The sequence below is a fragment of the Lampris incognitus genome, chromosome 4 (genome assembly GCF_029633865.1).
Source record: "Lampris incognitus isolate fLamInc1 chromosome 4, fLamInc1.hap2, whole genome shotgun sequence".
Lineage (NCBI taxonomy): Eukaryota > Metazoa > Chordata > Actinopteri > Lampriformes > Lampridae > Lampris > Lampris incognitus.
Window position 1 is genome coordinate 54,985,187 of NC_079214.1, and position 72,089 is coordinate 55,057,275.

A 72,089-nucleotide genomic window follows, 5' to 3' on the forward strand; every position below is an offset into this window, starting at 1 on the left:
CATGTGAGGCGAGCTGTTGTTGAGGGGGGCTGCTACCGGCTTTCAGTGAAGTATGAAATGCAATCAGTATGCTGTTTAAAGCAATTAATTAATTGTGTTTTTCGCCATCTGTTCTTTTAAAATGATGTTTACAAGGGTTCACATTTAGCCTCCGTGTTATAATTTAATGTGGGCGCCGTGGAATGTGCGAGCCAGTAGTTCAGCACAACATCAGAGGGGCGCAGTAAGGTAGCCCGACGAGAAGTGCCTTTTTTTGCTTCGGCATTAGCCGCATACGCCGATGCAGAGGGGGAGAGTGGTGTTGCCTACAAACAGTGCTAATGGCTCTGGGGAAGTGTGTGTGTGTGTGTGTGTGTGTGTGTGTGTGTGTGTGTGTGTGTGTGTGTGTGTGTGTGTGTGTGTGTGCGCGTGTGTGCGTGTGTGTGTGCATGCGTGTATCAGGGAGTAGAATCAGGTAGACAGGTCACAGCAGCAGGCAAGGGGTAAGTGCATGGAAAAGAGAGGTCAAGGGCGAATAAATCGCCCGGCCGCTCGTTTTGAGATGACAAACACGCGCTCCTGCCAGAAGGGAACCATTAAAAATAATTTACACAAGCTTTATGTCGGCCGAGCTCTTTTTGATGCAGTGTTTCCCCTGGCAATTATGGCTATGGCGCAGCTCCAGCCATATGGCCGGCTGGGCAGCGGGCCGTGAGGATCAGGAATACCTGGGTGGTTAATTAAGAGCTGTTGCCAGGGCCATGGGAGGCCAGGCTCAGATCCTGCACACCGCCACCAGCAACACCACCGCCATCACCACCACTGCCGCCGCCGCCGCCGCCGCCTCCTCCCTCTTCTACAGCAGACCCTCCACCGTGACCTGCCTTAGTCTCCAGCTCTGTTGTCTCGCTCTTTGCTATGCTCACAAGGCACAGCCACCAGGGACAGGAAGAGGCCACCGGTAATTATTTGAGATAACATCCCCTAGTCTAGTTGGGATGTGTGCAGTTGAAGAAAGCATGTGTGGTTTCGTTGCATTTGTCCTTGTGTGTTTGTTTATGTGTGTGTGTGTGTGTGTGTGTGTGTGTGTGTGTGTGTGTGTGTGTGTTTTTACCTGTGTACATGCACGTGTATTTGTGTGTGTTTGCATGTGTGTGTGTGTAGGGGAGATGTCTTTGTGTCAGCGTGCGTGTGCCTCTGTGCGTGTGTGCTTGTATAAGTGTGCGTATGCTCCTTTGCATAAAGGTCAACATTTCCACTTTCCTTCCAGAGTGTGTGTAATGCTTCTTTAGAATGGGGAGCGATGAGGCTCCGTTTTCATAAATACCTCATTCTGTATTCAGACATTTACTATACTCTGCTCGCAGTCACCATACCAATTTGAATAAACTATTCTCGGTTGTCAGGGAGCACTCGCCTCACTTTGATTGACATTTTACTTTTTTTTTTTTTCGTTTTTTCTTCCGTCCACTGAAAAACAGCTGTTGTCTTCAAAAAGAGAGAGAATGCGATGTGCAGTATCAGGCCATTTGAAAACTTCACACGCACGGTTTTTCCTAGTGTCCATAAAAATACCATGAAATATATAGCTGTGTGATATTTTTTTGCGGTGTCCCCACTCTGTGATAAATATTATCTCAAACAAAAACAACAACAGCGAAATAAAAAGTAATCGGACATGACAGTATTGTATGAATTAGAGTTGTGTTGCATGATATGCACCCCCTGTCATCATAGGCACTGGCTGTTAAAGCAGTTGTATGGGCCAGACAATGGAAAAGCCTAATATTTCCCTCAACAAGCTATGCAAACCTGCAAGATCCATCCGTCCCTTATCCAAGCAGCTTATCCTAATTAGGGTCACGGGGATGCTGGAGCCTCTCCCAGCAGCCATTGGGCGACAGGCGGGGAGACACCCTGGACGGGCCGCCAGCCCATCACAGGGCCACAAACCTGCAAGATTTGGGATCCAAATGATTCTTAACCAATATCACTTGTATTTGTCTACAGGCGGGCGGGAAGATGGTTTAAGTAGGGGGGCTGCCAACTAAAACGAAAAGTATTAAAGCGAATTCGGGGGGACAGCCGGGACCCGCCGCAGCCGGGACGCGAACCCGGGTCTCCCGCACCACGGGCGACTACGTTAACCAGTCGACTAAAGGGTCCAACCCGTTAGCTAAACGGCTAGCAAGTCTACTCATTCATGATCGTTACACTACCCCCCCTCCTCCGGACATACCAGCTCCCTCACGCCTGTGGGCACGCGCTCCCGATGGCCTCACCATCCCACTTCTGACACCAGTGTAGTGAATTCAGGGGGCAGCCGGGAACCACTGCAGCAGCGACTTGAACCGGGATCTCCTGCTCCACAGGTGACTACGTTTACCAGTCAACTAAAGTGTCCGACCCGTTAGCCAACCGGCTAGCGAGTCTACTCATTCATGATCAATTCGTTGCAGTATTGTGGTGAGCTGGCATGGAAGAATGAGTCGAGAGGCAGAGATCTCTTTTTAATCGCAGCTCGCGTGTCCCATACACCTCATGACCCCGGGAGTCCTGTTTTATTCACACCGGCCAGAATGGACCAGAACTGACTACAACGAAACGAGTCCCGCCCCACCCCCACGTGGGAAGTGGCGATATCAGTCCCAGTCACGGTCCAGTCACGGTCCCAGACAGTTAGTCATTAAGCGGTCTCCTACTTGGTCTGAGTGGAACCCCCAAAACAACAACACAAGATTAACCACAACATGAACACCACATCATTAAAACACAATTTTAAACCTAACATTGATTAACAGTCCCATCAGCCATTGTGCTTCCCCAGCACAGAACCGCCGACAGTCAGAGCGACCGCCTTCCCCAGTCGCTACAGTATAATGTCATTGTTTTGCTTTTAAGGCGCGCGAGTAGCAGATTTGGAACGGGGCGTTTACTCACTTCATCATTAAAACTGTACACGCCACGCAGCCCTAGCCCGCTGTTTAAAATAAAGGTATGTTTTTGGTTTTTTTGGGTTTTTTTTGCATTTGTACGTTAGGAAAAGTTAGGCATACTGTTGGGTCTAAAATGTTACACAGCCACCTGCCACTACTGGGGGGGGTGCACCCACCACTAGGGGGAGCTGCAGCCCCCCCCCCCCCACAGCCTGTGCTAACGTTTGTCTATGCATCGGCCTCGTTCGGTCTTATCGGGGTGTCTGTTGTGGTAGCACGTTGACCTTGGGCGTGGCGTTCACGAGCCCCTGTCTGCACATATTGATATTCATAAAAGAGCATCGCTCTATCAGTCTGCGGGACAGAGATTTAATGCAATATAATGAGTTAATAATGAAGTATTTTTGTCTTGTTAAAATGTCATTTACGTAATGAATAAAAGATGACACGTTTGGCTGTTCCTATTTTGTTCTCAATCACTCTATTTTTTTTTTAATCCCTTTTTTTTTTTTGGCCTCTACCCTAACAATGGTGTCATTGGCAGACATTGTCCCCGTAATCAGCCCAAAATCGCTTCATGTTTCCAATATATAAACAGTCATTAGGATGTTGTTTTGCTCATTCTCCTCGCCTCAGCCTTTCATTTGCAAACAGTGTCTGCGACAAAAAAAAACCAAAAAAAAACGCCGACAGCTTCTAATCTGAATCAGTAATCGCTAAAATGTTATGATTGTGACAGCAAAGCAAGGCGAATACATTTGCGGCGCTCTGTGGTGTGTATGCGTGTGTGTTTGTGTGTCTTTACATGTACGTGGTCAATGTGTGTGTGTGTGTGTGTGTGTGTGTGTGTGTGTGTGTGTGTGTGTGTGTGTGTGTCAGAAGCACCCTGCTGACTCTCCAGCTCATGTCCGTATTCCTTCATTCGGAAATGCAAATGGCTATATGATTATCTGTGCACGGGCCCGGCCAGGAAATGGGATCCCACCCGTCGCCGTGACTAAAGAAGAGAAGGAAACGTTAAGGTGCACATCATAAATGATTTATGTGTGCGAGAGTATGGCATATTTTCCTCGATCGCCCCCCCTGTGTGGTTTATGTCCTCCCTTTGCGGCGAGGTCCCGGCGGCGGTGTTCTCCTGCTGCACTCGTGTAAACAATAAACAGCATTATCTTTATGCTTATCTGCCTTCAGTTTGCCGTCTTTCACGCTGACCCTGTGTCTCATGCTAATAAATCCCAGTGAGCGAACGAAGGCTGATATATTTGATGCTGAATAATTGGTCATTTTGGTTGCAGACTCCCCCACTCCACATTACAGCGGTAATGAAGGCCTGCTGAATATGGTGATTGTTATGTGCATGCGTGTCTACGTGAGTATGTGGAAGAGAGGGGGAGCGAGAGAGACGGAGGCTGGGAGAGGGAGAGAGAGAGAGTATGTGTGTTGCAGAGGTGTCTCCTGAGTCAGGGATTATTGCTGATAGATTATTTCTTCAGCCCCCTCGTTATCACTGGATCACACAGACTTGTGACCCGCACTTCATCACTCTATTCATCCTCCTCTTAAACAGAGCTCTGGAGACCTGCTGGGGAGGCCACTGGAACCTCATATACAGGGCCGGGCAGAGACCAGAGGCCCTTAATACTGCTGCACTGGGACTCTTTTGAATAATTATGAGCCCTTGCTAGGACGGGGGCTGTAGAATATTTTTATCGCCATTATGCATTCGGCGTTACAGCTGAGAAAGCCCTCCTCGCTGGCTTGTAGTGATGCAGTGGTGCGGCGTTTGATTTCGAATCACTTTTCATTTGCTTATATCATGCTGTTTATGGCAGAGCCTGCACACGGGAGGTTTTATGAGAGAGGCCCTTTTTTCATGTAGTTCTAGTCTCTTCCATATCTCTCTATCCACTCCTGTCTAGAGTCGTGTCGCAGACTCTGCTATTATGTGATATCGTCGTAGGCTATCCTCATTACCAGTGTGAAGGACAGGCTCTTTGATGCTCATTAGTGAGTGCCCCTGTGTCAGCGGTACAGACCAGTCAAGAGGGAGGCGGGGTGAGACGCCGCTATGAGAGGCTGTGATTCCAACCAACCTGTGTGTACCGTGACAGAAGTGACACCCAGCCTATCGTCCTTTTGTCAGGAGCCCCTAACGAGGTCATCACTGTCCCTGAGACAGGGGTCACCCTTACATTTGACCCCTGTCCCTCCCCGCGCTGTAATGTCAACAACTCCTCCAGTCGCACGCCTGCCGCTGTCCTCGCACGGCGGTTCCCCATTGGCTGGCGGCCTGCCGAGCTGTCACGCATCCGGGGGTGGTTTGTGTGGAAATCAAGGTGGGCTGATGTCTTCTAATGAGACAGACGCAGGGCTCCGCTAAAGTCCCCGCACGTCAGAGCCGGTGCCCCCCCACCCCCTTCGTTAGGCAGGCCCCAGCTGTGGCCTGTCAGCCCTCTTGTTAGGCCCGGCACTAGTGGGGCGGCCAGGCAGGGAGGCAGGCAGGCAGGGCACCCTGGCTGTCCGTCTGTCTATCAGCTGGCCGGCCTCTCTTCCTCACCTATCCCCCTCGGTGGACCTTGGTCTCCAGGGTGGACGGCGAGCTCTTTCCGCCTGTTGGTGTGGGGTGTCATTGTGAGTCAGCACGGCTGCGGTGATCGCCTTCCTCCCCTGAATCGTGGGCGAAGGGGGGGCGGGGTGGGCTAATGATCCACCGACGGGGCTCGGAGGCGCTCCGCAGCATTTTGTTTCCTGATTAGAATGCAGCAGCGGCCTTTGTCAACAGCGATGTCAGCCGCTGTAAGGACAAAGCATTGTTACCAGGAGTATAATTAGATCTGCTTCCTGTGAATCTGCCACCTGTGTTGACCAGGGAGTCAGGGAATCAGATGGGCTTTTTTTTCCCCTCTTCTCTCTTTCTTTTTCCTTTCCTCTGTTTCTCCTTTTTCTGTTTTATGTCTAATGTACAGAGGAGATAGAAATGTTTTTTTGTGTGTGTTTTCCCCCCCGCAGTTGTGAACACAACCTTAAGGTTAATGGAAACAGCGGCAACCTTGAGTTTGACAATACCATTACATTTTATTAATCATGCCATTATTCTCTTCCCAGCTGTAAAGTATAACAGAAATGCAAAAATGCATACATGGTTGCAACGTTTATAACTACGGTCACCGAATTTAGCCATAATCTTATTTATACGTAAATATATTTTTAACCAATCATAAAGGACTACAATTATCTATCTCATCGGATTCACAATGACATGTGAGCCAGAGATAACCAGACCATTAAAAAAAAAACAAAAAAAAAACAGCAGTCTCTAGGATATGAACTGGTCAGAAATTAATTGGCCCCATGGCTGTTTGAAAGAAAACAACCCTGTGGAGTGTATGAGGATTTCCCACATAAAATATGTCAATTTCCCCTCCTCAAGCCAGTCGAGCAATAATGACCCCATGGTGCTGTAGAGTGGTGTGACAACACAAATGACACTACACTGTGTGCTAATGACATGGGATGTAGTTGCTGGGTAAACATGGCAATTAAACAACAGTCTCAGACTGAGTGGGGAGCACACAGAACCTTTGTGGGCCCCATTATGTCTTTGTCTTAAAACCCTCTCTCTCGCTCTCTCTCGCTCTCGCTCTCGCTCTCCCTCTCTCTCTCTCTCCAAAGCATTTGCATGCTGGCGGCATAATTGGCTGGTCTCATGGCAGCGGTTGAGGACATCTCAATGCACCTCACACGTCCCCACTGTCACGAGGCTTACTGCTGAAGGCCTCCCTGACACAAACACAGGAACACAGAAAGCCCCCACAATGTCAGCCATGTCTGCTCCTACTCAAACTACACCCTGTGACAAGAAGGAGCTGAACTAAGCACATTTCTCTTCTCCCCCTTGCAGTTTCCAAAGTTCATGATTACCGTCGGCGTGCGGGAGCTCTGTCGGAGAAGTTTTTCAGCCCTGTGAGAAGGCTTGTGTTGAGAGAGTTGGGAGGGTGACAGCGGAGCTGCAGTGGTTTGCAGGAGGAAACCAACGTAGACGTTTGGTTTTTTGCAAGGCACACTGGAACATGGCATACCTTACAAGGGGTACATTTTTACAAGCGTGATGGATTGAATTTAAATATTTCCTGTGAATTGGAATGTGGCCCACGAGTGTCTTACATGTGCTCTGTTTTTTTTAGACAAGGGAGGTAACGAAGGAAGGGGACAATTTGAATCTCGCTCCACTTCACCTCGACAGCGATCGCCGTGCCCCAAGAATTAAGCTCCGCCCCCTCCGACATGTGCGCAGTTCATTTGTTTTTCCATCGGCTGCCCATTGTCTATACACATCCAGCAAGTCTCAGACACTGTAACGGGAGACAGTCGCTGTCTGTGGTGCAGGCGGTTAGAGATGTGAAGGCCCAGTCAGCCTGCCTGGCTATGGATCATTGAGCAGGTGCAGAGGCATGGGTGGCTGCACACAGGTGACACTACTGTGTGCCGTGGCGGCTGACGCCCGCTCATCACGTTGATAGAGCACCCCTGCCAGAGCCTCATTTTACTCAACCATGGAACAATTAGCAATGCTAAGCAGTTTCGCAATTAACAGCTTCATAATTGTCACATGCCCCAGTTTTAAATCAGCAGGAGCAATATCTGTTTTAGAGCAAAGTTTAATTACAAAGTGAAAGCATTTGCATTTGCAGTCATTAACATTTTTAAACGACATTATTATTATTTAATGCTTCCACCACCATTGGCGATGATTGGTAAACTGAACCAGGCCTGTTCCTGCTGTGTGTGTGTGTGCATGCATGCGTGCGTGCATGTGCATATTTTTATCCATTTATTTATTTTCTGAGTATGCATGCATGCTCTTCTGGTGCAGCCACAGTTTTCTCTTGCAGGCCAATGACCAGCTCCACTTCAGGATTTGGGCTCTAAAGTGACAGTAGTTACTAGGCGTGGACAAAGAGTCCTACTCATTTACTCTCTCTAACCCTATTTTGCCATCTACGGATACAAAATGGTTATATACAGGAGCCCTGGCTGTTGGGAGAGAAACTGCTTCTGCGTCAAACCCTTGAAGAAAAATTACACACAATCTAAAAAAAAATAAATGCATAAGGTCTAGGATTTTATCCCTGGATGATGATAGGGCTATAAACATTTTTTTTGTGTTTTTTTTGTTTGTTTTTTTTTCTTGATTGGATGAATGCCTGCCAGTGTGCCAGAGGAATGGCACTCACTTTAGGTTCGACATTCTCCATCAAACTATAGCATACCCTTGTGAGCAAACAGTCTGTCTAAAACTCTAAATGGGCTCAGCTAAAATGGATGCAGCAGCCCAGTCAAGGCTTAAATCATCCCTCTGTTGAGCTCAAAAGAGAAGCCCCGAAGCCAGAAAATAGAAGAGCTGGGTTGATGGAATCTGGCGCAAACACATTCCCACCTTTCCAATCTTATTTTCGTCTCTCGCCTCCCCGCCTGCTTCCCTAGCAGCGGCTTAGTGTACTTTTTGTGTCCCAGTGCGTATAAAGTCTATCAGAATGCATTTGTTTCAGGGAGCCCCCGTTCACTTTCAAAGGGTTAAACAGCCTATTCACCGGCCTGTCAACATTCCCTGGCCTGCCTCTCGGAAAAGTCTGCTCCAGTTTTGTTTCCCGATCGACACTTGTCTCCTCGGCCCGTTGTTGCTCGCGTCGTGTAATATCCATGACAATCGTGTTGGGCCTTTCAGGGGGCTCTGTAGCACCCATTCTGTGGGGCCACTTTCAGGCCATAAAGAGCTTTATTTGTGTGGATTTGAAAGAGTCATGTGAAGTGCCCTCGGCCTGGAATCCTCTCCGGTGGGTCACCGCCGTCTCCGAAAAGGGCTTCATATACACAGGCAGCCATCAGTACTGCCCTCGTGTTCTTTTACGGGCCGACATCAACGCCGCAGCCTCGAGAGCGCTCTGAATGAGGTGCACAGTAGGTAGGGGAAGAGGAGGTAGAGGAGGGGTGAGAAATAGGGTTCGAGGGGTGATGGGTGGGGGGGGGGGTGGAGAAGCTCAGGGTGAGACGTACCCGATCCCAGCAGTGGGAGAGGTGAAGAAAAAAAAAGAAAAGCAGACCGAGAGAAGGGGGGACGATAAGTGCGGCGGCGTAAATTGAAATGACGAGCAAAGCATTTCGAGTTCTTGACTTGGTTGGGTGTCTAACATCAGCAACATTAACACCCCCCCCCCCATGCCACCCCCCTCCAGCCTCACACACACACACACACACACATACACCACAACGTGGCGAAGCAGTTGAAGGAATGGATGGAGAAAAATAAGGGAGGGAGGGGCCGTGGGAAGGGGCGTATCCATTTTCATGGACCATATGGAAATTCTGTTGTGCACGCCGAGGACGCATCACATAGTGTTGACCCTAACGGCCATGTGTGTGTGTGTGTGTGTATGTGTGTGTATGCTGAATAGTAAACAGTGAGGCGAGGGGTGTCACCCTGACCCCCAGCATATGGGCGTCCATTCTGGAGGAGGGCTTTCACAAACACAGCCATGCTGCCAGTCAGGCCCTGGGGACTTTGATTTGTTAATGAATTGCTCTATTGACTTGCATCTTCGCCTGCTTCATTAGAGTACACCAACAACACCCCCCACTTTTCTTTTCCTCCCCCTTGTTCTCATTCAGGCCCAGTCTTGTGCAGGGAAAGGAAGATGGTGGGGTGGGGGGGCAGATTGGGGGGGCATTACAGAGCGCCATTGTACATTTGACTTAAATCTCCAGGCTTGTCATCTGTCTCCCCCCCCCTCCCCTCCCCGCACCCCCCAACCCGTTCTGTGGCTTCCATTCTTTAGCCTAGCTTTGTATCGTGACAATCTAAGACAACTCTCCAGTGCTCAGTGATGCAAGAGAGCAGACCTTACCCTCCCGCTTCCCCTCCTCCAAGCCCGCACCACCCGCCCCCTTGCTCCCTCCATCTCAAGTTCAGGCAGGGCCACGGCCGAGGACCAGCCTCCTCTGAATCTATTTCCCAGCCCCTCCCCGGCCCTCATTACCATGCGGAGACAATAATGGTTTTGTCAGGACGATACCTGCTTTACAAGTAGCAGATTATTGTGTCCCGCCAGTGTTAACACAACAAGTACAAGCCCTCTGTCTGTGGCCATGCCACCGGCTGTCAGCACTCATCCATAATGGCAGTGTCACACCATAACACACGGCCCACAAAGACGTGTGACCCTCCAGCTACATGCACAAAGACATAGAGGCTGTATAATGCACACACAGCATATGGCTATAGCATTATGGCCTTCAGTTCTTCCACAGCCTACCACAGAGCCAAAAGCTCACTGCCCCTTATCCAAAAAAAAAAAAAAACGTGTTGCCTTTGGCTGCTAGGCCACACAGTGCCATGGTTTTGCACCAATTACACCACACTTTACCAGGAGTGCCATCTGTATGCCAAATGGGCCATTCTGTTTGGATATTCTGGTCCAATAGGTGTGAATTTTACAGGCCTGAGAGCGTATTAAACCCAGCAGGGCTGGTGTATGTCTGCACGCGTGTGTGTGTGTTTGTGGGTGGGGGGGGGGTTGTATCCCCATGCATGTTTTCATTGGTGTGCATGTAATATTCAACATGACATACAGCTTTTACATTCCAGCCATGTGGGTCACTGCCACCTACGGCAAACAAAGGCAAATAAGAAGAAAGAATACGGTCCCATATCTAATCTCGTTGAACTCCCTGTGACATCTGGAGACACAGGCAATTTAAAGGGAGTTTTTCATCCCAGAACCAGCACAATGGAGAGAATGTGTGTTTCGCTGAGACTGTGGCTTTTATCGAGTCCCTTTGTAGATCTCTCACAGGTTTTTATTGACACTCCCTGATACGACTCTAAAGCTTACGGTGTCCAAGCATGACACACGAAGACGTGCAGCACACTTGAACACGTTTTTGTCACTGTTGCGCATGTAAAGGTTCATCACAGGAAGTGTGATAATGCTATTATTTGTCTTTATCTGAGAGCGCTGACACGGCATGACTGTGAGTTAATGTGTATCAATAAATGTCTTCGCGGGAAAGATTGGTCATGCCTAGAAATGGCTTCATGATAGCATATAGGTCACTAGCTAGGCGATAGTTACCCCCAAGATACACAATGTTTCCGTGTAAAGACTGTGGGACTGTACAGTTACACTCGCAGTGGGTACACCATGCAGTGGGAGTGATTGATGTACACTCGTGCATGGAAGCGTTAGGCGTGTGTGTGTGTGTGTGTGTGTGTGTGTGTGTGTGTGTGTGTTGCACAACAGTGAACTTACTTCACTCCTGGACGCATGCTGGCTGAGTGAACTTCCTGTGGCTGTGCAAGAGGGGGGCAGTAGGTCAACTGGAGGGGCTTCCTGCCCTCTGCAAAGTGGTGGAGACCCGCTGTGAGGGCCTAACATGGCAAGCCAGGCCTATTGTCTGTGAGGAGGATGTGCGCCGGTAGTGCCTGAGCTCCAAGCCTGGACACGCCGTGTATGACGCACGCAACTCTCCCTGTCTGCGCCCGCAGTGCCTGGGCGGGGTGCGCTCCCCTCTCTCCGGGGGTTGCAGGATGGGGCGGCGAGGCGGACTCCAAAGCCAAGAGGAATAACTGCTCCCCATCCGAGACAGGACGAGGTTACGTTTGAAAGGTGCTATTTTCGGTGACCGTTTTATTAGCTTCATATCTGGTTTGGTTATTTTTGGCTTTGCTAGCTTTTACACGGTATGCCCGCCCTTGTGACAGTATTGTTATCCAAATATAATCATGCCCTACTCTCCTGGAAATTTAGTTGTGAAAATCATTATGCCCCCCCCCCCCGTGCATGACGACCTTCTAAATCAGCCAGTAGATGCGTCGCTGGCCTTTGTTGAAGCCATCTGCAATAAAGCAGGTCCCTTATCCTCCTCAGAAGGGTCATTTTGGAGGACTGGGTTGGACTCTAGTTTTGTATTGTTTGTGGGGAGACAGGGGCTTTTTGTATGGCTGTACTCTACCACCATCCTAAGTCTTAGCTTTGATGCAGCCATATGTGCAGGTCGTGACATGGCCCTTGACCTTGGCCTGAGGGTTTGGACTGGCGGGGAGCGGCTCTGTGCTGGGGATAAACTGGGCTGTGTGGTTTGTTTGTGCGTCACCTCTTGGAGTCTGCTCTGCAAATTAACATATCTCCCTTAACAAGTCATTTCATCATGTCCTCGCTTTTTTTTTTTTGGTACAATCTTTAATTGAAATGTAAACAGAAGGGTAGCCCCACTACCAAAATACAGAATGCAGGATTTGAACCGGCTGTCAGTCCCAAATTAATTGATAGTTGTCTTTATATAAGGACAAATACAAAACAGCAACAAAATCCAAAATTTAAATGTTTTCTGATGCCATAAAAGGTTTGTTGACATTGGTAATGTTTGTAAACATTGGAATTATGAGACACAAACGAATTATTTCCAATTCCACAAATCAGTCTCTGCAATTTTATATAAAAAATGTGCTTCCATTGTATATAGTCAAATAAACAACAGGTTGACCCTTTAACTGTTTATATGATTTAAAAAAAAGTAAAATAAAAACCTGTAAAAACTCGTCATACTAGTTTGCTTGTTCAGCAATGCCATTGAACTTACTCAAATTGGATTTCTGGAAACAATGATGCACAACTGAAGATGGTGGCAGATGAAGAAAAAAAAAACATTACCATAAGTTTTCATAAGTATTTCATGGTCTGCGAGAGGATGACAAAATTGGATGACCGTCGGGTTCAGGAAACCGTCTGAAAACCCGATGGGAGCTTTAAAAACAAACAAATGCTCAGCAAAAAAAAAGAAATCTTCATTTTACACTGTATGCATAATTCAAGTTACTACTGTTTTAGCTGACTGGGTGAAGGACTTGGAGGTGGTTGTGGTATTTTACATGGGATTAAAATCCATGCTTTTGCATACATGCATACATACACATCAGTGAGCTCTGGCGAGACGAGCCACACAGCGTTCGTACAGATCTGGGGCCCAATTGAGGTTGGATGGACTGGGAACATTCACCGAGCACACAGTGCAATTAGGCAGGCGGAGTGATGGGCAGAGACAGGGCTAAGCTACCCAACGGGGCCTGTCAGTGCTATGGAGCTGCATCAGAAACAGTTGGGTTTCATTTCGCATGCTGCTGTGCTTGGAGGAATCTCAATATTTATCCAGTTTGTCTAGCCATGCAACCTGCTGGGGGAGACATTAGTCATTTGTACGTATTAACATGGGCATCCCCTCCCTCGATCCCCATCGTCTTTTTTTTTTTGCCTCCTCTCTCTCTCGCTCCCTCTCTATCTCGTTCACTCGCCTGCTCTCTCTCTGTTTTCCCTCTCTGCACTCTCACTCCCTCCCTCTGTGAGTACACTGTCAGTCATGTTGTAGCCTTTTAAATGTCATCCACTGACTGTGGAGAGCAGTCGCCCTACTTGACAGTTTTATTGGGAGATGTTGTGATGATGGTGATGAGAGAGAGAGAGAGAGAGAGAGAGAGAGAGAGAGAGAGAGAGAGAGAGAGAGAGAGAGAGAGAGAGAGAGAGAGAGAGAGAGAGAGAGAGAGAGAGAGAGAGAGAGAGAGAGAGAGAGAGAGAGAGAGGAGAAGGGGGGCGGAGGAAGGAATGGGGGGACATCATCAAGTCAAATCAAATTAGAATAATCGGAGTGATGTGATTAATAGGAGTGCCATTGTGGGGTAATCATGCACAGCGATAATCACTGCGGTGGACTTCAAATTAGCGCGCCCTGCAGTGAGGCTTTGATCTGGCAAGCATCAAATAAAGCCGGGCGTCAGGTTGTCACTTACTTAAAGCGCACCTTTGCCTTGACGCCTTTTCAGCGTGCTAAAAATAGAGGCAGGAGACAAAATGTGACAAAAAGCAGAGGTACGGTAGACAGATGTTTACAGCTGCTCCGTGTGGCTACCGGGAGCCGCTCAAAAACGGCTCCTTTACGTTTGATTGTCTCAAAGTGGACTTCAGTCGTTGCCTGAGAGTCAGATGAAGAAAAAGGAGTGATGGAGGGCTAGACAAAAGGATGGCGGTGACATCAATCTCACAGGTATATACGGCGGTCCTTTGAATGTTATGGCGGTTGAAACACTGATGAAGAAATAGCTGTTGGTCCGGGTAGCGTAGCAGCCTATTCCGTCGCCTAAAAACACAGGGATCGTGGGTTTGAATCCCCGTGTTACCTCCGGCTCAGTTGGGCGTCCCTACAGACACAATTGGCCGTGTCTGCGGGTGGGAAGCCGGATGTGGGTATGTGTCCTGGTCGCTCCACTAGTGCCTCCTCTAGTCAGTCGGGACGCCTGTTCGGGGGCAGGGGGAACTGGGGGGGGGGGCCTGATCCTCCCTCGTGCTACGCCCCCCTGGCGAAACTCCTGACTGTCAGGTGAAAAGAAGCGGCTGGCAACTCCACATGTATCGGAGGAGGCATGTGGTAGTCTGCAGCCCTCCCCGGATTGGCAGAGCGGGTGGAGCAGCGACCGAGACGGCTCGGAAGTGTGGGGTAATAGGCAGGATACAACTGGGGAGAAAAGGGGGGGTGGATTTTAAAAAACATATATATATATAATTATATAAGAGCAAGTGACTGCATATTTTGCACTCAGAATGCTTGAAAATCTCTTCTTGCTAAGCTCTCAGCATCGTAATAGAGATGCAGAAATAGCATGCGTTGTTCAACTTCAAATCAACTGGGGAAAAAAGAAGCCAGTGCTCTAAACAGAGGATCCGGGTGGACGTGTAGCCTATAAAAGGCCTGGCCCTAACGACAGTGGAAGAGTCCAAAGAAATAGAGTAAGAGAAAGAAAGACATCTAGCGATGTCATGGAGCATGTAGCACGGTGCAGGGAAGACTGCGGTGTCATTGAGACTGTGGTCAGTCTCTGAAACACAATGTGTTGCTTCTCCCCTACTACAGGAATACTGACATTTCCATTAAAAGGTCACCAGTCCCCGCCTTTTAATGTGGGTAGGCATAGAGAAAGGGAGAATGGGATATGGACATGGACGGAGGTGAAGCAGCAATCCCTGAGATATGACATCCAATGAGATCAAAACAAGACCAAAGCAGCCGCTTCTCAGACTAAGGTCAGAGTTATGAGATATACTTTCCAAGGTTGTTTTTTTTCCTTCTTCTTCCTGGTTCACCTCACACAGTTACACAACATTTTCCCCACATTGGGCGGCACGGTGGTCCAGTGGTTAGCGATGTTGCCTCACAGCAAGAAGGGTCCTAGGTTCAAACCACAGGCCGCCCCAGGTCCTTTCTGTGTGGAGTTTGCATGTTCTCCCCGTGTGTGCTTGGGTTTCCTCCGGGTGCTCCGGTTTCCTCCCACCATCAAAAAGACATGCATGTTAGGGTTAATACTCCTGCCTGTGCCCCTGAGCAAGGCAATGGAAAGAAGAACTGGAGCTGGTCCTTGGGTGCTGCAGCTGCCCACTGCTCCTATACCACAGGATGGGTTAAATGCAGAGAACACATGTCATTGTAACCTACAATGACAAAATCAAGTGGCTTTCTTTCTTCTTTCTTGCTTTATCGATCATGTGAAGGAGTGATGTGTATACTCAGGTTTCCGTATCATGTGTTGCACTGTGTCTCGGGTCTTTTAACAAATTTATCACTTTCGGTTCAGGAGTGCCTGTTTCACTACATACATGTAGAATATGTCACCGCACTGACGGCATCCGGACAGATCCTACACACGCCTCACATTTGCTGATGGAAGCGATTTTGATTCTGTTTCTGGGTATGCGAGGCGGTCCCTTTCCCCGTTCTTTATTCTGCACCTTCAAGTGTAGTCCATAGAGCTCACTTTAAGGAGGAATTAAACGTGTTTAATGGTAAGCCAGTGAGTCATAAGACTGCATTTAAATCAGCATTTATATGTAAAATAATTCTGCATTAGTATGTGGGGATAACCATTACTGAGATAATACTTTCAAATGGAAGCTAAAATAAAAGGATGCCTTTTAGTTCTCTAATTTACTATGTCAACCGTATGAAGTTAAAAGATGCCCCCATTTAGCTGTTTAAATGAGGATGCAGGAATTTTTTTTTTCCCTCTGAAAATGGATTAAAATAATTTGGCGAGAGTAATCATTTAAATAGCAATAAGGACCCAGAGTGTATCTATTGAGCATAAAATAATTTCAAGTATAAATTAAAAAAGCTTATTACTGCCTTTCATTTCCTTGAGGGAATCGTCTGCTCTGCTTTTTTCTCAGCCCCCTTGGTAGATGGGGTAATTTTCTTTGGAGGCTATGGAATTAGCGCCGTGAGGCCGTGTGTTCGGCAGGGGAAGTACATGAAAGTCTCCTGTTTTACAGAGTGGATCTCATTCTCCATGCTGTCCATATGTCTGTCTGTCTATCTGGAGACTAGCGCTAAAGCTCCTTAGTCTTACAGCGTTAGGAGAGTAAGAGTCCTCATAACGATGGCTCAATGTGTTTCGTGAGAATAAATCCGAGTCTAATCTTTTATGCCTTACCTGTCAAAAATCCCTCACTCTGTGCGCTCCTCGCGTTCCCTAACACATTGTCAATATGTCAAGGAATTGCTGGGATGGGTTAACTTCAACACCTGTCAGATGATATATGCCCCTGAAATGAAGTTGTGCAAGCGAGTGGCCTGAGAACGTTTCTGGCGCTGGAATGCAGTGTTGGGTGACTGGAGGAAGCGGAGCAGTGGTGATGGCGGGGGCGGAGGAGGGGGGGGGGTGGGGGTCTGGTTGTGACGTCAGCATGGTGGCATGGCAGAGAGCTGAGGTCCTGCTTGGCCCTGACAGCTGCATTTGGCCGCAGTAATGCACTCCGTCGGCCGGGGCCAAGGCCTCTCTCCCGCTGTCAGCACACCGATCAGTTTTCATGGATCATCTCTTATCTGCCGAATCTGTCATTGCAGAGGAGGGCTCCTTTTGGAGCTTTAAACCGCGTGGCTATGGTTCACAGGCTCCAATCCCCCCTTATGCTTGCTTTGCTCTCTCTCTCTCTCTCTCTCTCTCTCTCTCTCTCTCTCTCTCTCTCTCTCTCTCATTCTCTCTCATTTGTTTGTAAGCGAGAGCTAACCTGAGAGGCTGGGTTTTGGGGCTGGGGGTGGGGTCATGGAGTTGGGGAGGGTCCTGGGAGGGAAGAGGCTTTTGTTTGTTTGGACAGATGCACGGACCCATCTCTGAACTTCTGTCAGTGATCAAAGGAGCTGATGATGTAGAACAGATTCATGGGCCATGTCTTATCAGCCCCTGCTCCGGCCCTCATCCATCATCCTGAGCCCTCGTCCGTCTCACAGCGATGACGGCACCCTAAACAGGGAGCATTAATCACCGCCACTCCCATCTCCAGCCAGGTGGCTCTGCGCCCTCCAGAGATCCATCCAGGCCTGGGGGGTGGTTGTGTGTATGTGTGTGTGTGTGTGTGTGTGTTGGGGGGGGCGTTCCTGGAGTGGACCTGGCCCCGACCCCCAGCCCTCTCAAGGCAACCTCCTTCACCAGGTCTGCTCCTTCTCTTAGCACCGGTCCCTAGTGCTCTTTCATCAGGTCAGCATATCCACTTTGAGCTTCGTGGAATTCAGCGGCTTAAAAGGGGAGGAGTCTTTTCGGATAGAAATATAAATACTTGGGAAGGGACACCGGCAGATCCATTTGTATTACATTCTTCCACATCCTCGCATGCATGCACGCACCCACAAACCACATGCATGCACGCACACACACACACACACACACACACACACACACACACACACACACACACACACACACACACACACACACTTTGTATAGTGCATACACCTGGCGGCCTTTGGTGTTGATACGTTTCAGTTTATATGTCCTCTGCATGCTGTTACCTTCCTTCGCCGGCATCCCCCATTATTGATTTCAAATGGAAAGTGAGTCATGGCACCCGTACAGGATGAAAGGGGAAAACGGCTTAAGTGGTTCCTTTGTGTCAGCAGGTTAAGCAAAACGTTTCACACAGGCTTTTTACAGCTAGACATAGTGCCTTTGTGCCTGAAAAGACTCAACTTAAAACAAATGCCAAATGTGACACCAAAGGGTAATGGCTCCGCACAAAATAAGGTGTTTCTAAAGAAAGGCCAGTTTGTCATGCCGCAGGCTGCACTCTCCTTCAAAAGTTTCACAAGTGAAAACAAGATTTTGGCCCGCACTTTCAAGTCTAAAATAATGCAAGGGATTATTTTTATCTTTATAGTGATTAGAATTACAACCACTTGAATCATTAAGTACAATAATTCGCCTCATTCACCTCGCCGCCGTGTTTGGTTGGCCGACATCACGAGGGGGATTAGACGTGGAAGTGCCATAGTCTCCAATGTTAATATGCCGCTATAAAAATACAATTTCAAGAGTCACAGCTGGAAATCATCTCAGTAGCTACAATAAAACCTTTCCCATGGGTGAGCTATGTTTTCTTACCGTTGTTTTATGGCTTTACAATGAATGAAAGTCAATCAGCAGAGCAGCCGTTCACCTTCATTCATTTTACATCACGAAAACCGCAACAGTTAAACACATTAGAGGTCTTTTAATAAGGGCTTTGAAATTATGATAGTCTGATATCCATGTCATTTTATTCCATACAACACTTATAGTATTTTTATACATTATGCTTATAGTATTTACTATCCTACACTACTACTGCTACTACACTTATAGATACTACACTTGAAATAGTATTTTGATGGCAGATTTTTAACACTGGAGTCTATGGCACTTCCGCGTCTACACCCCCTCATGATGTCAGCCAACCCAACATGGCGGCGAGGTGAATCAGGCAAATTGTGCAGGAGTTAATTAGTCTTGGTGACATTGCTACAAGGACACATTAATGACTAACAGTATTTGCTGCACATACTGACACAAAAGCACAAGGACAATAGGATATATAGTAGACTATTGTATCACTATCCTTAAATATGCAGATTAATATAGAAAAGTAAATGTATATTGTATCCAGTGTACAGTTGGATACATTGAATACAATGTATTATTTGTATCCAATTGTACATTGGGTACAATTGTTATATGTACAATGTATCGATACAATAAATTGTATCAATATATTGATACAATAAGTGGTTTTGATAATGGATGGATGGATATTGTATCTATATCGTGGATACAATATATGTATCCAGTATATTGAAAACATTAGCCTTAAAGGCCAAATCTGTGATTTATTTGACCATGTAAAACTGAGGTTTATTTACACTCACCGGCCACTTTATTAGGCACACCTGTCCAACTGCTCGTTAACGCAAATTTCTAATCAGCCAATCACATGGCAGCAACTCAATGCATTTAGGCATGTAGACATGGTCAAGACGATCTGCTGCAGTTCAAACCGAGCATCAGAATGGGGAAGAAAGGTGATTTAAGTGACTTTGAACGTGGCATGGTTGTTGGTGCCAGACGGGCTGGTCTGAGTATTTCAGAAACTGCTGATCTACTGGGATTTTCACGCACAACCATCTCTAGGGTTTAGAGAATGGTCCGAAAAAGAGAAAATATCCAGTGAGCGGCAGTTCTGTGGGCGAAAATGCCTTGTTGATGCCAGAGGTCAGAGGAGAATGGCCAGACTGGTTCGAGCTGATAGAAGGGCAACAGTAACTCAAATAACCACTCATTACAACCGAGGTATGCAGAAGAGTATCTCTGAACGCACAACACGTCGAACCTTGAGGCAGATGGGCTACAGCAGCAGAAGACCACACCGGGTGCCACTCCTGTCAGCTAAGAACAGGAAACTGAGGCTACAATTTGCACAGGCTCACCAAAATTGGACAATAGAAGATTGGAAAAACGTTGCCTGGTCTGATCAGTCTCGATTTCTGCTGCGACATTCGGATGGTAGGGTCAGAATTTGGCGTCAACAACATGAAAGCATGGATCCATCCTGCCTTGTATCAACGGTTCAGGCTGGTGGTGGTGGTGGTGTGGGGGATATTTTCTTGGCACACTTTGGGCCCCTTAGTACCAATTGAGCACCGTGTCAACGCCACAGCCTACCTGAGTGTTGTTGCTGACCATGTCCATCCCTTTATGACCACAGTGTTCCCATCTTCTGATGGCTACTTCCAGCAGGATAACGCGCCGTGTCATAAAGCTCGAATCATCTCAGACTGGTTTCTTGAACATGACAATGAGTTCACTGTACTCAAATGGCCTCCACAGTCACCAGATCTCAATCCAATAGAGCACCTTTGGGATGTGGTGGACCGGGAGATTCGCATCATGGATGTGCAGCCAAAAAATCCGCAGCAACTGCGTGATGCTATCATGTCAATATGGACCAAACTCTCTGAGGAATGTTTCCAGTACCTTGTTGAATCTATGCCATGAAGGATTAAGGCAGTTCTGAAGGCAAAAGGGGGTCCAACCCGGTACTAGCAAGGTGTACCTAATAAAGTGGCCAGTGAGTGTATATACATAACCGAAGAGTTGGGACTTATAGATGGAAAATAAACATTTTCTTAACAGATTGTTACTAAAAGAAAATTTCTTTTTACTTCTGTATTTAAAGTATCAGCCCTGTAAGCAAACTTTGTACAGCATATACCTCTCAATTAATTTGGATGGAATAGCAGGTTTCATTTCAGTGTTAAGTATTTTGGTTGCTGGGCTACCCCCTTTTGTGAACACTTGAATTGAGTAAATAAAGACATAAAATTTTTGAAACATGTGCATGTAACCTCACTGGACATTAATGTGCATGCACTCTTGGGAGTGTCGCTGTAATGTGGGTTAGCATCGTTGACCTCCACAAATTACCAGTCCATGGCTGACCATGCTGGGTTCAGAGGAGTAGTTACTGGAGTCTGGGAAGGGGGTCAAGAGAGCAACCGCTAAAGATCAGAGTCACGGAAGACACAGTCACACCATGAAACGTCGCTGGTTGAAGAGCCTAGCAGACGCTGGGGGGAAAAAAAAAAGGTCATTACACTCCAACCCAACCTGGCAAAGTCAAAGTCATTCCTGAGGTAAAAAAAAAAAAAACTTTAACAAACAGATGTTGACAGGCACACTACAAGTTCATCCCAAGGTGAGGAGAGACACACATGTGTGCGCACACACATACACGCTCACACTACAGTGGGCCATCTCCTTGATGGCCAGACATAGAAGGCATTCAGACAAGGCTGTGCAGTGATGAGACAGGAACAAGCACACATTCAGCCTCCGCCGTTCAATATTTCTCTCAGATTGTCCTATATACATCAGTACGGTTGCATAACCTTGTTGTCGTCCTTGGCCTTTGAACTGTTAATAAGCGTATATGTTAAAACGCCAGCAGCAGGCAGCGTAAGCCCGGTCTCCCTATCCTTCAGAGCCGGGAGTCAGTTTATCCCCCTCTCGGCTCGTCTGAGAGAGGTGAGGGGATATCACTCTGACTGCTGTGACAGCTCTACTTTAGCATATTCATGATGAGTAGAGTCTCATTTCACAGGTGTATTAAAATACCCCTAACCCCTTTCTCATAGGGAGCCTCGTCTCTCGGCGCAATAGCAGGACGCCATGCATGAAAATCGATGGGGGGGTGGGGGGGGGGATGTAGAAATATAAGCATGCTTCAGAGGGCCAGGTCAAGAACCTAATTTCACAGTGACACCAGGGGTAATTTGGCTCTGGAAATGTTTGTCAATTCGCTATTCATTTGGGCGGGCGCAGCGTTTTGAGGCCCCCGGTGTGAGTGTAAGGTGGCCAACCTGAACGCTTGTATTTATGGTGCACTTTTGTGAATACATTGCGCCTGTCACAATGAAATAAGTGACATACTTACATGCCGCAAGGAGTCGGTCCAAAGGGGTGAGCGCCGGGCGAGGGAGAGATAAGAGGAGAGGTAATTAGTACATTCATCTTTTTTACGATATCATTTTTCAGACATATATGATCACAATGTAAATTAGAAATAAGGAGGGACCTGCGGAAAATGGAATTCATTTGGAGTGGGTCAATCGCCTTACAATAGCGGTGTTGGGAGGCCAGGTGTAATTTACAGTGGCGCTCGGCACGCTCTCTCTCTCCCTCCCTCCCTCTCTTTCTCTCTCTCTCTCTGCTGCCACACACCTGGCAGAGTCTGATACCCCTCCTGCTCCCCACAGCTGCCAGGACTCCTCTCCCACAGATAACGCGCTCGTCTCCAAATGAGATTCATTTACTGCGCGGAAAAATGAGGGAAGGAAAAGAAAACGAGAGAGAAAGGAGGCAACCCCCCCCCCCACACACACACACATTCACACACACCTCTCTTCCTCATCGTTCCCCCTTTCTCTCGTGTGACTCAGGCCTGAGCTCTTAATGGCATTCTATGGATTATTGATTTTTGATTTGTTTTTTTGGGGGGGTTTTTTTTCCCCCTACTCGGCAGAGGCCCCCTCGTTTTAGCGGCGCCATTACCTCTGTAACGATTAGAGACAAAAAGTTAATTATGTAATTATAAAGCCAATAACAGCCTGTGCTGGTTTACCCTGCTTTAGTCGGTTTAAACATTATCTCTTGTGTGCACATCATAACAGGCAGAATGTGAGGAGGGGAGATTAACGCCTTGGAAAGCAGATGCGGAATTTAATTCTCCAGTCCGCGGCTGCCTGGGAAACCATTAAGTAATCACAACATTCTCCCTCGATTAAATTCACGGCTGCCACTTTGCACACAAAGGGATAGGGGAAGAAGAGGTGCCGGCGAAGCTCTCCCATTTTTATTGACTGTAACGTCAGTCCCCGCCTGCAGGCACAGATGAATAAAACTGTTAAATAGGGTGCCTCAATCTGTCGGAAAATGAAAAGTTGGAGTGGGCAAAATAAAATCTTAAGTAAAATATAAAAAAAAAAAAGAAGAAGGAAGGGATATGTTGTGATGTGTTAGGCCCGATAACGCTCTCTCCGAGGAAGTGGGGGAGCGGGAAAAAGATGCACTTGATATTTCCCCATTATTTTCACTCATTTTACTCCGCCGCAAATGATTTTTGTCCCCAGCAGCTACAGATAAGGTTGATGGTGAGAGGAAGTGGCTGAATTGGACTTGGTTTAAATGGATTAAACACACACGAACACACATGCGCACACACACACACACACACACACACACACACACACACACACACACACACACGCACACACACACACACATGCACGGACGTGCACACGCACACACACAGGCCTACTTTTTGCACTTGTGTGCACACCCATACACATACACCAGAAACCTGCATACATTGACAGCCTGGAATGCATACAGTAAGTGTGACTAATTACTTATGGATGGGTATGTGAAGAATTAATATGGCCTTGAAATGATACTTACTTAATGTTACGCAGTGCGGCTGGTTGAAACGGCTCTGGAGGGATAGAGGTCAAAGGAGCAGTCTCCTTCTATAAACAAGCACTTGGGGGCAAGGAGAGGGGTCCTGCTCTGATTAATTGGCTAATTCATTAGTTTAGTTAAGTCGTTTAGCGAGATGGCTGAGACGAGGGCCTGTAACCTGAGGGCTTCACAGAGCACTAGCTACAGACGACGAGGAGAAACTGTGGCAAATGCAAGATAACGACATCAAATGAACTGTGAAAAAACACACACAGCTACACAAACCAAAGCGTCTGGGCTTCCAGGAAAATGAGGAAATTTTTTTATATATGTACATAATGCAACTACACGTATGCTCTCATAGTCAGTCTATTCTATGCGGTGAAGCATGTGCAGGCTTTGGCTGCAGCTACTGCAGTTGTGACAGGCTTGCTAGCAGAGCTCATATCGACAAACATTAATCCTATGTGGAAGTGTAGGTGTGTGTTATTGACTCTGTTGTGAATGGGGAGCTTGTATGTTAAAGGGCAATTCTTTATGCCACGTTTAGATAAGCCCCTACTTCAAAGTGCCTACCTTCATCTATCATAGTCTCGGTGTTATCGGGCTCTAAAAGGGCTCGCTTTGGTCTGACAGCCTGATTGCTGATTGGTTCAGAGTGTGTGTATGGACTGAGTGTGTAAATATGAGTGTTCCGTCATGGCTATATTTACATGTTTCTTTAAATGAGCCTCTTTAAATGCCTGTGAAGACCACTCTGATATCTGACACACGCAGACTTCAGCACACTAGCGGGTGCGTGTGCACGCGTGCGCGCACACACACACACACACTAAGACAGGTGCTGAGATGCATACACACATGCACATACACAACCGTGCACGCACACACAAACACACACTGCACATACACTAATCCAACAACTATGCAAATGTGAGCTAATTGCAAGTGCACACACACACACACACACACACACACACAGTAAGACAGGTGCTGAGGTGCATACACATATGCTCACACACACACACTGCACATACACACATCCAACAACTATGCAAATGTGAGCTAATTGCAAGTGTACACACACACACACACACATCAGTCTCATACAGGGCCCAGTGTGAGCGCCAGCCTGTTGCAATGCTCCCCTCCAATGCTGTCCATCGGTTTCTATCCGGGGGTCTCTAGACATACCCCAGGGGCCTGGGGCCCACACTTTCTCTGTCCCACTTCACTCAGCACAAATGCCAGGATCAGGTTTGGGAAAGGCAGCAGTTTTTTGTGTACAGTGGACAGCTGGTACATTCCAGATAACAGCTGAATTTAAAATGAGTGCAAAGGCTGCAACAGCATGGGCTTCCTCTTTGTCTGTCCTCGGCCATTGATGGGTTTCTCTGTTGGGCCCAAATGGTTTGTTTCTACAAGCATGCACATAATATCCTGACAGCACTAGCAGAGAATACCAGGCACCATGTCCTGTTCAAGCCTGCTGCCTTTTCAAGGATTTTCTGTTACGCTATAAAATGAATGGCTACACAGAAATGATGGGTATGAATACAGTGGCTGAAACCCGAGTTAATTTGTCTTCAATGTCCTTGATGAGTTCTGCAAAGCAGCAAAGCCTTTGAATGTAGTGTGGAATTCTGAGTTGTAAACACATGAAGCGACAATAAACCAAAAATACATTGGTTGCAGTATAATGCACTTTCCTGTCCTCGTTTTATCGATTTATTTATTTATTTTAACCTTACCAGCTGTACGGATGTCTTTCTCCATGTTTTTTTTTGTTTTGTAATCTATTTTATTGCTTATTGCTTTGAGCATGGATGGCGCAGTGGTTAGCGCGGTCACCTCACAGCAAGAAGGTCCTGGGTTCGAGCCCCAGGGTAGTCCAACCTTGGGGGTCGTCCTCTGTGTGCAGTTTGCATGTTCTCCCGTGTCTGCGTGGGTTTCCTCTGGGTGCTCCGGTTTCCTCCCACAGTCCAAAGACATGTAGGTCAGGTGAATCAACCGTACTAAATTGTCTTTAGACTGTATGAATATGTGTGTGTGTGTGTGTGTGGGGTGGGGGTGGGGGGCTGTTCACAGTGTCTCCCCGCCTGCCGCCCAATGACTGCTGGGATAGGCTCCAGCATCCCTGTGACCCTGAGAGCAGGATAAGCGGTTCGGATAATGGATGGATGCTATGAGGATTCACCAAAGGACAAGTCAACATTCAACGGTGAATTATACAGTGATAAAATATCTTCAGCAGTATCAGGCTGCTATGGCCGCCATATAGAACTGGATGATGATCAAAGCAGACATTCTCCATCTTTCAGCAGGTCTTGAAGTCCTACAGATCTTGTAAAGTCCAGTTCGACTTCTCCTGCAGACTGCCGGCACACCTTCCTTTCACCTCTGCTGTGACTTGGTCCCATCGGCACCTATACTGCCAGCCCCAAAGTGACATTTCCTGACTTTTCTAACTCTTATAGCCCATTATCACAAATTACAAATTTGCCTCCGTGGGCTTTACAGAAACACAACATCCTGTCCGTAGACCCTCACATCAGATAAGGAACGACTCCACAAAAACACCCTTCAACAGGGAGAGAAAAAATAGGAAGAAACCTCAGGGAGAGCAACAGAGGAGGGATCTCTCTCTCTCAAGACAGACAGATGTACACGAGGATAACAGAATTAAGATGAAATTATAAGACATATGAATTGACATATGAAGACTGTGAGGAGGAGGATGCCAAGCAGTGTCCAGATGACAACAGAACAGCCCAGGACTTGAGCCGCGTGACCACCATCACCACGTAGACCTGACAGGAGGACAGACTACACATGCACACAGGAGAGACTCCCGTCACACCATTCACATACACGAGGGAAGAGACAAGAAAAAACATTATTCGCACATCGGTGTGAGAGAAGGATATAATAATAATAATAATTATAATAATAATAATACATTGAATATAACATTGAAACAGGATATGAATTTAGAAGATATATATAAAAAAATATGTGATGAGGAGGATGCCAAGCAGTGTCCAGGTGGCGACCACCATCACCATGGAGACCTGGAAGGAGGACAGACTACACGTGCTCACGGGAGACTCACATCACACCATTCACATACACAGGAGAAGATAAAAGAGAAAACATCATTCAGAGACAGAGAGAAAAGGCATGAAAGAAGAGAACAATTTGCAATAGGCAATACTCTATAGCAGGGGTCAGCAAGCTATATTACAAACGTGCCCATGGTGGCACGTGAGGAGACGGGCCCGCAGATCAATCCAATTAAAAAAAAATATTATAATACTTTTTTTTCAATAAAAAAGTTTTAATATAAAATTTAGCCTAATGTGAACTAAATGAACACTTCAATTCAAAATAATAGAGAAATAATTAATTAGTGTCAAAATACACCATTGTGAGTGTTAAGAGAGCGCACACAAGTGACATGGTCTATCATAACCCTCCTCCCCCTCCCTCTGATCTGCCCACGAACCGGCTTTACAGCGGTAGTGAAAACATAGCATAGCATAGCTAGCTTTCTTTTTTTGTTTTGCTTTATGTCAAGAACAACTGATGATGGCAGAAGAAATATTGTCTAATATTCGCCTCTTTCGGCCATCTCAGACAAATGAATTCGGATTCATTTAATGAAAGGGCCGAGCTGTGTGCACTCTCTGCTGCGAAATTGTTGTGTGTCGAACTTCAGGTGTAAAACGTCGTTTTGAAACAACACATGAGAAAAACTTAAAAGATAGGGGTGGTAAAGCTGAATCAATCAAAAGGGCAGCGGCCCAGTACAGGAAGCAAAGCAGCGTGTTTGCAACCTGATGTGCCATCAAAAACTAAGCTACAGAGGGCAGCTATAAAGTCATACAGTGCATTGCTTAACATGGGAATCCATTCTCCGATGGAGAGTATAAAGAGGAGCTTTTCCTCAGCAGGTCGGAGTTCATATTTGATGGGTTGCCAAACAAAGACACGATCATCAACAGGATCAAAGAAATAACCGTTTCTGCAAGAACTATAGAGAGGTGCATTACAGATGTGGCTGAAAACACAAGGCACCAGGAAACTCTTGCATTGAAAGATGCGTCGGTCTTTAGCGTCGCTCTCGACGAGATTGTGGATGTAAACAACATTCTGCGTATAGCGGTTGTTACCAGATATTGCAACAGACAAGGGTCGCACTAAATCAGTAAGATTGAATTAATTTTGTTTTTTGCCCTAGTAATTTTCATACATTTGCACAAATAATAGTGTGTGTGTGTAGAGTGCGTATCATTTAACATGCAGAATCTAGACGAGGAGACAAGCAGCAGCTGTAAATAAACAGATAAATGCTTATTATGAAAATGAACTGGCACTCGGGTCTGTAATTTTTTTTTTCAAGTGACATCCAAAAGGTTGCCGACCCCTGCTCTATAATCTTGTCGGCAGAACAGTGCTTGGTAAATCCATTGAGACAGAAACTGACCCACCATGCAGTACAGGTCGTGACATACTCAATTTAAAGTCAATTCATTGTAGGTTAAGGCAAAAAGATACGTTTTAAGTTTAGATTTACATGACTCAACATAATCTAATTGTCTGACAGCAGACATCCAGTTTTTCACAGCAGCCAAGTAGGTCTTTAAATTAGTTGTTTGAGTACAATCATCAGCCCTTATAGGCACATAGAGGCGAGTATCATCTGCATAACAATGGCAATTTATTCCATGACAGCATGTAATTTGGCCATTAGGTGAAATATAAAGAGACAAAAGTAGAGGGCTAAGAACTGAGCCCTGAGGTACGCCATATTTAACAGAGCATTTTGTTGTAATATTATTATAGAAGAGACAATGTGTTCTTCCAGATAAGTATGACTTAAGCCAAGAGAGAGCTAGGCCAGAGACATTAAAAGTATTATTTATTCTGTCTAATAGTATAGCATGATCAATGGTGTCAAAGGCTGCACTGAGGTCCAGTAATAGAAGCACAGAGGTGGAATCAGAGTCCATGGCAAATAGAAGATCATTCACCACTCAGGTCAGAGCAGTTTCAGTGGAGTGACAGGCCCTGAAAGCCGACTGAAAAGGTATATAAAGTTAGTTTTCTATGGGTTGAAAGTTGTTGATACATAAGTCTCTCTTGTACTTGAGAAACGAATGGAAGACTAGAGACTGGTCGATAGTTGTTAAGAGACCCTGGATCAAGGTGTGGTATCTTAAGTAGAGCTCTGACCACAGTTGTCTGAAAACTGCTGGGAACGGTGCCAGTAGTAAGTGATAAATTAACAATGTCTAGCATTGTAGGTCCCAGGAAAGGCTAGAGGTCTTTAAACAATTTTGCAAGTAAAGGGTCAAGTAGGCAATAGTTCGTTTAGAAGCCGACTTGAGCTTCGTATCAAGAAATATATTCTCAAAAGCTGTAATAACAGGGACTATCAGTGACTCATTGTATAGATATGAATTTGGTAAGACAGGGTCTGCAGGAGTAGCTGGAGTTGAAGAGCTAATTTTTGTTATGATGTTTATTAATTGCCCCCTATACTCCCACTCCAAACACACATATACATCAATGTGTGGATAATTTCACAAACATACCTTGTTTGAACATGCAGTGCAGGGAAATGGTGTTACATGCAGTGGAGCAGATGAGACTTCAAAATCTCTTGATCAGGCATAGAAATAAACTTGTATATGCTATTATTTATTGGAACTACCTTAATGCATGCTGACCACAAAGACAAATAAAAAGAAAGGGAGTGGTGTGTCATTCCTACTCCCCTGTATTATAAAGCTCTGTAACATCAAATGTATATTAACAGAGAAAGTATGGTCTCACACACACACACACACACACACACACACACGCACACACACATACGCACACACACACATTCACAGACATCAAGTATGTGACAGAAAGAATTCACCTCCTCTAAAAAGCAAAAGGAATTCCTTCTTGCATCCCTTTTGAACCAGGTCAAAGCCTCATCCCACAAACCCCAGGAAAAAGGATGGGAAAACTAATGAGTACAATGGAGTAAGGCCATGAAGAAAAAGAAAGAAAAAAAAGACAAAAAAAAAACAAGAAACAAAGAACAAGGCCTGTGACAAGCTCCATTATTTGGTTGCTTTGCCAGTAAGGAGACAGCTCCTGCTGGATAGATGAAAGTAGGGGGGTGGGTGGTTGCAGCAGGGGGACAGGAGAATGGGGGCCGGGTGGGTGGTGGGTGTGTAAGAGGGTGTCAAGAGGGCCGCGGAGATGGCAGGTGATGAGGACGGGCCCGCCCTCCCTACCATAGCCCATGTCGCGTGGAGCTGCGGGCCCATCAACACAAAGACAAATTATCGCAAGGGGAATTTCACGGACAGGACGAATCTGTCACCTAGTGGAAGCCTCCTTCTTAGGGACTTCACACAGCCATTATGATCGCCTTTAAGGCCGGGGAATTCACCAAGAGGCCAGCACCCAGCACCCTGCAGCAGATAGATGGGGTGGAGGAGGTGTCGATCCCAAGTTAGAGGCGTCTTGTTCTCCGGTCGTGTTGTTCTCCATTTCATTTTTATTTGATGGAGCTGAAGTCTCAAACATATTTTGCTTTGGACAGAATTACGTATTTGAGCAGGTTGGTAAGCATAGACGGCTCAAATTGTATATGCAAAAGATTAGTGCCATCTGGAGCAGCCTTCTCGCTGCCCTGCGCGGGTGGATTTTTGCAAGACAATGAGAATGAGTTCGAGAACTTCTAGACCAAAGTGATTAACTATTTACATTTTATTTTCTATTTGACATATCCTGTTATGGAAAACTAAACCTTTGTTTCGAATTGGATAGTTTGAAACAAATGCGAAGACCTGCAAATGCTCTAACCAACATCTGCCTTTCCCTTACGTGAAACGACCCCTCCGGTTTCCCCCGTATTCGGTTTATCCTGTGATAAGCCCGGGGTGGCTCTATGTCAGCCTTCTCACTGCATCCGGCTGTGTGGCAGGGACCAATGTCGCCTCGCGCAGTCTCCCAGAACCTTGGCCCGTTCCCAACAAGTGTATGAAAAATCCCCCCAATAATAAATAATACCTCTCAGTTGGGTATTATGTGTGCTTTAGAGAGAGTTAGATTTATAAATTAAGGCTTTGTGTTTAATTGGCAACTCCCTGCGAGGGTTAACAATGTGTTGAATGTGAACTTCGTGGATAAACTCGGCAATAAGCCTCTAGATACACAGGCAGCAGTTGTTGGGAAATGCGGGCAAACAAATGATGTCAGGCAATTGTAAAGAAAGGCTGTTCCAACAGGAGAGCTGCTGGTGGTGATAAATGACTGTCTTATTTATTCTGGATATTAAAGTGCTTGCTATGGAGCCTGCACTTTCACCTCAGATGGAAATGTGAGAGAACATTGAGTGTACACCTGAAAACAATAGGCCTTTTTTTTTCTTTCTTTCCACCCCAGCAGGAACTTCCAGTCATACATCCAACATATAGATTACAAATGTCAGGATCATAGCCAGTTAAAGCAGCAAAAGAAAACAAACACAAGAATCAAACATGTTCCAATGCATGTATGTTTCATCTGAGAATGGAAAAGAGATTAAAGTTGAAGAAGACTAATTCCTCTTTTTTGACAAGTTTTTTTTTTCGGCATGGGGATGCACTTCCATACACTTACACATTTATGGACTTTCAAAAAGCGATCCTTATTTTGACTGTTGGTGACAGTTTCAATTTTAGAAGCTCTTAGATTTTTTTGCAAGAAAACCATACTCCCTTTAGAATAAAAAAATCTTTAGAAAAAACAAATCTTCTCAGCATATATATATATATATATATATATATATATATATATATATATATATATATATATATATATATATATTCATCGGGTGGATGCAACATATGTTTTCCACACGGCAGTAGAATCCACATACACAATCAACAAATATCCCTCCTTTCTCGCTATGGCAGCATCATTCATGGGACCACAACATGGGTAATCATGCTCAATATTTTATAACAGGGTGTTCTACAACAACTTATTCTAATTCAGAGTGTATGCATGTATCCAAACAACACAGCCAATAATAGGAACAATGAGGCTTTAAGTTGTTCATGGAAAGAAGCCACATCTATTGTGTTCAAAGATATCATTTCAATTGAACCATTATGACATTGCCTTTTAAATTTGTCTTGGCCGGCACAAAAGACCAGCGACGCTTTAACAAATGTGAAGGGGATTATTCTATTCCTTCAACTTCGGACCCCGCAGGCTTTCTCCTCTCTTTCACACAGGGGCATGAACTTGGATGGGTCCTTCTTTCCCCCCTGCTGAACACCACATTTTGAACACACAGCCACAATTGGCTGGATTAACCCACTCCTTGCACCCCCTGTGTGCAGCAAGCCTATGGACTCAGCAGCTCCTGCCACATCAGTAACCAGCAGAGGTGCATGCTAACGGGATCATGTTCGGTGAGAAAAAAAAAGGAGACAAGTGTCCCTAACTTTTCTCATGTCACTTTCTCTCACAACCCCCAGTGTGGATGGGTGTAGGGCTCACTTAAAAGAGACTCCTTTGAACTCGATTCATGGCCCATTTGCATAAGCAGATTTGGGTGAGGAGAATGGAGGGGTATTGCGGCTGGTCATTAATATGCCAGCTAATTCAGCACATTGTAAGCCCATTGATGCTTCACTAAAGGGCAGTTATCCCATTGCCCATTGTTTAGGCCTGAACCAGTCTCAGCAGTTGTTACAAATTACATACTTAATTGATTTAAAATCTACCATAAACCGCACAATGAGGGAGATATGGCAGCGGCCAACGATAGAGTGAGAAATGCACAACGAGATTTTTTTCCCCCTTCTTTATAATGACATTTAATGTCTGTTTAATAAATGAATGGGCTTTTAAACAGCTGTGTTTGTGTTTGTGAGATAGCCATCATAAACAGATGCTCTGGCATGGAACCCTGCTCATTGAGTGATCTATTGACACGAGGACACTTTTCAGACATTTGCAAGCTTACTTCAACCCGTTTGTGCAACTATGCTTATCAATCACCTCTTTTGGCTGTGAATCTGATTTTTTTTTCTGCCAAAATCCTTTCCAAAGATAATGCAAAGCAGTATTACTGCAGGACTATTTCTACCGTCATGACTCAGCCGTGGTAATCCGCGCTCCACATTTTCATACTCAGCATCAATTAGTAGCCGCTACAAAGCCTGACCAAAAATAAACATCGCAGTATTGCATACTTGTTGCCACAATAAGACGTAATCCCTTGGATATGCTGAACAATATTAGCTTTTCAATTACTTCTCAGTGTCATTGAGAGGCAGTCTATTGAAACAGAGTGACCCCCCCCACCCCACCCCACCCCAAAAAGGCTGCTCCAGCATAGTGCTTGAGATGTGAGAGCCTTAAACATAACGCCCGCTCAGCATACGCATCAGTGGCTCCTCACTCTTCCAGCTCCTCCTCCTCCTCCTTCTCTATGGTCCTCCCTGTTTATTCTTTCCTCCTCCACTGCTCCTTCCATCTTGGACCCTTAGTTACTGAGGACACTGTTGACATGGGCCACAGGGTAGACAAGCGTGTGTGTGTACAGTGTGTGTGTGTGTGTGTGTGTGTGTGTGTGTGTGTGTGTGTGTGTGTGTGTGTGTGTGTGTGTGTGTGTGTGTGTGTGTGTGTGTGTGTGTGTGTGTTTTGGACAGAACAAGGCTACTGCTCTAGCAAAGGCTGTTGGGAGGGTGACGATGATGATGACAGTAACGGGGACTACATAACTTCTGGTGATGACAATGGCAGCATTAGTGATGTTGACTGGTGTCGGTGGCTGTGGTAGAGGAGGAGGAGGAGGTGTTGATGCCAGGTCTCTCCCTGAGATGCCCCCTGCTTTTGTGAGGCCATGACCCACTTATGAGCTGCGGCCATTGTCAGCAGGTTTTTCCAGGGGTTTGTGTGATGTGGGGGCCTCTGTGTATTCTTCTCCAGCTCTCTTGAATCTCCTCCTTCCCCAGATAGGGCCACATCAAAGCTGAAGGAGCCATGCTTTGTGGGCCCTTGGTCCCCTGACTCTCAACATGTGGTTTTGTGGCTCTGGACATCGGCACCTTTTAACCCATTCTGTTGAGATTAGGCATCGCCTTCAATTGGGCATTAGTGAAACTATAGTAACCAATAAGAAGCTTGTCGTTGAATGGAAACTATGTATCTTGTCGCAGCGGAGCTGTCGGAACATCACGATCCCAGACAAGTTCCTCGGCAGGATTTTGGCTGCCTGGACAGAGGCCCCTTCTTTTCATGCTGACACAAAGTAAACCCCCCGCACGCCCCACCACTCTCTCTCTCTCTCTCTCTCTCTCTCTCTCTCTCTCTCTCTCTCTCTCTCTCTCTCTCTCTCTCACACACACACACACGCACACACACACACAAAGAGGCACTGTACAATGGTAATTTACATTCAACACAAAGACAGGGAAAACTGTTTTTTTTTTTTTTGCTTTTTGTTTTTTGTTGTTTTTTTTTTCCACGGGGCACAAGCATTTAATTATCTCAAACCAATTTTTTCATGTCATGCCTACAACAGCATGTGAGAAAATTGGACCGAAATGAATAACCACAAACAGTTTAAGGGAGGGGAGGGCAAAACAGTTCTGCACACGATGACGAGGGTTGTAGAAGCCTGGGAAATAAACAGGAACTAATGGAGTGGGTCTCTGCTGCTGTCTTGGCTGGCACAGTGCTCATCCTGGGGAGAGAGGAAGGGCAGGCGGTGGGCCAGGCGGTATCGTAGGGCCCCCGGCTTCATTAGGAGGTGCAAACAAAGTTCCACAGTCCCCGGGCCTATGGCTCCACCAGTCAGATGCTGGTCTTAGCCCTGGCTTAACATGAGCTAAAAGCTCCAGACACCACACACTCATTAAAGCCAGGCTCCTGGAGCAACTGTCACCAGCTAGTGGCTCTCCAGCAACTGCTCTCTCCAGATCCCTGTTGAGGGGGATCTTCACACATCCCCAGGTCGGCTCCTTCCACTCCAGCACCAGTCAACAGCCTGGATTAGCGAGGTGACTGCAGTCAAAACATTTACTCACTGAACAAAGCCAGTCTGCTTTCTGCTGGCTTAACCCATCCCTGCTATCAGATGATTACGTATATATCTACTTATAAGTGATAGGAATCACGATGCGCACATCTCGCGACTCGTAAAGGATCTCACCCAAGGCTCAGTCTGTCAGTTTGAGCGCGATGTGATACGTATTTGCATACAAAGTGGAGAACTGCTCTCCAAACCCATGCTAATGCCTTCAAATATAAACATCATATCGTTGACACTTGGCTGGTGCTTTTTGTCTATCCATTTTGTTAGCGAAGCCCCAGCCACAGTGTTCATCTGATGTTCCTCGGTGGACACGAGTCTCACACTGTCCCTCGACAGAGCATAAAGAGCAAGTATGAGGGTGGATGGATTTTTGGCTCTGGACGGACAGTTGAGCGAGGGGCGGCGGGGCTCCAGACAGAAGCTTGGCTTGACTATGTGAAGACTGGAGCCTTCTGTGAGGTTGCCTGCCCCACCACATGGAGTGCTCCAACAGTGACCCTGCGCAAACTGGCAACTGCCAACCGTCTGCTTCCGTCTGCTTGGCATATTTGGCCATTTAGTGGACTCTTGTGAAGATCAAATGGGTTAAGATCACCCCTCTTAGTCAGCAGGGAAAAAAGAACATCAAAAAGGTGTAAATTTCACTTCCCCACTTTTGATTAAGTCAAGCATGAAAAGAAATGTAATACTCTCAAGTGGCAAGGGTTTACACTATTGATGCTGTTACTTCTGCTTCAGGAGGCCCAATCAGCCAACAGGGAGCTGAGTAAACTCGCCCCGAGTTTTAGGGGAGGCCAGATGGAGGGCTTTTGCTGCGCCTGAAAAGACAGCTTAAGAGCTCGCCTCCTCAATCCCACTCAATACTGACTGTGTGAAATCCTGGCCCTGGCTAACCCCCCAACCCACCCGCCTTCTCCAAAGCTGGTGGCTACCACCATATGGGCTTGTTTAAAAACTCCCACAGGCTGGTACAAAGCACAACAACACAGTTTTCATATCAAGTACTCTCTCAAAGAGGCCCCCCCTCCGACTCCTTCCCCTCCGATTCCAAAGGCTGTCACGGGTTCTGCTCTGATTAATAGTCGGTGTTGGCCGTCTGTTTTGGCAGATCAGTTTGTGTGATGATTAATATGAATTTGCCTGCTCAATCCAGATTTCATCTGTTGAAATATGTTTCAAGAGGAGTCGCCGATTGCTTTTAACGCTTTATTGTTTTTTTTTTTTTTCTCCTTCAGAAATACGCAAGGCTGAACATTGGGGAGATAGTAGTAGAACATGACCCTCTAGAATAGTGTTGCACCTCAATGCTACACTTTGTCGCAAAAGCCTCTTACAAAGTGAAAATGAAGTAGAGCAGTGCCCCTGGTAGTATGTGGTGGACAGCGGAATGGAATGGCCTTTTGTAAAGACTTAATAGAATCTTTAACCGTTCCAACAATCCACTCCCATGGAGTTGCATTAAGCAGATATTGTAGAGGGACAATGACCTAAATAGCTCAACATCAACCTCATTAGGCATGCAGGCAGGGCCTGAGCCATTTCATGGTGGAGTCTATTGTCAACGCTCACCCCAGGTGAGCATTAAATTGCAAATGATACCCTGAAAGGCAGAGAGGAAAGAGGAGAGAGCAGAGAGAGAGCGAGAGAGAGAGCGAGAGAGAGGGGAAAAGGCGCAAACAAAAATGGTTCTCAGGACGAATGAGAAAGAAAGGGAGGTTGGAGGAGCTGTTCTGACCGTAAAAAATCCAATACATCACAGTTTTGGGGGAGCAAATTCCACTCGTCTCCTAAGTGTCTTATTTGTAAGCAACACTGAGCACAGGCCTGTGGAGACAGAGCGAGAGAGAGGTAGAAAAAAAACAGGGAGGGGGAGAGCAACAGAGAGAACCAAATGACAGACTGATAGCAATTACTTGTGCCCGTCAACGACTGCTCTCCCTCCCAGCATTCCAGGGGAAAATTAGAGGAGTGGGAAAAAGAAGGCAGAAGGAGAGAGGATGAGGTGCCTGAGACCACTTTATATTGAGTTTTCAGAAGTAGTGTCTGTGCAAGGGGAGACTCACTTGTCTCCCCTTTGCACAGTCAGAAACTTTCCAGCAAAGTCTATCTCTCAGCAAATCGATAGCCGCATCTTTTGCAGCAAACAATCTTCACCTAATGGCACCTTGGTTCAACATGTTAATAAAGGGGTCTCCGAAGAATAGTTTGCAACTGCAAAGTGCTCTTGTGAGTGACGTTAAAAGATGCTGAGAGACAGGAGGTGTGTTCCCCGGTGGAACTGCTCTCTGTCACCCTTTCCGGTGAGGAATTGTGCCTTTGCATATTCCTTGTCACCGGCGACATAAGTGAAAGGACCCCCGAGGACAGTGTTAGTTGCTGCTTGCCTTGTGGAGTGGAGTAAATTAAAGCAGGGATTAGGGCAGGCGAAATTGTGGATGACAAGTAAGGCAGTGGCAGCCACATCAAGTGCTCTTTCGGCCCATATGTCTTCATGAAACGTCGCAGTAGGGGCCACCTAATGAGTCCGGTGCACAGCAGTTTAGTTTATTCAAACTGAAATAGACGACCGGCCCCTCCTCCTCATCTCATCTCTCTCTCTCTCCCTCTCTCTCTCTGTGTCTTGCTCTGTCCCTATCTATTCCTCTCTTCCTATTGACGCACATACAAACACTTACTCGGGTAACGGTAATGCATAAATTTGTGTCACAAATTTAAAAATAAATAAAGAAATAATTGGATAAAATAAAGCCGTGGTGTAAACTTATATCCTCTCGCATTCCGGGCGCACTCTAAAATAACGCTTTTCAACAGCAGCCGGGTGGCGAATTTGTCTGCTTTTCCCTCAGTAGGGGCATATTTCCCTACATCTTCTGCTGCATTGTCTACATGTGTTTATGCTCATTTCCTATGAAATTATATCTTGAAAACAAACAACAACAAAAAAAACACATTTCACACATTAAGCGGTGAGACACTTGAAGAATACGGCGACACTGCTTAATCCTTTTTCCTCCATGGAGAAACAATCTCCGGGTCTAATCTGCTTTCAGGAGCGTTGCAGAATATACCTGCCTTTGGGGCTGAAAAGAGGTGCGTGTTTGTGTGTGTAATTTTGTGTGTCTGCATGCTTTAGATGTATAATTACCGCACAATTACGATATAATTACACACACTAATCATTTAGTTTCTCGTGCGTAACTGCAGGACTGCTTTGGATGCAGTTATTAGCAAGTCCCCCCATATCTTGGTCCTACAAATGGTAACGTCTGGGGGAAAAAAAAAGGAAAGGCTCTTGAGCCATTGTGCTCAAATGGATAAATATCCCCTGGCTAGTGGATGAAAATATCAAAAACAACAGTGACTATGCATGAAAAGAAACGAGTGACGACATCAGCCGGGCGGGAGACAATAGTGAGCATGCTGGGAAATCCAGAGGCGGTCATTAGTGTGCGTGTGTGTGTTTGGTGTGTGCACGTATATGTGTGTATATATCTGAGCTTTTACTTGCTCCAAACCATTGGTGCCCTCCCCCCCTTTTTTTTCCTTTTTTTTTTTGATTTGCACAGTGGGCCTTGTCAGTCATTAATGCTATTAGCATGATGGTTTCATCATCTCTCCACAGACCACTTCAGTTGCTATTGTGTTACCTGCTAACCCCCTAAATTATGTTGTTACCACTGACAGACCAACCGAAAGCCCATTTTATGCAACTGAGTAAACCAGTAAATCACATCGTTGTATTTATCGTTTGTCTTTATTCTTGAAGCTAGTCTGTATATCTACCGTGATTGGTTCTTAATGGATTCAAATACCCCCCGTCCTCGTCCCCCCCTTTTTTTTTTAGCCCAAATTAGTTCTAGCCTCCTTTTTATCCTCTGTATGGAGATGCAGCATTAAGTCTACCAGTGAGCTCAGTGGGAGGCAGCCAGTGGGTACTCTAATGAAAGTCACTCTGCTGTCCTACAGAGAGGTCAAGCTTTTACACCTGGCCATGGCCACATGGGGCCACACTGCATGCATGGCCTTGGAAATGACTCTCAGATAAGGAACTGCATAATTTAGATGTAGGGATAACTCAGCAGCAGCAGCAGCAGCAGCATCAGAGTAAGAGAGAGCATGCCAGTGAGAACAGATAAGGTACGAACACAAATGTTTATTACAAAACATTTTCCAAGTCAAATTACTGTGGTGGATTATAGTACGGGGCTTTTAGTCAGACCCGGGGGAAGTCATCGTGAGACAACGTTTGGTGTTTATTGATTATAGGTTTCCGAAAACATCAGGTTTTCCTTGTGAGGACAGCTGGTGCCGGCGAGGTTATCAATCACAGAAGAGTATACTGACTTCCGTCTGTGTGCTGTCAGTGTCGTAACTAGCTTTGTTAAAATATGAGGCAACTTCCCATCTGGTATTTGAAAGCAAGTTAAAATACACACACACAATTTGTTTGTTTTTTTTTTTGTAAACCTTATTTACCCAAATCTGATTTCAGTGATTATGTTGGACTGATTTTCCTTTATATTTGATATACCTTCATTAGGCATTTGAATGCTGGCTTCATTATAATATGTGTGTGTATGCATGGCTGTGTGTATTGCCTGTATCACACCAGAGGATGGCAGAGTGGCTGATGAGACCTGGCTCCTTGCTGCGGTTGATTCTGATGCAGGGGAGGGCTTAAACAGCAAGCTTTGGGCCCCATTAGGCACTACAAAGCCTGCTTATTTTCTCAATTCCACGCCTCCCTTTAAACCACTCGGTACCTTATGAATTGTGAGAGAGAAAGAGGCAGTGGCAGAGAATCCCAACTTCGAAAGGCGACCGGCATCACATTTCAAAGGTATCTTGAACATTCTCAGAGGATGTCAGTGACAGTTTTGACACTAAGTCTCAGACCTTGAGAAGTAGCAGGGTATATATATCGAAGAACAATCCTTCCATTTCATTCAGACGATCTGACCGGACAGCCGTGCAGGGGCAACAGACAGGTACAGTCTTCGGATAGACAGTCTGCGGATATTTCACTGGAGGATCTATTGCTGTACTACAGAGATGGACAAATGAGTTTTTGAGAATCTGGGTCACACAAAGAAAGGTTCCATTGACTGAAGGCGAAGTCATGATGCATTTTTCCGACAGCATGTATCCATCCATCTGGCTGTGGTGTTTAGGTCTCTGGCCTTCACCACACACAACCCTATGCAGCTAGACTCCACACATGGTCTGATCCTCTTGGCAGCCAGCAATGCGGCACGCTAATGAAGAGGTAATGAGCCAGCGGATCCCTGCGATCTGAATGGGGGCCACAGTGCAAAAGTTTACGTTCCCAGGACATGGAGGGAGAGCACGCCGAACAAGCTGCAGGATGAAAGCCGGGCCTGAGTCGTCCGCATAGATCTACAGCCACAGAGGGGATTACAGACACCTACTTCCAGCTTAGGCTGGAGTTTTTGAAGTTTGGGCATGGAAGGGGAGGGATCCCTTTGGCAGAGTCCTGTTTGATTCTGGTGGGAGTCCATCTCTAATCCCCCTTTCCCGTTCTCACCTTCTGCCTGATCCACTGCAGCCTCTCATCCCCCTGGTCCAGGATCATTATCCACCCTGGCCAAGGGGGCTCCCCTTCATTAATTTCCCTAAGCAGATTACAGAGTGTGCGTTTGTTGTTGTTGTTTGAGCCATCTGATTTGCCTAAGCCCTTTGTTTTTTCATCTGGTTTACACTTTAATGCCCCCCGAATGAGTTTCAGTGACAGGGGGGGGGGGGAGATCAACCTGACCCACTCGCAAGGCAGCAGAGAATTAAAGAGGAGTAGAACTAGCCCTGGGGGGGGGGAGGGGGGTGAGGGGAGGAGCACATGTCAGTTCTCCACTGCAGATTTAGATGTTCTGAAGGAGGAGACAAGTGTTGATTTAACCTCCACTCATCTCCTCAGAGTGGAGCTAAAGACTAGATGGGAGGCTGGCTCGCTTGTTGCATCTAGATGACCAAAAAAGCCCACGGGCCCACTGTTAGTGTGTGCTGCTGGGAGCAGACCAGGCCTTCTTTGGACTACAAACAGTACAGATGCTGGGCCAAACTGGAGTTAGCTGTCTCCTTGCAGCCAGCCAAATGCTGTTCTGAAAAATGAACCTTTGAATGAGGTGGTCAGTTGGCAATGTGGGTTGAGCTTCCTCTGTTGAATTTGGAACTGATTTTACCATCCAAAACCAGAGGGGAATTAGTTTCCAATGACCATTTGGGTGCTGCGGTCGCTCTGTCTTCTCCATGTGACATCTCATTAGTAAGATGAACGCAGCCTGACCTGTGTCCAACTGTGCTTGGCAGTCCAGTATGCTCTCCAGTCTGACACACCTCTCACACATCATTATCAGCTATTAGCCACAGTCAGCTGAACATTACATAATTAATCCACCTTTTCTTAGGCAAAGAAGGCAGAGGGCTGTGCACAGGCAGAAGACTGCCATCCTCACCCATAAGTGACGAGTTTGTGTTCAAAATGTGCCCTCTCATTGCGTTGCCCTTTTATGGGCTTATCACAGTCACTGTGGCTAGCAAGCTGTAAACTTATGTTGCGTAAATTACTGAACATGTAGAGTGTGTGTGTGTGTGTGTGTGTGTGTGTGTGTGTGTGTGTGTGTGTGTGTGTGTGTGTGTGTGTGTGTGTGTGTGTGTGTATAGGCGGCATGGTGGTGCAGTGGTTAGCACGGTCGCCTCACAGCAAGAAGGTCCTAGGTTTGAGCCCCGGGGTAGTCCAGTCTTGGGGGTCATCAGGGTCGTCCTCTATGTGGAGTTTGCATGTTCTCCCCGTGTCTTCATGGGTTTCCTCTAGGTGTTCCAGTTTCCTTCCACAGTCCAAAGACATGAAGGTCAGGTGAATCAGCCGTACGAAATTGTCCCTAGGTGTGAATGTGTCAGTCCTGTGATGGACTGTCGGTCTGTCCAGGGTGTCTCCAGGACTGCCGCCCAATGACTGCTGGGAGCCATTCCAGCATCCCCGTGACCCTTATTGGGATAAGTGACTTGGATAATGGAATGGAATGGAATGTCAAAGCTTTGGAAATTTTATATTTTGAAGCAAGTGAAAATGTTCACTAATTTCGCTGGCCACGATTGTTTGGCCTAGTTTGAAAGGCTGTAAAAGCACATGGACTAGCCCCACAAACCAGGACATACTCCATATTCCGCTACTGTCAACATCTTTTCCCACCAAAGACATGGTCATCGCTCCAGCTGGGACTGACTCTCCTCCCTCTTGGCTCCCCAGTGGTGGAATGAGCTACCCACTTCAGTCACAACAGCAAAGTCCCTTTTCTCCTCATCTTCTGTTCAAGGCTGAAGACTCGTCCTTTCAAGAAGTCCCTGACATCACAACACCTCTATATCCAAAGGAATACACTAAAGATGTTTCACCCCTTTTGCTTGTGTTGATCCTAACTTTTGATTATCCAGGAATCAATGTGTTCCTACTCTTGGGGCTCACTGTTAATTGCTCTAGATGAGAGCCAAATGCCTAAAATCTTTTTTCTTTTTTTTTTTACCCACAGTCTTTGGTGGAGTCATGAAGGGTGGAGAACAGCGAGACATTTTGGGCAGATAACTAGTCCAGCGCAGTGCAAATAAACAAAAAGAATGTAAAATATAATGTAAATGTCCTATGTAACAACCACAACACATTTGAACACTCTTCAACTCTACAAACAGAGGCCACAGACACAAACCAGCAAGGGTAAAAAAGGGCGGCCTAAATAAACAACAAGCCTCAGCCAACAATAACCCACAACCTCCATCCAGAATGTACCTGGTTCCTATCAGCAGCAAACAATTCCATACAATTAATCTGACAAAGCCAAATGTAATTGATTGATAAGGGGCACAAGGGCTGATGCTAACCTTCCTAGGGTGCATTTGTCTGGGAGCACAAACGGACAACGTAGATGCCATCAGGCCCATTAACGAACCAGGCTTTATCTGGCTCTGGGATCAAAATGTAGTCCTTTTGGGGTATGGCCCATGTCACCCCGAGAGGGAGGCTAGTGAAAAGATGGGACTAATGGTACAGACTCGGACACCTCATCTCCCGCTAGATCTAATGTGCCCATCCTAAACACTCTTTAAGGTCACGGTTGACTTTCCCATTCCCATTTGTCCTCTTTTTAAAAGAACATTCTGACAGAGTGTGCAGCAAGAATCTGGAGAGAGAGAGAAAAAAAATAGCTTGTACCATAAAGAGACTATCAGAGCAGTACAAAACTGTGTATTCTTTTAGTCTCTCTTTGCTCTTTTTTCTTCTTCTTTTTTTTCCCACATCAGGTGCAAAAGCACAAAACATAACAATTGTTGTGACTAGAATACATGAGGAGGCACAGATGAAGGCTGTTGGGTGCATAATCACAGCCTTTTGTCTAACCTGCAATGATGTTAACAATTCACTGTTGATCTTAAAGTGGAAAAAGGCTGCGGTCTGCTCTGATCTTTCCATGCAATCATGGAAATGCTGTTTATGTATACCTTTTCATTGCAGGGTTAACAGTAGAAGTGGCACATAGATAGCAGCTTTTAACCTGTGGTAGGACCTGGGTATTTTGGACTCTGTTTAGGCTAGTACATCAAAGACATAACAACATGGAGATGAAGTGTTATTTATCCGCACGCACAATCAAATCATTTGAATATGGCAGCCTCCTCTGCCCATATTCCCCATCTGCACAGGCTGGATCGCGTCTCTTTTTGTGCAGTCTTGCTTACTGAACCTCCTGAGATGCTCTTTGGTTGCATAATAAAAATCATTGTCTTCTTCACTATAGGATGAATGTCGGTTTGTTTGATTGCTTATAAGTTTAAATTGATCATATCCTTTATTATATCCTAATACCATTAATCTATCTTTATTTATCCTGGTGCTGGCTTCCTGAGAAGTTCACTAGGCTACCTATGAACTGATGTTAAAAGTAAACCACTGCTGGTTTTTCGTTCCACTGTTAGTAGATTACTGTCTATGCCGACTTTAACACTGAGTTCTACGTCCAGACTTTTCTCCCGCCTGGTCCCAAAATGGTATAATGAACTCCCGTCTTCCATCAGCTGTGGACCCATTTATTTAATTACAGAAATGCCGGTGTCCAGGTGGCGTGGTGGTCTATTCCCTTGGCTACCAACACGGGGTTCGCCGGTTCGAATCCCCGTGTTACCTTCGGCATGGTCGGGCGTCCCTACAGACACAATTGGCCGTATCTGTGGGTGGGAAGCCGGATGTGGGTATGTCCACTAGCACCTCCTCTGGTCAGTCAGGGAACCTGTCCGGGGGGAGGGGGAACTGGGGGGAGTAGCGTGATCCTCCCATGCGCTACGCTACGTCCCCCTGGTGAAACTCCTCACTGTCAGGTGAAAAGAAGCGACTGGCGACTCCACATGTATCGGAGGAGGCACGTGGTAGTCTGCAGCCCTCCCCGGATCGGCAGAGGAGGTGGAGCAGAGACCGGGACGGCTCGGAAGAATGGAGTAGTTGGCCAAAGTAAATTGAGGAGAAAAAGGGGAAAAAAATCCCCCCCCCCCAAAAAAGTAAAGAAATGCCTAAAGACTCTCCTTGTCAAAGCCCTCCTTAATTCATGCGTGGTCTCTAAACGTAAGTGATATTTGTCAAGATAATTTGGAATCCCCTATTACTTGCACCACTACTGCTGAGCTACCTGCTGTAAACTTAAAACTTGTACTCTTGCCTATGATATTATATTATTATTTAATTCTCTAGGATGTTTGTAGGTTGAACACGAAGATATCTGTCAATCGCTTACACTCTTTAGGTAAAGCTAAATGAGAAAATGTGAATCTATGAAAGGGTTTGCTTAGCATACACAAGTTCTTTTAGCAACGTCCTACTCCACATTGGGTAAGTTAAATACTATATTCACACCTTGGTGCATGCCAGAGCCAGCTCAGCCTCTTACAGCTGGCCACTGAACAGCTTTAATTGAGCAGTTGTCGGTTGAAAAAAAATCCCTTGCTCAAGGGTTCCTAAGTGGTATTTGTTGAGAGACAAGATCCTGATGATCTCATCAAGTGGGATCTCCCTCTGCACTAAGCAGCAGCGGCAGCGTTCCACATCTGGGAAGACTCCAAGCCCATGATAGATAACCTGCTGTTAGCGTTTACTGCCCACGACATGCCAGAGATAATCCATCTAAAGTCTCCAGTTTTTTGCTTAAGTCTAAGTCTATTTTTCTTCTTCTTTGTTCTCAGTATTGCTAATTGAGCCATTTTCCACTTAACAAGAATCTAAGTTGGGAGAAGTCTACTACATAGGTAATCCGTCTAGGCTCAGCCTCTGTATGCGCATGTGTTTGCACGTGCCGTGTGTGTGTGTGTGTGTGTGTGTGTGTGTATACTCTTTAGTATGGTTGAATGCACAGCCGCATATCATATGTCTGTGTGTCTATATCCATTTGCTTTTTCACAGTTACTTGCTTCTGCTACATCCTCATCCTCAGGGGCTCTTGTTGGAGGTGGGCAGTGAGTAACGCAGGGTGCAGGGACCAGCCGGCTAAAACCCTTTTCTACTGTGAAGCTGAGAGGACTGGGTGGTGGCAGTGGGAGGGAAGGGGAGGGGGGGTGGGATTGCATACATAGTGGGCCTGAGTGGCGGAAGGGAAGCTACAGGCAGTGGCATGGGCTCCCTGATGACCTCACCCCACTGATCCCACAAATTCGGTAAACTTCATGGAAATTTAATAAGTGTCGCTGCTTTGTGTTCACCCGCGGAGCCCAGGCTTGGCGCTGGGAGGCACATGTATGATGGTTTACCATGAGACACTTGCCGGCCTTTCAGAGGCCGACAGAGGAAAATCCCTCTTGGTGCTGCTGCTCTCTGAGCCATAGAAGAGGCTGTGGCCCCGGGGGCCATGCTGCTTCAGCCAATACAGACTCTGTACATCCTGAGGGGGAATAATATGTGGGGCTGGACAGGGTCTGTTTCCTATCCCCCTCATCTCTCGCTCTCTCTCTCTCTCTCTCTCTCTCTCTCTCTCTCTCTCTCTCTCTCTCGCTCTCCCTTTCTTTCCTTCAAAGGCCCTGCTCAGCTGCTCCTGCCAGGCTGCAGAGCTCTTTGAGTTAAAAGGACAGCGATACTCATTTGAAATCGCTGCCTTTGCTCCCTCGTCTCTCCTTTTCCAGGGGCTGGCTTCTGCTGGTTGCACCACACTGAGCAGTGCTCTGCCATGACAACTAAATAGGCCCCCTAATACCACTTCATAAAGCTGAGGAGTATCCTCCAGGCTAGGAGCCGTAAATTAAAGACATAAATGTTGCCTTCATGGAAAGCGCAAAGAGTGAACCTTCCACTAAAATGACAATCTTGGCTAAATGATACCTTAAACAGGCATAATTTATAGGCATGTCCCATGGTGAGAAATAAATGGATCTCCGAGTTATGAGGGAACAGAGAATGGAGTGCCTCTTTGTGTGTGTGTGTGTGTGTGTGTGTGTGTGTGTGTGTGTGTGTGTGTGTGTGTGTGTGTGTGTGTGTGTGTGTGTGTGTGTGTGTGTGTGTGTGTGTGTGTGTGTGTGTGTGTGTGTGTGAGTGCAGACATGTCTAAGAGTGCAAGAGACATATATACAAGACACAAGAGATGAATTTCATCCTGTGTATTTTAGTGGGTGCAGCATGTCACTAACTCTAGGGTTAGGTATTTAATTTTGACAAAAAGAAAAAGGATACAGCCGTGGAGTAACCTGCCGGATAAGAAGGCCTTCAGCCTTACTGAACTTTTGCACTGAGCTCGCTGACATGAAATTGTGTGTCCAATAGAAACGGGAAGAAATCGGAGGGAACGTGAAGGAGCGGCTAATATTTTAGGATCTCTGAATTTCTTTGACACAACACTCAAACTGAAACAGACAAATCATACCAGGTCACAGAGGGGAGAAAGTAATTACCTGGATGCACAATTCAAATCAAGTGGGCATAGCAGGCGTGCTGAGAAATACAGATAAACAAGCTGTGATAAACAGATATTACTTTTATTTGCCTCTACAGTGTGATCAGAAATCAGGAACACTTAGTTTGTCATTTCATTTCATGTACTTCTGTACATGAAATAAAAGGGAATATCGCTTCCCCCGGCCCACAACATTGCAACACAAAGACAAAAACACATATCCAAAAACTACAAGAACTTCAAGAACATTTACTAACACATATATCCAAACTAAAAAAAAAAAATTAAAAAAAAATGAGTCATGGTCCAAGGGAACGAATGCCAGCCAGGATGACTGTTGGAACTGCCGGTCTGCATGGACTAGCAGTTAGCTTAGCCTGACCGGCTTCTGCGTCCTGTCAGACCGCCCTCGGTGTTTCCTCCTTGGGATCAGCACCACACAGGGGCCATGGTCCTTGGGCCCACTGGACGCAGCAAACTAGGCTCCTCCAGCCGATCCAACACCAGCTCTTCCAGCCAGACACCATCAACACACCTCCGCGCATTCCACGTGACGACACCAAAAACACCACAGTCAGTGCCAGGTGAGGCCGCCGCCAAACTGCCCTCGGTGTTATCGGAACTGCCGGTCTGCATGGGCTAGCAGTTAGCTTAGCCTGCCCCGCGTCCACATCCTGTCATGCCACCCTCGATGTTACCCCCTCAGGCACAGCTCCGGGCAGGGCCGTGGTCCCTGGGCCCACAGGACGCAGCAGACCAAACTGTCCCAGCCAATCCAGCTCCAGCTCTCCCAGCCATCAAATGAAGACAAAACTTAAAACACAGATGTGGACAAAGACACTGCATGGACGGTACTGGGTGGGGCCGCCACAAATGTGAATTTGAGCCACCATCTTCCCACACCAGTACTGGGTGAGGCCGCTGCAAATGTGAATTCGCCCCGCCGTCTTCCCATACGGGAAGCGGAAATCAAGATCATGAGTTGCTTTTCATTGAAAGTGAAATGGATATTGCTGGTCTTGCATAAATCCAAATGTTGTGATCACTTCTGATTTGAGCATTTTATATTTTTGGTCTTTGAAAACAGAGACTTCCTTTGCATCCTGTTTTAACGGGCAGCTTGCAGAATCCGGCGGCTTGCGAGTGCAGAATACACCACGTGGTGCATGACTGTAATGCATCCAGCAGTCAAACATTAGTTGTGTATTTTGTCTCTAACTGTCACCACAGGACTCCACTCAGGCCTGTCCATCACAGCCATGTAAACAGACATTGTCAGTCCCGTAAACAGCTCAGCTGTCCCCCTGCCAGTTTACCTTGTCATCATGCATTTTCCAAGAGAGGGATCCCACGAGAGTGACACATGAGGAGGAGGAGAAGAAAAAGAACACATTAAAATAGATTTATTTTTTTTTGCAGGCTTTTCCAAACAAATACAGAGACAAAGATGTTTATGCCTCCTATTTTGTTTGACTTCTTTAACAGTCGACAGACAACAGTGAACAAGTGCAGGCATCTATTGCAGAGAGATGACAGGACGTGGGAGATGGAGATGAGTGAAGGAGCACTCCGAGACAAGAGCCTCTGCTCCGTCTGGTTTCTCTCTCCCTCTGCCTCTCCATCACTCGCTCTCTCTCCGTCTCTCTCTTTCTCCTCTGCCTATGATGATGTGACAAGGCCACCGCGCAGATAAGCACTCCCTTCATTTACACACCAGGCTGTTTGTAACAGAACAATTCCTCGATTCATTTTTCACGTCAGTGTTTTCCTCTTTATAGCGTGTCAAGGAGGTCTCGCGTCGCGACAGCAGGGATGAGATGGGCAGATAGGCACAAAATGGGAGGACGCCGGGTCTCTCCGAGGGGATGTTTGGCTTTGTAATTTCACCCTTGAAATTTGTGATTACAAACGGGACAACTTTTTTAATTTTCTCTTTTGTCTGGATTCAGCTGGCTGACAGTCTGCCCCAGCAACCGGGCCTTTTAATCAATCACCTAGATAATCAAATGTCACTGGCTATCTGCTCCATGTAATTACTTTTGCAATTAAAAATCAATCTCCAGTCACCCCATCTAATTAGAAAGATGGGCAGATCTTCATCTAGATTGATTTTATAATACATATTGACTTCAAATGCCATAACATTGCTATATTCCCTAATTTTCATGCTGCGGAGCATCAAAACAAAATGTCAGAGAACACGGGAGGGTGCAGGAAGCGGTTGCTCGGATTCCTAGTCGCGAGGAAAAAAGGTCTCCGATCGAGGAAAGGTTCACCTCACTCCCCTGTAATGACAGTGCTTATATCCTCTCCCATTGGAAGAAGGAACGGGGCAGATGGAAGTCTAATAACCTACATGACGGGCAACAGCCATTGAAAAAAGCACCTCTTTCAAGAACATAAGCTTATTCTGCGGGGCAGAATAACTGATAGCAGGGGCCCCCCTCCACAATAAAAACCTAATCTATTGCCATACTAATAATGATGTTGGGGGACATGGGAGAACATTGGCTTTTAACACAATATTGACACCCTAACGCGTGTTATCCGGGGGATCTAACACAGCTCCGGCGGTGTCTCTCATTCTCGCACCATACATCATGACGTCTGGGCCGCTCGCCGTGGCGGATATAAACAAATAAAATCCCCGCCGGTGACAGCTTGTTCATGACTCTCTCCCTGCTTTTAGCGGATTTGTTCCCTGCGAAACCGACAGATGTGTCCCTCTGGATGGCCCATGTGCCCACCGTTCGGGACAGGCATGTGTGTGTAGTGCACTGTGCCGAGGCCTGCCCTGCCTGCCGCTTGTCGCTCATCTCCGCCTTGTTGCCTTCGGGGAGACTTACAACTCTGGCAGACCCAGTAATGAAGCATTCTGCAGCCGGCCCGCTCGTACCCGCACCAGCACATATGCTTATGCTCGCCATGCACATGTGCAACCATGCATGGAGACATTGAAGCAAGCGCGTAGACACACATATATGATCACATGCGTATGCACACAGAGACGAGCACACACAGGCATGCACACACACACACGCGCGCACACACATACAGTCACAACCAGCTACACACACACATGCATACACACAGTCACAACCAGATATGCACACACACACACACACACACAGATGTATGCACGTATGTACAGCAGAGCCTCGGGGAAAGTGCCACTCATGCACACAAGCCAAACAGTGAAGCCTACAGGGAAACATGGAGCTTAAGGACCAACTGTATGCAGAACGTTGAGAAACCCGGAAAACAAATAGCAGTGGAAAAGGCTGCCACAGGTCCCCTAATACAAATATGTGCACAGCTAAGTACTTGACTATATTGAGGTCTCTTTTGGGTGATTGAAACTATTAATTCTGCATGATTATGTTGGTTATATGGAATGGATTCTCCCATTTGATGTCCAAAAGTGATTAATTCTGTCCGCCAGACTCGTGATGAAGTGTTGAGTGTCCTTCCTCCCCTTGGCTGATGATAATAGAGAGCTCTACAGAGTCTGTAGATCCAATCCAGGCAGGCACAGTGATTAGAGGAGAGATCGAAACCCTTATAACCCCGGAGGAGGGGAGGGACTGGGAGAGAGAAACAGACAGAGAGTGAAAGAAAGGGAGAGATGAGCAACGGAGGTGATTATACCCAGTATCACGCTGAGGGTGGTCGGCACCAAGCTGATCTATTAGTTGGTAAAGAGTAAACAAAGGACATGTATCTTGCTGGCCTCCCAGGCATCACACAGTGCGGGGGTATGATTGGCCTGCATTAGCCCAGTGCCGCCTAGGCCTTTTGCCTTTTCCCAGTGCAACCAGTAATAAGGGCAACACTTATCGCATGTTGCCTCCAGCCACCAGCACTCCAGCACCAAGAGGGGAGACAGAATGGAAGGAGTGGGGGGTGGGAGGGTGAGGCAGCTGAGAAGTAATTAATCACCATGGAGCAAGAGCTGTCAAATCCCCAGGTCTTTTGAACTGATAATGCTGCCCACCACAATTTAGCCTGATGGAGATGAGATTTTCTTTTGACCTCTGGCAAGAAAGAGCAGGAAGAGAGAGAGAGAGAGAGATGAACCAACAAATATATTTTTTGAACAACAGTGGCCAGTGGTGTACTTAATGATTGCCTTGCCTCTCTTAAACCCGACGTTCTTATCAAGTCTAAGTGTTCCAATCAATACCTTTCCTCTCCGGCATTCCCAAAATAACTCACCCATCAACTTACTTCTCTCTCTCTCTCTCTCTCTCTCTCTCTCTCTCTCTCTCTCTCTCTCTCTCTCTCTCTCTCTCTCTCTCTCTCTCTCTCTCTCTCTCTCCCTCTCTCTCTCCCTCTCTCTTCTTCAAACTCTCCCTCTCTTTCTGTGCTACAGCACCAGCTGTTATTACAACCCTCTCAGTCTGTATTTCCTTGAGTCAGACTTTTAAGAGCAAGACAATATTTGCACTGATAAAAAGTCTTGTATATTGCTATGCACTTTTAACTTTGATGTTTGTGTGTCCAGAATGGTTTGCCTGTTTGTTTACTGCTGCATTTTAACAGCAGGAATTTACAATAATAACTGTCATATATCTTCAAGGGAAAATCCATACATAATCACATGGGATTATGTTTGTGTTTGGTGAGGAATACACTATCACTGGTATGCATGTGCATGAGTGCAATCGAGTCATTTACACAGAACATTGTTTTAAACATCTATCTATGATCTATCTACCCTTTTTTGATTGTTTTTGTTGTTCTTATTTAGTGTAAAGCGTCCTTGGGTTCCTTGAAAGGCACTATACAAAGCTAAGTTGTTGTTATCTATCTATCTATCTATCTATCTATCTATCTATCTATCTATCTATCTATCTATCTAGCAAAAAGCTAGCTAGCTATCATCATCCATCCATCTATCCATCTATCTATCTATCTGTCTATCTATCTGTCTATCTATCTATCTATCTATCTATCTATCTATCTATCTATCTATCTATCTATCTAGCTATCTAGCTAGCTAGCTAGCTATCTATCTAGCTATCCATCTATCTATGTATCTGTCTATCTGTCTGTCTATCTATCCATCTATCTATCTATATATCTATCTGTCTATCTATCCATCTATCTATCTATATATCTATCTAGCAAAAAGCTAGCTAGCTATCATCATCCATCCATCTATCCATCTATCCATCTATCTATCGATCTATCGATCTATCTATCTATCTATCGATCTGTCTATCGATCTGTTACATAAAATGTGTTGTATTCGTTAGTCATGATTGACAATTTGGTATCATATGTCTTGCAAATATCAATACCAAAAGTAGAACACAAAAATTAATACTGAATGGAAAAGAAAAAAAGTGGCTTAATTTCCCCAGCTTTATTGAGTCCGTAATCAAGCCGCTCTGAATTTTAATGAAATGCTATTTAAGACTGTGTATCTTTTGGGTTGTCCTTTGATGAGTGATGAGTGTTCAGTCACATGCATGGCACCATGCAGGATATTAGCTGAAATGTATATCGGCAGCAACAACCACCACCAGGCAGTTCATCAGCAGAATGCCTTTGAGTTGGATGTTCGTTTTGTTTGTGTTGGCCCTTACGCCGCTATTCCCATGGTCAAAGTGCTCTTTGGGTGCCAAAGTTCACGACCCCTGGTGGTGTGTTTTGCTGCACTGGAGGGAGACACTAAGCACCGGCTTTGGCGAAGGGCTGCTGAGACTACAAAGTTGCCCCCTGGTCAGACTGAGGAATGTTTTCATATACTCTTTTAAAAGCACATTTCCAAGCAGGTTTATTTGCAGATAGGGTGTCGGGTACAAATAAGCACAATGGCTCTCCAGAATCCACAGTTGATAAGAGAAACAAGGGGGCCAAAAACAGAGGATTGTTGGGGGGAGTATGGGGGGGGCTATCGGGTGAAAGGGAAGATGAAAGAGAGACAGCTGCCTCGGACGGGCCTGGATCCTTATCGGGCCGGCCGGGTCCTGTGTCAGACTAGGACCGCCATAAGTGGGCCGTGGCGTGTGCTAGGTTCAAAGTCTTCCCCTCCCGCTGCCCTCCCCCGTCTCCTCTCTCTTTATTCTCTCTCACCTCTGTGTTTGTAAGCAGATAATGCAGTCAAAACTCGCTCGATCCCTTGAAGTATTCAAGTGAACGTGATATGCATTGACCTTGCCCAAATGTAACCTTTGTGTGATACCAATATCTTACACGGCCCCTGGACCGCTTGTTTTCATACAGTCCTTGGGGTCTCGAATATAAGACTCGAGGCCCGGGGGCTAACTATGTTTTCTTTTAGACAGCAATACCGGTTTGTGCACTGGTAAAGAAAAAGCAACATTTTCGGTCTCAGGTATAAAAAAAAAACAGGTAGGCTAATAGAAAAATACAACACCTCCAGCAAGTCTCGAGGCAGATGGGCCTTTAAAGTGCGATTTAGAAGTGGGATAAGGAGAAAAAGTGTCGCCTGTTCTTTTCCCTCGGCAAACACAATTAGCATGTCAACACGATGGCCTTATTGACATTGAAGGTACTTTTTACCTTTTCTCCCGACTTCACATTCTTTGGAGCGAGAACATTCGGCGATGGAGAACAGGTTTCCTTTTTATTGCCGTGACATATAGTCAATACTCAATATAGTTCTCGACACCCCGAGGCACAATAGCAGTCACTTGTGTATAAAGAGTGTCAGCGAGTTATTTTGACCCCCCTACTGTAATCATGACCTTTCCAATAACATGACTCCCCCACAGAGTCTCACTCCCTGAAGGCCCCTGCAACTCAGGGCTAAACTGCATTACCCTCAGCCAGCATTCACAGCTCAGCAGCTTCTAAACAAGCGACTGGTGACACACACACAGCCACACACACACTTACACGGATGTGCTTGGCAAGGACAATAAATGCTTGCACGGTACACACACGTGCATGTGCACGTACACACACAATAAATAGACAGACACTTGCATGCATGTGCATGAACAAGGCTTGCATATTTACCTCAAAGGGACATAACATGTAACCGACGATATTATGCATAAATGAAAGGGAAAATGATATGGCATGCATTTCATTTTTTTGTAAGATTGCATCCCTAGGTCATTGACTAAATAATTAGGCGATTGAAGTGACAGATTAAAGGCAGATTGGAAGTGACTGTGAAAGCAGGATAATGTTTCCCTAATCAGCTTGGTCGGAGAAATGCAGATTGTGAAATTTTCCAGCCACTTCCTTAGAAAAACGCATTTCACTTCTGATTAGGGGTGATTAGTATGTTGGTAGAGAGACGGAGGGAGGGGAGCGGGGCGAGGAGGGGGGTCAGGGCCTTATGCTCCTGGATTCGCGGGGCCACAGAGAGCGAGAGAGAGAGAGAGAGAGGGAAATGAATAGTGAGGGAGATGAAGAGAAAGAGACAGAGAGAGAGGGACTCGGGGCAGAGTTGGAGAAGCGGGATCAACGCACATAAAGCAAAGCCTCAGAGGACAACTGGAAATGATAGAGCTGGAACTGGGCACTGCGAGAGATAGATACAGTCTTTCCACTCGGAAGACGATGATTCAGGGAGAGATAAGCTTTATGGGAAAGAGGGAAGATCACGGAGGAGGAAGCACGGGATCGCCTAGATAACCGTCCCAGAAGGCAGGAAATCGAGAGCTGGGAGCCCTGACGTTTTCAACCGGTGGATTATTCGTTTTCGGGGGGCCACAACAAATGAAAAGAAGTACGGATTTACACCGGCTGCAAAGTCGCCGCCCGCCGCCCCTCCCCTGTTATGCCAAGGTAACAGTTTCTGAGCAATGGCATTACAGAAGGTTAAATGTAGAACAGATGTAAGGTATAAAGTACGACATGATCAAAGCTCAGGCACTCAAGACAGATACGCCAGCAAATGGTGATGAATGGCTCTCTGCAGAATTGTAAGCTGCACACAAATGTAGCGAATTGCAAGAGGGGTGGGGGAGTCGGGAGTTGGGGGGGGGGGGGGAACGAGAAAGGAGAGAGAGAGCGAGAGAGGGGAGTGGACACCAGGGAGCGAAAACAGTGTCCGAACTCGTTGGGGATGATCCTCTGCAGAAGGCCTCCGCGATTAAGTTCGTACAGCACGACCCGCGGTTCAGACAATGTGTAATTGATTTCCCCAACGGCTCAGAGAGCACCCTAACTGATCCCTGGGATAGCCTCGCCTGTGAAAGTTTACCTTTCTCCCAGGCTTGCGGCCGCAACCGAATGACATCATCACCCGGTGCACATTTTTACCTTTATCTCTGAAAGATATATTATCCATGTGCCGGGCTCCGTGAGTGGAGATCAAAGGCAGCGCCATGTTCAGGCACCATATTAAATTGAAACATGATTTCACTACAGAAAAATAATCTGTTTATTTCGAGACAGATTCTCTTACATACCTGGCCTGTGCAGATGTACACTATTCAACTTGACTTAGGCACTTTTTTTTCCTTTTTTTTTCCACTAAGGATTTAAAGAGCTGTTGTCATTGGTTCCAGGTGAGGAGATGAAGAAAGTGAGATAACATATGTTTGATATAGAACATGTATACTGGCATTAATAGGTACCTTTTTTTTGTTTTGTTACTTTCATTAGCATAATTGGCACGGACACTTACACAGATACTTAATCAAACGCAAAATGTGTTTGCGTTATCAAACACAAACAATTCCCCTAACATATTTACATCGTCTTAAGTATTGTATGTATTTGTGATCGAGAGTGAAGATTTAAATGCATAAAAAGAAATACATGCAAAGATATGCACGGGTGCATATGCACACACACACAAACATGCACGTGTACACACACACACACAGACACGCACATGCACATGTACGCACACATGCACATGCACACTAGCACACATTCTCTTGATTTTCTTGATGGTCTGTCCAGGGTGATCATTGGCTGGCGAGAAGCGTCACGCTCAGAGGGAAACCAGACAGAAGGACACATGTTTGTGCACTCCTAAATGAAGTGTGACCATGGTGCACCTCCGCAGCAGGGGCTGGGCTGGGGACCATTATGGGGCCTGACAACAGGGGGGCGCTGTGATAATTTGATGTGAACTGGCTTGATAAATCACTGTGCCATTACCTTGGCTTTAGTATCTGTTTATGCCTCTACAAATTGAAACCCCACTGGCACAAGACTGAGGCAGAGCCACAGTCTGGCCCCCCAACGATTAGTTCAAGGTGGGGAGAGCTTAGCTAGCTGGCCCCTATTGGCCATCTCCATCTCGCTGTTTTGTCTCTCCCCGCTGAGGGAGAGAGCCGCGGACATGTGTAAGCAATAAAGCCAAAGGGTTGCCTTCCACCACAGCCATAGTCAAAGGAATGCAGAACCAAACTATAAAATAATAATGGGCACTGGGGCAGGGGGGAGAAGGGAGGGAGGGCAGAGGGCGGCGGCGGCGGGGGAAGAGGGCAACAGAGACAAGGCACATCTGCAAGGGGAAGGAGGGGTAAGGTGGGGTGGGGTGGGGTCCTGAAGCGGTGCCCTCCCCTGACCCCTGGACGTGCTGTTAAAGGCAGGGCGTAGCGAGCAGCTCAGGCTGGCACCACATCAAAAGCCTGACAGATGAAGGGCAAAGGCCAGTTTGACCTGGGCGCTAAGCTGCTGCTAAGCCTCTTAAAGCCAGAGGAGAGGTGGAGTAATGGGCCGAGAGAGGGAGGGAGAGAGAGAGAGAGAGAGAGAGGCTGCAAGGGGGGAGAAAGGGAGGAAGAGGAAGGAAGTGAGAGACAGACAGCGAGTGGGGGGGGGGGAGAGAGCAAAGAATATCATTCACACGGCTCCCTCCTCCTCTGTGATAATCAAAGGGGCGATATTAAAGGCAGTCGTGTAGACAGTAAATACAGACGCACAGAAGTCAGAAGAGATAACATTAAGCGCCGCGCGTGGAATCCGCGCGCGAGAGACGCCCGTTTCGTCTGAAGCTAATAAACCAACATCCCCCCCCCCCCCCCCCCGAAGCCTGTTTAAAAGCAGATTTTCATAATCACCGAAAATAAACTACCATCAAGACAATGAGACAGACAGTCGGAGTCCTGAGGCGTTTATCTGCTTTAAACATTTCCCCTCAGAAGCCACCCAACTTATCACGCGCTTGTCAACACGGCGACACCATTCTTTCAAATGAAACGCTCGCGCGCTGATCTGAGTGCACAGCGCCGGTATCTGCTCATGGAATCTGAGCGCTGATCAAAAGGCGCGGCGCATTCGGTTCGGCGCGTGTACCTCGGCGAGTAATCGGAAATCATCACAAGTACTCGCATAACAAGGATACAAACAGCACGGAGCGGCTTCCAACCAGAGGAGCTACAGCAAAGCAAATAACACCGCGGGGGGGGGGGGGGGGCAGCAGACAGGAGTGTGAAGGGGGAGATGGGGGGGAGGGGAGAAAGAAAAGTGAAAAGTAAAACTTTTTGAAAAGTCCAACTGATCTCCTCCGAGGAAGCAGACGGATCCCACAATGCGAGGAGGACAGGAAATGCCCACTGTGAGAATAGGGCTCTCCCCTGGACCCCCATTAAGGGAATGCATGAAATTAATAGTGACATCATGTTGCTTGGTCAACAAACGCAGGTTGATTGATGAAGACAAACGGTCAGGGTGATGGCCAGTTGTTGGCTCTCCCTGGGAGATGCCATTACCAAGCCGGCCCCTACTTCCAGCTTGTGAAAAGGATACGGGCTCTGTCCCGGCCAGGCCCTTTCCAGTGCCACCCCTGTCACTCAAACCCGGTCTGGAGCCGTTTTCAACACTCGTGCAAGGTGGCCATCAAAGGACCTCAGTTGGAGTAATGAGAAAATAATGGGTTGCAGTTGAAATCCCTTCGCGGTGATGCAACCTATCACTTGAATTTAACAACCCTTGTTGAATTTGAATTTGAATCCTGCTTTACCTTTTTTTTGGTTTTTTTTGTCGTTTTGTTTTTTTTGGAGTTTGTCATTTTCGACACTTGTTTATGCTGTACGCATAACGCGTGCAAGACAACCTCTTCATGAGAACATCTTTTTGAAATTAGTTAATTTTGCAAATATACAACCCTGCTCTGTCACAACAATACAGTAATTGGATTTAAAAATATTCAACCAAAAAAGAAAAAAAAGAGATTGCCATATGGCTGAACTGAACTGTCACAATTACAGTAAAAACTCATAATGAAGTGTGGGAGTAGCTTTGTTGTAACACATAAAAAAAAGATTTGTTTATTGTTTTTTCCTGATATGCTCTTACAGATACTGAAGGGGTGAGCCGCATTTTGGGCATCGCATATCGACAGACGTGGAAACATCACCCCCCCCCTCCCGCCCCGCGTTAAAGTCCTGTTGTTTTCTGAGTTTGAGTGAGGGAAGATTGTTTCCATTCATCTCAAACTCTGTGCAGCTGTTGAGAGAAAAGTTACTTTGATTTAGTAAATATCTCCGTGTGTCTAGTGTTGTGAGCATCAAAGGTACGTGAATAGATATCAAAGCGCCCTCTTAGATCATCCCTCCCTGGCAGCTCCGCTGTACTTTCCATCTCCAGTGTGAAGCAAACAGAGCGGTGATTTAAAACCCCAGACTACAGACTTTTGATAAACTCTCGCCGCAACAGCTCTCGACTTTAGGTGGGTGATATTGGGTTTCATTTACAGGAATATAGAGGAATGTTGGCCACTGGGTCTCAACGGGGAGAAGAGACTCCGACCCGATGTCCCGAAGGGGGGGGGGGATCAAAACTCAAAACCACATAAAAACGCAAGCAAGTGATCATTTGGAGTCTTTATGAGACAATAAACCTGGTAAACCGGATAAAGTGAAGTGAAGTAGGAGCAAAGGGCACTTGTTGATCAAGATTCTGCCTAAAATTTTTTTTGCCTGTTTTTGTTAAAAAATTAAAAAAACAAGAAGAAGAAGAAGAAGAAGAAGAAGAAGGGGGCGTCCGGGGTAGCGTAGCGGTCTATTCTGTTGCCTACCAACATGGGGCTCACCAGTTCGAATCCGTGTGTTACCTCCGGCTTGGTCAGGCATCCGCACAGTTGGCCGTGTCTGCGGGTGGGAAGCTGAATGCGGGTATGTGTCCTGGTTGCTGCACTAGCGCCTCCTCTGATCAGTCGGGGGGGAATAGCATGATCCTCCCACACACTACGTCCCCCCGGTGAAACTCCTCACTGTCAGGTGAAAAGAAGCGGCTGGCGACTCCACATGTATGAGGAATCATGTGGTAGTCTGCAGCCCTCCCCGGATCAGCAGAGGGGGTGGAGCAGCAACTGGGATGGCTCGGAAGAGTGGGGTAACTGGCTGGATACAATTGGGGGGAAAAAAGTGTGTGTGTGTGTGTGTGTGTGTGTGTGTGTGTGTGTGTGTGTGTGTGTGTGTGTGTCGGGGGGGTAGAGGAAGCACCTTCTAATGTAGATTAATAATTATTAATCTGTTATGATGTGTAATTATAATTACGCCTATTGAACAAACTTTCAACTCTGAAATATTTTTTCTGCCATATTTAAACACACACACACACATGTATATGCGTGTGTGTGTGTGTATACATATATATTTTTTTTGGAAACCATCAATGGTTAATGGTTAATAAAAGCACTCAACAAATGAGGTGCAGAATATTAAGATAGATGTAGGAAAAATATTATATATATATATATATATATATATATAGTTTAGTCTTCTTTATTATGTTATTTTCCCTTTGTCTTCCCAGAATTTATGTACATTTTCAACTCAACTGCTTCTGTTTTGTCTTTCAGCATATTTACATACTACTAGACCGAGTAAAGCTGGACTAAAGTGAGTTTGTCTAGTGGAGAGACATGAGGAACGCTGCACTAAAGTGGGTCTGTCTAGTGGAGAGACATGAGGAAAACTAGACTAAAGTGAGTCTGTTTAGTGGAAAGACATGAGTAAAGCTGGACTAAAGTGAGTCTGTCTAGTGGAGAGACATGAGGAAAACTGGACTAAAGTGAGTCTGTCTAGTGGAGAGACATGAGGAAAACTGGACTAAAGTGAGTCTGTCTAGTGGAGAGACATGAGGAAAACTAGACTAAAGTGAGTCTGTCTAGTGGAGAGACATGAGTAAAGCTGGACTAAAGTGAGTCTGTCTAGTGGAGAGACATGAGGAAAACTGGACTAAAGTGAGTCTGTCTAGTGGAGAGACATGAGGAAAACTGGACTAAAGTGAGTCTGTCTAGTGGAGAGACATGAGGAAAACTAGACTAAAGTGAGTCTGTCTAGTGGAGAGACATGAGGAAAACTAGACTAAAGTGAGTCTGTCTAGTGGAGAGACATGAGGAAAACTAGACTAAAGTGAATCTGTCTAGGGGAGAGACATGAGGAAAACTGGACTAAAGTGAGTCTGTCTAGTGGAGAGACATGAGGAAAACTGGACTAAAGTGAGTCTGTCTAGTGGAGAGACATGAGGAAAACTGGACTAAAGTGAGTCTGTCTAGTGGAGAGACATGAGGAAAACTGAACTAAAGTGAGTCTGTCTAGTGGAGAGACATGAGGAAAACTGGACTAAAGTGAGTCTGTCCAGTGGAGAGACATGAGTAAAGCTGGACTAAAGTGAGTCTGTCTAGTGGAGAGACATGAGGAAAACTAGACTAAAGTGAGTCTGTCTAGTGGAGAGACGTGAGTAAAGCTGGACTAAAGTGAGTCTGTCTAGTGGAGAGACATGAGGAAAACTAGACTAAAGTGAGTCTTTCTAGTGGAGAGACATGAGGAAAACTGGACTAAAGTGAGTCTGTCTAGTGGAGAGACATGAGGAAAACTGGACTAAAGTGAGTCTGTCTAGTGGAGAGACATGAGGAAAACTAGACTAAAGTGAGTTTGTCTAGTGGAGAGACATGAGGAAAACTGGACTAAAGTGAGTCTGTCTAGTGGAGAGACATGAGTAAAGCTGGACTAAAGTGAGTCTGTCTAGTGGAGAGACATGAGGAAAACTAGACTAAAGTGAGTCTGTCTAGTGGAGAGACATGAGGAAAACTAGACTAAAGTGAGTCTTTCTAGTGGAGAGACATGAGGAAAACTGGACTAAAGTGAGTCTGTCTAGTGGAGAGACATGAGGAAAACTGGACTAAAGTGAGTCTGTCTAGTGGAGAGACATGAGGAAAACTAGACTAAAGTGAGTCTGTCTAGTGGAGAGACATGAGGAAAACTGGACTAAAGTGAGTCTGTCTAGTGGAGAGACATGAGGAAAACTAGACTAAAGTGAGTCTGTCCAGTGGAGAGACATGAGGAAACCTAGACTAAAGTGAGTCTGTCTAGTGGAGAGACATGAGGAAAACTAGACTAAAGTGAGTCTATCTAGTGGAGAGACACCGTACTGAGGTGGCTACCGCGGCACGCTAACTTACCAGGTCAGAGAGGTCAGACGTGTAACACCCACTACCTGACGAGGGGATACGGGTTCGGCAGCATAGCGCTATCTTAGGCTATGCTAGATGGCATTGTGACGGGGAAACCGGCGCCGCTAGCGGGTTTCTCAGTCTTAGCTGTGCCGCCATGTGTTTAGAGACCAGGGTCCGACACCATACCGCAAGGCAGAGCCTGAGACATAGAACTCAACATTGAAACCGGGCTCAAAGGCACGAGCTGCAGGGCAGCTCTGGGCCTCCAGGATGCGGAGATGAAATATGGAGTCGCTTTAGGTGTGACACGGTGACACAAACAGAGCTGTTGGGAAGATGCCAGCCAGCTTGGGCCGAGCAGGATATTGCTCATACAGCCTTCCTCCTAAGACTTTGTAAGCAACTGCATTTGATATTTCAAAGGCAGCTAGAGGAAGAGGCTGGCGGCGAGTTAAGAACAATATAAGACGGCGAAGGAGAGGGCTTCTCTATTTATGTTCAAGTGCACATGCTGGTTCGGGGGAGATCACTCGGCCAGTCCCACAGGTATAGGATGTTCTCAGTTGTACTTTCATGGACAAATAACAAAGATCCAACATCAGATAATGGCATTGGCTCTTAGGAACAGATTAAGGAGCCCCAGTACAGCACAAAATGCTGTCCTTCACGAGAGGAGCCATTCTCCCCACTTGGCACTGACATAAAAGCAGTTTCTCCTCCACTGAAGTACGTACACACACACACACACACTGAACACACACACACACTGAACACATTGAACACACTGAAAGACAGACAGAATGAATCACATGCACAAGTGAGTGGCGGTGCTATCACACACACACACACACACACATACACATACACAGACACACGCACAAACACACACTGCAGGAAGCATGCCTGTCACGGACATGCAGAGGAGGGAGGCAGCGAAAACAACTTTCTGTCGACAGGAATAAGAAAAACAACAGTTGAAAGGGGGCCGCATGAGAAAGAGCGAGACAAAGACATTCGCTCTGTCAGAGCTCATCACTCTACGGTCGGAGAATATGTAAGGGAAATGGAACCATATGAGCACTGTCACTGTCCCCCCCTGAAAACAAGACGGAGTGGTGGAGGCCATACTGAGATTCAGGAAAACCAGTGGCAACCCCCCCCCTCCACACACACACATACACACACACACACACACACACACACACACACACACACACACACACACACACACACACACAGCTGGACCAGTGGGCTTGCAAAGGCCAAACGTGTCTGTGGTGTACACGACAGTCCAGGCAACAGAGGGGTAAAGAAAAGATAGAGTTAAGTTGTTGAACAGGGGGCTCGCCGGTTCGAATCCCCGTGCACTGACCAGAAGAGGCGCGCTAGTCCTGCGACCAGGGCATATACCCACATCCGGCTTCCCACCCGCAGACACGGCCAATTGTGTCTGTAGGGATGCCCGACCAAGCCGGAGGTAACACGGGGAATTCGAACCGGCGATCCCCGTGTTAGTAGGCAACGGAATCGACCGCTATGCTACCCGGACGCCCCTATTCCTGTTTTTTAAACCTTTAGTCATCCAAGTAATGTATAAATAATGTTCTTCTCACACACACACACAAACTTACAGCTATACCAGTGGGCTTGCAAAGGCCAAACATGTATGTGGTGTACACGACAGTCCAGGGAACTGAGGGGTAAAGAAAAGATAGAGTAAGTTGTTGAACAAGGGGCTCGCCGGTTCGAATCCCCGCGTTACCTCCAGCTTGGTCGGGCATCCCTACAGACACAATCGGCCGTGTCTACGGGTGGGAAGGCGGATGTGGGTCTATGACCTGGTCACTATATTAGCGCCTCCTCTGGTCAATCGGGGCGCCTGTTCGGGGGAGAGGGGGGGAATAGTGTGATCCTCCCATGCACTACATTCCCCTGGGGAAACTCCTCACTGTCAGGTGAAAAGAAGCAGCGGGCAACTCCACGTGTCGGAGGAGGTATGTGGTAGTCTGCAGCCCTCCCCGGATCGGCAGAGGGGGGTGAACAGTGACCAGGACGGCTCAGAGAGTGGGGTAATTTGCTAAGTGCAATTGTGGAGAAAAAGGGGGGGAAAACGAAAGAGTAAGTTTTGTTTAGCACTGACAACTGGGGGTGTTTTAAGCTCAGTAATGGATCTCTGCGCCCAGAGGTCCAGGCTTTGCTAAAGGAAAACAGAAAGAAAGGGGGCTATAACCGGCGAAGGGCAGATTACCGCGAGGCCTTCGGAGCCACACTCCAGAAGGCAAGATAAAAGCGCTTATTAATAGCCCTCGGATTTACATGTGCTAAGTGGATGTTTATGTTGGAATTTGCTGCTTATGTGTGAACATCCAACAACTGTAAACAGTACCATTCAGGTCCCATTTCCTTTACATCAGTGATATTGTTTCTCCTCGCAAACTAGGCAGCCAAAGTTTAAAAAACATCATTCGGGCATTATCTTTTAAGTGGTTCCATGGGGCTCAGAAGAGGAGTAGACAAGAAGCTTCAGTGTGCACTTCCTCCTCTGCCTCTTCATGTTACAATGACCTCTCTATAAACACAAAACCAGGGAAGGAACCAACAGACTGAGGCACCAGCCTCAGATCACAGATATTGCTTAAAACCTGAAATGCTTGGTTTCACCACTAGGGGCACCTGTAGTTTTTGCAGATTTATAAAACGATGAGGCAAATGACTCTATCATGCTCAAAACAGATAAGTTTGTTTTATTTTTTCTTTTATTACTATCTTTTTTTCCCTATCCCCGGTGCCGCAGATCGTGGTCGAGTGCCTTGCTCAAGGGTACCTCTACAAAGTTGTGGAGGCTCCCTTTTTTGCGTGTTGGTTGGCCAGTGGATCTAGCTGGTGTGCAGCATTAGTGCAGTTCCATTACATGCTGGATCCCGGTGCTTTGCAATAATTAATACGATTCTATCCAGCTGTTGCTAGGCAAAGGTTATGACCAAAGTGTGGGACGCCAGTGTATTAAAACCCAAGAGATCCTGTCGGTGACCAAATAGAAGACAGTAAGAAAGAGTGGGGTTGTAGGGGACACGTACAGCACACGCCCGTAACCCCTGCTGCCTTTTATTGGACAGATATAAAATTAACAACAGCTAGGAGCTGTAATGGTGAGCCAAGCTGCTTCCAACACAAATTTCCAATTTGAGGTCAGCTGTATGGTCCTATAAAAGTTTACAGGGCTGCTTAAAGAAGAGCTGTCATTTTACAAGAAACAAACTTTCCTAATTAATCATCACATTAATAACCAAAGGTCTTTTAAAAAGCCTTGAGCCTCACGCATGCCTCCAGTAAGGGCAAAGAAAAGGCAAAGCTGAAGCTAATGGCTATTGGCATAAATCTATAAAAAAAAAAAACTTGCTGTGAAATTTTCCTTACTGTGGCGACTAATAAGAAGCCTGTAAAAGCACATTGTGCACCAAAGAGAAGTGACCTAGCTTTTAGCATTAAACTTTATACTACCCTACCGCTCGTGATAAAATATGTCAGATGTCAAAATGGGAAATTGGAGAAACAGCATAGCCAGTACCATTGTAGTCACTTCTGCAGACCTAGCTTGGATTGGACTTGGTAGATTTGACTTGACATGAAGACTTAATGTATATTAAAAAATGACATATATATATATATATATATACCATGAATACATGAACATGCATACAGACCCCTGTACAAAAAGACTGGTGCCATGAAAGTGAGGAACAGTAACAAAGTAGCATTTTTGGATTTTTGCTTAAGAAATAATGACGTTATAAAATCCATAACACAGAATCATCTTTATCATTATTTTTCTTTTCTTTTTTTTCTTAATTAGTGACATGAATTGCAGAAAGCACTTTTGTAAGGTTTGTAAGGTGGGGCATAGAGCATTTTGAAATGAAAGCGCTTGTAGGTCCGTGGGCCATATAATGTCTCAAACACATGCAGACGGGGCAGCGTGGGGGTGTTAACAGATTGGTTGACACGACTCTCATGTTCGGGATTCCAGGTTGGAGTGTACCCTAAGCGCGTAAGGACACCGAGGCTTTGTTCTGCCGCGACATCAAACGGACAAACCCAGGCCATTTGAACAGCAGTTCCCAGCTATATATAGAGGAAGTGATGGACGAAAAGAGACGGACAAGTATGAGGTCATCGTCAGAATGCGGGGAGTGTCTGCACCAGCATCCATCAGGTGATGAAAGAAGTGCAAATACTTGTTCTCTGCCAGAGCAGGGTCAGTGACTGCCCTCTGAGCAGAGCCTCGGCCAACCCACTCGGAGAACTAAGTCACCTTTAAACACCACCTCATTCATACCTCACCTCCCCAAACAAAGAACCCAGGACCTGAGAGCAAAGGGCAGCTTTTACCTGCTTAGATCCTGTCTATCAAGTCCCAACAGGGCGGAGCCCCGTAACACACGAGTCCTCTTCTAGATAAAATCGTAGGGAGATTAGGCTTTTGTATCACAGATTAGGCGAAGTTTGTTTTCTCTCATTTGAGCCTGGGTGGGGAGAGTCCCCGGGCCTGCCCCCCTCGGGCCTGGGCATAATGCCATTAGTGGTGTTTTGTTGACAGCAGGCAACGGTAAATGAGGCCCCGCTTTAATCAGCAGCATGCCGGGCTGGTGTCAGAGTTCCCCCGTGTCTTCCAGGTGAAAGATGAGCGGGGAGAGAGGTGTCGTCTCCACGTTAATTAAAACCGCTCCCCTCACATGAGGGCTCAGCACCGCCGCCACCAACCCACCCCCGTATAAATACTAGCCATTAGCCAAGAGAGCAGAGAGAGGGGGCAAACAGCAAGGGGCATAATTAATCAGACTAAGATCATGTTCAAACCACTTAATAGCAAGAGGGGAGCATTTATCTGCAGGGAAAACAGGCCCGTTTCAGTGAGAGGTGGCCATAAGAGTTCGAGAAATAGGACATTAAAATGTCACATTCACAGTACTCAGTGTGGGCTAATGAGCCTCATAGAGATAACATACTCTCTCTCTCTTTCCACCACTTTCTGACTCTGAGATTCACCATATGCACACCATATGCAATTTAATGTCAGAGTAATCTTTTTTTCTACCTCTCTTTTTCTGTCTGTCTGTCTATCTACCTATTTTCCATGTTTCTTCTGAAGAATACAGCGCCGTACTATTCAGAGGGACAGGGAAGACACTGCCTTGTTATTTACCCAGAAATCCCATCCACCACAGCGGCTTCCTGTTCCCTTGAAGTGAGACACGCTTTCCTGGGGGATCAGCTGGAAGAGACCAGACACACGGATAGGGAGGCTGCTCTGGCCTGGCCATGCCCAGTTACAATAACACCTCCATGCTGTTCGATCCCAGCAGCCCACCCTGAAACACCAGCCCCGTCACAGTCAGGAGCGCCAGGCAGGAGGCCTGCTGCGCCCTCAATCTGGCCTGGGCGGATGAGACAAAGAATGGGGTGGTCGGAGGGGGTGGAAGGGTAGGGGGTAACCAGGGGGGTCCTCCTGCTTCCCGCCTGTCCGCCGCGAATCCTACTAACGCAAATGAAACGGCAGGGGTAGAGGGAGGAAAAACAACACGGAGGGAGGGAGAGAGAGAGAGAGAGAGAGAGAGGGAGAGGGAGAGAGAGGGACACAGAAGAGGGTTTCGGAGGAAAAGAAAGCCCTTCCCAAAGCGCCACAGCACTGAGAGCTCTTTCAAATCAGGTGGTCAGCATTAACAATGTTAGGCCCAAGCCAAGACAGTCTGAGAGCCCTCCCCGCTCAACTCCCCCACCCCCTTGCCAGCACCTCCCCACCTTCCACAAGCCCCTTGCGACCACATGAATCTCACTGGTGACAGCTCGCCATCCTGTAATTTGCCAATTTGCACGCATGTCAAAAAGGCAGACCATTTTGAATTATGGCCTCAGAGTGGGAATGGGCCAAAAGACGCACAAGAGATCCACGGCAGAAGGGAGCATAATGGAGATGACGTGGGGAAATGGCAGGGAAAACAAAATAGAAATAAAATAGCAGAACGACTAAACGCTGCTTTCACTGTGTGTGTCTCATTCATGGCCAACACTTGACACTCATGATACTGGCACGCATGCCCGGCAGGCCTCCTGTCTACAAGTGTGTGACTATATATATGTGTATGTCTGCTAATGTGTGTGCACGTATAAGTTTGCATGTGTGTGTGGGTGTGTGTGTCAGTGCATGAGCTCTGTCAATGTGTACATGTCTCTGTGTGTGCGTGTGTGTCGGTATGTTTGTATTTAACAATGTGTTCGCATGCTCATATGTGTGCATGTGTCCACATGACCTGTGTGGCTCGTCTGCCGTGACTCGAACGTGTGTCTCTAATGCCGCTGAGCGGGCAGGTTAAGAGGATGAGTGCAGTTATGCATGGCTGAGACATTAATCTTGAGCATTATCAACACCTTTCTGGGGCAGTCTGTCTTTGTTTCAATTCGGCGGTCCACAAATGTCTCCCCTGATGTTTTGCTGTGGTTAACAGTGCAGTTAGCATTAGCAGCTAAAACTCTGTTAGCCCCATTGCTGCTAACAGCCTTCAGTAGCTTTGGGGTCAAAAGACGCTTTTGAAACTTCCTGTAGTAATATAAACAGACTATCTAAAATCAGTAGTAGCTACCGGAGGAGCAACGCACCATGGCGTCCATCCGACTCACCGTCATGGAGTAGGCAAAGAAAATAAAGAGAATTTAGAGTATATCTTTTTGGGGGGGGGGTTACCCCTTTTTCTCCCCAATTGTATCAAGCCAATTACTACTCCACTCTTCCGAGCCATCCTAGTTGATGCTCCATCCCCTCTGCCCATCGGTGACGGCTGCAGACTACGACATGCCTCCTCTGATACCTGTGGAGTCGCCAGCCGCTTCTTTTCACCTGACACGGAGGAGTTTCACCAGGAGGACGTAGTGCATGGGAGGATCACGCTATTCCCTCCAGTTCGCCCTCCCCCCGAACGAGCGCCCCAACTGACCAGAGGAGGTGCTAGTGCAGCGACCAGGACACATACCCACATCCGGCTTCCCCCCCACAGCCACAGCTAATTGTAATAACAATAATAAAATCAAACTTATATAGCGCTTTTCTAACACTCAAATTCACTTTACAATAAACAGGGTGAAACAAGACAACAGATAAACATAGCACAGACATACAGGGGTGGATGGGAAGGGGGGCTACGAGAGGGAGAAGAGGCAGCCACACACGACGCCAGCAGTACTCTCCCACTTAGACAGGTACGAACAACAAAAAACAACAGCACTGTGGACGTTGATTTTCTGTAGGGGTTTACTCCTGTAGCCTCTTCCTCTCCCGGGGTATCCACTAGGCAGTGGCACTATTTAACCCACAGCTGGGGGCTGGTTCGTGGGCATTAGGGAATATCCACACACCGGTGGGCCTGCGTACCGCACATCTAGGGGCCAGACCTCCTCCGAGTCCCCAACTGGGTCTGTAGGGACGCCCGACCAAGCCGGTGGTAACGCGGGGATTCGAACCAGCGATCCCTGCGTTGGTAAGCAATGTAACAGACCGCTACACTACCTCTAAGATGTCGCTTCTATAGCAAATTAAAAAGGCAGTAGGAGTCTATCATCTGAAAAAAATAGAAAAAAATAGTTCTGTACCACATAGTGTTTGCACGTGAGAGTACTGGAGTGCAGGAATGTGGGTCCAAGCATGATTTTCACTTTAGCAAGTGGGCACGTTCCCTCACCAAAGTTCCTTTGAGTTAGGCATGACGGTTTGATGGGGCACTTAAGTGGCATGCTATCTCTGCTTTCTAAACCCACTGTCGGCAGATGCAACCAGAGGTGTAACAACCAGGTCCAGAAAGTAAAAGTCCAAACCATGTATTTGCTCCACTCATGCACTACACCAGCAGATTCTAGTCAACACCACTCCTCAACTAGGTAGGGAAAACTAGCTAATGAAATCAGCTGGTTTAGTAACATGGTTGGAGAGAATACACGGTTTGGACATTTACTTTCTGGACCCGGTGTTTACAGCTCTGGATGCAACATATACCTGTAGTGTTAGGTCCAGCGTGACATGTACATTTCCATAATACCCAGTACCGGCTCAGGAGCACACAACTAGACCCAGTGTGACATCCAGCAATCAAGAAGACTCAACATCACACGGGCTCCCAAATGCCATAAACCAAGCAAACACAGGATAATAAACAGCTGCCGAGGGAGTGTCCAGGTGGCGGGGCGGTCTATTCCATTGCCTACTAACACGGGGATCGCCGGTTCGAATCCCCGTGCAACCTCCGAGTTGGTCGGGCGTCCCTAAAGAGGGACGCATTGGGTGTGTGTCCTGGTCGCTGCAGTAGCGCCTCTTCTGGTCAATCAGGGTGCCTGTTTGGGGGGGAAGGGGGAACCGGAGGGAATAGCGTGATCCTCCCACGCGCTACACCCCCCCTGGCGAAACTCCTCACTGTCAGCTGGTGACTCCGCATGTATGTGGTAGTCTGCAGCCCTCCCCGGATCGGCAGAGGGGGTGGAGCAGCGACCGGGACGGCTCGGAAAATAGGGTAATTGGCCGAGTACAATCAGGGAGAAAAGGGGGGGGCAAATCCAAATTTAAAAAAAAAAATTAAACAAACGGCTGCTGATATATTGAACACTCCGTTATCAGACATGTATTTGCCACCAGTTGGTTCCTGTTGCAAAAATGCTGCAAACACACCCAAGTACAGCTATTAGAGTAATAGTACTATCGTACTAACTAGCTTATCTATCAGTAACCACACCGCTGACAGCGTGTAGGATATTGGTGCAGGAGCAAGGAAATAAACCTCACTCCTCCTTGTTAAGCTTTAAAATGCACACCCACACCCACACACACACACACACACACACCCACCCACACACACACACACACACACACTCACTGTTCAGCATACAGTCCCATACACTCGTGCACGAGGAGAAGCATGAAGCCTGTATAAATCTTTATCAGGAAGCCGGCCAACCTGCCTGCCCCTTGCTGGTGAGAACCATATAACAGCCTAAGCAAGCAGAAACACATTTTCTGGATAGTTGGCAGTAAATGTCCCGTAATGGTTTGGGCTGGGCAAGTTTTGAAACGCTATTTTTATTGTTGGGCTTGAAACGGAGGGAGAAAAAGGGTGCGCAAACAAACATACACCCTGAGAAGCCCACGGTGGCATACTCCGTCATACTGAGGGGGGGAGGGGGGGGGAATGGAGACGGTGTCTTGAAGCCCCAACCCGCACAAACACGTGTTAAGTCACCAAAATAAACACGCCACACAATTCTCTTGCGCTTACATACAAAAATAACAACAAGTCAGCACTTGTAAACTCTTTTACATGAACTCCCGTCTTGTGAAGCCCCAAAAAAAATTTTTTTTTTTAAATCACGCTGCTTTTATCACCGCATGTCATTTGGGAATGCAGCAGCGGCTGAGTCTGCCCTTTACACTTGTATAACTTGTGTTTTATGTCTCCAAAACAATCCCTATCAATGATTAACATCTGACAAAGGAGCCCTCGCCGCTGCAGGAGAGCCTCTAACCATCCGTGAAAGTGAAAATGAGAGGCAATTCTGTTAAACACTTTACATTATGCCGGCTATTTACCACACCATTGTACCTCTAAAGAGGGGACTTTAAAATGTCTCACAAAGTAATCTCGCCTCGGGTGCAGTTCACCAAACTCTCTTCAACTGCAGGGCCCGCAATCTGTCTTGCGTTACTGGGCCCGCCAAGCATGAGATGTTAAAAGAGAGGGGCCTGACACTGCTCCAGGCTTTTCAAAGTTGTGTTATTTACTCAGGGATCAGGGGGTCAGGCGCGTGATTGGTCGAAAGCAGACAAGTGCTTTTTCGGTGAGTGTTGTGAGGAAATAGAGACTGTGATAAAAAAAAACACACACACACACACACACACGCTCGGGGGAAGTGAGCGCTAGTTAGCCTCGTCTCCCCCACACGTCCGCACACCTTTTGGCACATCCAAGGTCTTGTGCAGACAATAAAGGTACTAACCCTAGCTACACGTGTTTGTATTGTTGGAGCTGTTGGGATTATATTTTAACAATAAATAACTAGGCTGACCCGCAGCATCGGGCTGTGGGTTGGTTTCCCTCAGGGTAATTGATGTGAAGGTTCTGCTGAAACAGATCCTGCTGGCGTTTTGAAGAAGCGGGCAGGAAATCGGGCCGTCGGAGGCAGAACGCCGCATTCCTCTCAAACAGCTCGGGTCAGAAGGCAGGATTTGTTGCTTAAAAGGCCGCCAGAAATGATCGCTTTGCCCCGCAAGCTCACCCCACCCTCACTCGGACCCCCGGTGTTAAGATAAAGGATGCATCCCATCAAATTTAGTAACCTGCTGTCCGGCCCTGACTCCAGTCTGGAATGGACACACCTCTTGTCGTGTTGTAGAAGCAATGCGCCCCTGCCCTACAGGGGTGTGGGGGTGGACGGGGTTGGTTCGGGCGGGGGGAGCAGAGTTACTGGATATTGCCCAGGGAGCCAGGGCGGAGAATCAGTTTCCATTTCACCGTGACCTTTCTCCAGTCCCAACGGTGGCCAGGTCCAACACCACCTCCTTCCTCTCATATCCCCACTGTGCAGCCTCCGCTCCACCTCTCCCTCTCCCTCTCTCTCTCTCCCCCTCTCTTTCTCCGTTTCGCTATCTCATTTGTCAAGCCATCCATCTCGTACTCTTACCCGTACAGGATGGAGCAGTTTCGTTTGTTTTTTTTGGGACTGACAAAAAGATCAAGTTGCCGTTGCTCATCTATCTCCTTATCAGCTGTTTACACTGATTGAAATGTTAGCATGTTAGCATGTACGCAAGTAGCTAATATACAGATGAATACAAACACAATTGCATCTCTACAGCTCTGTATCATATTAAGAACCACCAAGTACTTCTAAATAAAGATGTAATTGCTGTGGATTTTCCCCTCAGGATGGGAGTCATCCCTTTCCATCACCCAGTCTATTCTTAGTGGCCATGTGTATTGTTTTCAGCCACCAAATGTTACTTTCATATTAAAAGGTGCTTGCTGGCTTTCTGGTACGGTGACAATACTGGGAAGCTGTTTGTCACCCAGCTGACTGCTCCCTGGCTAAATGCTGAGGCATGCTCCGAGCACACCCAAACAAGTAGATTTACACATTTTATTTACATTTCCGGCATCTACTTTATGCGGTCTGCCATGGCTTAACAATTAGTGCAAAGGTAGGACAGGCTAAAATTTCTCAATTTCCAAAAAAGCAAAACAAAACCCAATATAATTTTTCTACTTAGATTCACATACAATCGAAGAAAGTTGAATGAGTTCATCGGGACACAAGCGTTGTGTCCCGATGAACTGATTTAACTTTCTGTGATTTCCTTACCTGGATTATTGTGCAGGCATAAAGACGTTCACATACAATGCTGCAGCAT